Source organism: Pinus tabuliformis, chromosome X (genome assembly GCF_031772625.1).
Source record: "Pinus tabuliformis cultivar Carrire ecotype Pingquan chromosome X, CPIR1, whole genome shotgun sequence".
Lineage (NCBI taxonomy): Eukaryota > Viridiplantae > Streptophyta > Pinopsida > Pinales > Pinaceae > Pinus > Pinus tabuliformis.
Genome location: NC_142308.1, coordinates 84,395,133 through 84,467,221, shown reverse-complemented (window position 1 = coordinate 84,467,221; position 72,089 = coordinate 84,395,133).

Here is a 72,089-nt window from a genome sequence, read left to right as displayed (position 1 = left end):
TCTTTCAATGATGTTTAAGGTATGGGATTTCACTTAACCCAAAGAAATCTTTTTTCGCATTAAGTGAAGGAAAACTTCTAGGATTCATAGTGTCAAAATCTGGTATTCACATTGAACCTGACAGAATCAAAGAAATTTCTGAAATATCCATGCCTCATAACAAAAAAGCCATGCAATATTTCCTTGGTCAAATCAATTTTGTGAAGAGATTTGTCCCAGATTTCTCACGTATTGTTTCTCCTTTGCAAAATATGATTAAAAAGAATTCAAATTTTAAATGGGGTCAAGATGAGCATGAAGCATTCAACTTGATCAAACAAGCCATCATTAACGCTCCATCTTTAGTGACCCCGAATTTTTCAGAATCTTTTATCTTATACATGTTTGCCTCAGAGAAATCTTATGCCACGATTCTAACTCAAGCAAATCAAGAGAAAGCGGAAGCTCCAATCGCATTTTTTAGCTCGAATTTACAAGGTGCTGAACTCAACTATTCAGACGTGGAGAAACAGGCATATACTGTTTTCAAAGCGATCAAATATTTTAGACCTTTCTTACTTAAAGCCCATACTAAGATCATAGTACCGTTTCCAGCGGTAAGAAACCTTCTGATACAGAAGGATGTGGGTGAGAAAAGAGCAAATTGGATCACCGCTTTACAAGAATACGATCTTGAGATCAAACTAGAAAACATTGTAAGAGGTCAAGGCTTCTGCAAAATGTTGGCGGGAGCATCGCAAATTCCTGAGAATTCATCTAAAGAGGTACATACGTATGAGGTAAGCCTAAACGATGCAGAATATGCTGACACCATTTCTTATCTTAAGAACGGGTATGCTCCATCACACCTGGATCATACCAAGAAAAGAGCTCTGAGGTTGAAAGCTAAACAATACCAGCTCATAAATGATGTTCTGTTTAAAAGGAATTACGATTATGTGCTTCTTAGGTGTCTTGAGAAAATTGAAGCCGAAAAGGTTTTGCAGGAACTCCACGATGGACCAGTAGGCGGACACTATGCTGGAGATGCTACTGCACATAAAATCTTACGTGCAGGATATTATTGGCCCACGCTGTTCAAAGACTCACACAGTTACGTGAGGAAATGCCAAGTCTGCCAGACTGCTGCAGGGAAACAAAAGAAACCGTCCATGCCACTACAGCTGGTAAACATCGAGCAACCATTCAGTCAGTGGGGCTTGGACATAATAGGTGAGATCGTTCCTCACTCTTCTAAGCAACATAGGTACATCCTCACGGCAACAGATTATTTTACTAAATGGGTAGAAGCAATTCCTCTCAAGACAGCTAATTCTGAAAACATTATTGAATTCATAGATCAATTTATAATCACTAGGTTTGGATTGCTAACGGCCTTAATGTTTGATAATGCTTCATACTTTTCTGGAAATACAATGACTGAGTTTTCACTTAAAAGAGGGTTCAAACTGAAATATTCGGCCAACTACTATCCGCAAGGTAATGGATTGGCTGAATCAACAAACAAAAACCTGATAAGGATTATTAAAAGAACAGTCGACCAAAACCAAAAGAATTGGCACAAAGCGTTGGTAAATGCTTTATGGGCAGATAGAATAACGAAGAAAGCTTCAATCAACACTTCTCCCTTTAATTTAGTTTATGGGAAAGGAGTGGTTCTTCCAACTCACTTAGTCATCCCCTCTTTGTTTTTGGTACAACACATCGATGAGGTATCTACCTCCTCCATACAACTAAGACAAATGGAAATAATTAAATTAGAAGAACGACGAGAACAAGCTAAGAAAACCCATGCTCATCACCAAGCGTTGATAAAATCCTCTTTTGACTCAAGCATAATGACCAATTTTTTTTTCAGATGGGAGATTTAGTTTTGAAATGGGATAAGGCTCATGAAGAAAAGGGCAAACATACGAAATTTCGGAAACTGTGGCTTGGTCCTTTTCATATTGTAGAAGTCATAGACCCATCGACGTTTGTGTTGCAGGATTTAGCAGGTAGAAGAGATTCTTTGCCTGTTAATGGACAGATTCTTAAAATGTATTTTCCATAGAAGATCACTCTTCTATTTTTGTAGGATAGTTTTAGTTTTTATTTGTTTTTCTCTTTCTTATAAATAAAACCAGTTGTAGATGGTCACTAAAAGGGTTCATGAAAAAGACACCAATTCTCTATCAGATTTTGAGCTTTTCGCTTGTACAAGTAGCAAAAATTTTCGAAAAATCTGATTTTTATTATTGACAGGTAGAGTTAACTTTAGCCTATACATGATGCTAGTTTCAACTTCAAAAATTTGATGAAAGAAGCCTTTGGTAAAAAATTGTTTTATATTAGCACAATGAAAGGTATCAATAATAAAATAAATATTCTCTGTAAAGCTGCTGTTTTCAAACTCTATTATTGCCGTCCAGAGCTTTCTTAAGGAAAAACAATGACTTCCTCCCTGCTAAAGGAAATCGCAGCATTCAGAGGAACAATCTGAGAAAACACTATATCTCAAAGAATAAGAGGTCTCATCACGAGCCAGCTTATCATGATCATAGATATTATAACTTGCTGACTTTGCTAATACTGTCTACCAAAACAGGGCAACGACTCAAGATTGTTGCAATCAAAAGACAAGGGGTCTAATCACGAGCCAGCTTGTTCAGCAAAAGTGTAAATCAAGTGAATGACTGTGTCATAATTTGGCCACCAAACCAAGACATTGTTCTTTAGATAATAAAAAAGTAAAAAAGTGTCAAAAAAGGGTTTTCCTCTGAAAAGGTTGTAAATAACCTCAAGCAGGATAAAGGATCATTGCTGGGTAACGGGTAACCCTGTCGAGGCTATGGACGCTTGCGGGCAGCAGAGGCTCTACCTACGACAAATGAGCATATTTTAAAAGCCAGCACGCAGAGAAGACCTTATTTTATCTTTAAAACACCAAGTAATGTCTGGTGTGAATACAACAACTAAACTTGAGGAAGCAAACAATTGGAATACGAAAAGGTTGAGACGAAGTATCAATGATAGGATAAGGCGTAATATACTCTATCTGTCCATAACAAAATTTAGACATATGAAAATTTTTTTGCTTCGGAAGTTAAAATTCAATATAGAAAAACAGAGATAAATGGTTCTTCACAGTGAATCGCCATTGTTGTGGTCACCAAAAACCCCCCCTCTTTGATTGGTATTAGCAATAACACCAAGCAAATGGGGACCCTTAACAAAAATCCAAAAAACATTTTATCAAATTTTTTGTATTTTGACGCCCTAAAGCTGTATCGCATCACGAGAAGAGAGTGAGACGTTTTCCTATGCACATAATAAGCTGCGAAGAAGCGACGCGAAATTCATCGCATCGCTTATATTGTGAAGCGCTCTTAAATGAAAAACTTAAGGAATCGCCAACGACTGATATGCGACATCGCATATCGCAACATCGCATAAGCAGCACACAATGATTGGATGATTAAGTGCGATCTGCGATATTGCGATCTGCGATATTGTGATCTGCGATATTGCGATCTGCGATATTGCGATCTGCGATGAATGCGATCATCAATTCCTGCGATGACACATCTTAAATGACGCAATCCTCAACAATGCGATGCGAGTCGCAGAAATCACTCATCACAAAATTTCCTCGACACAGCGTTCAAGGAAAGCTGTATGCAGACCAAAATTGGGCGCGCGCCTTAAAAGAAATTAATGATTGTACGCCAAAGTATCTAAGAAGGATTGTGTTGTGCTTTTCGAAGAGTCAGTGCATTATGAGTGTCATGATTGTGCATTCATTAGAGCTTAAAGCTTTCATGTCAATATTTTCGTCATTACTCTTTTCCTTTGCGTAAACTGTAAGACAGCAACTAATATAAAGCAATATGCAGGAAACATCTAAGGAGAAGGGCAAAGCGTCAATACTCGGAGAACAGAGAAGAGATGCCTTCGCAAACGGATGCCGCATGCAACAGGACCGTGGATTCCAGAGTATCACTCAACAGATACTGATGTCAATAGGCCATCCAAAATTCAGAGTCAAAGGCGCACAAAAGCAGCATGTTTACAAAAGATCCTGAAGCTTAAACTGGGTAAAGCAAAAAGAAAAACGCTAAAGAGGGAAAATGCACCAGAAAAGCCTGGAACAAAGAAAGGAAGCAGTTTTCAATACAGAGAATTGTTCAGAGAGCAAAGTCCCTAACTTATTCAGTCATTCGCAAGGCCGGAAACAGAAATAGCAACAACACAATCAGTTTGAGAGAAATTTGGGTTATTACCAAGTATACACACAGTGAATACACCAAGCCAGAGGAAAATATCTTCCAGTTTGTCAGAAAATGGTGCTAGCTCTTGTTATTTCTATTTTCATAACTCAAACGAAAGGAAAAGACAACCAACCGACTCTTCCCAGGCGAATGTTGCATTGCTTACGGCACTAAGGAGAAAATACAGAAACGGTTAGAAATTAGATTCAATTTTTAGAAATAAATTTGCTTTAGTAGAAGGGCGGTCATTTGAAACCGTGTCCTAAATTTATGTAATTAAGATTAATTAGTTAGCAGTATTTAAACCCTTCTCAGGCATTTAGAGAAGGGTCCGGAAATTCGTCAAAAAACTTGTCCTCAGAACATGCACTTTTGTACTCTTAGTAGATGTTAGAACAAGTAGAGATAAATCATTATTGCTTGAAGCTTATGAGTGGAACCAGTCATAAATGGTACTTTTATCTCTTGACCAGTTTCTGCTTATATTCTTAAAGTGATATGCAGTTTTCAATTGTTTATATGTTAATGCATGAATGTGTGGGTTACCATTTGGCACTTTTGTACGGTGGAGTCATTTATTTGTGCTTGATATATGAATAACTTATTATGTGATATGCTGTTCACAACTGTTTTGTTTAACTTCTTATGCAGAATGGTTTATCTTAATTGATTTCTATTCTTATGATAGCTGAATGATCTTTATTACCAGTTATTGTTCGAAATCTCTTTAGATCGCATAATAGAAGAAATACACCCCGGGTTAGCGTAGATTAGATGTGTTGTTTCTCATTAGATTACAATAGCATAGAGTTAGTTTAGAAGTTTGAATTAAATTAGCTTAAAATACCGTAGATCAGCATCATCCAACTCTACACACACACACACCCCTTAGATTGGGAAACTAGTCCCATTATCCCCAGTCGGACCCGCTATACCAAATGGATAAGGAGCTTCCAACCAAGGTCCGAACCGGGTGGGTATCCCCCTTGTTGTCGACCTGATTTTCGGGGCTTCAATAGGATGCATACCTGAATCTCACTTGCAACCTTCTCTACTTGCATCTTGCGTCTCTGAGCTGCCTTTGCTTTCTTCAATTGTTGTTCCACCTCTAATAACTTTTCTTTCCATTCTGTCAAGTAAGCAAGTACATTTTAGGAGAAAAGCAAGAGATGCCTTTACAAATGATTTTGAACCCACGTGGTTGCACATCCTCATTATTAATAAAGTGATAAAAATCAAACAAAATTGCACGAGAATTTCATCTCGCTCACTTTCAATGAGAAAATTTACATTATAATTCCCCTTACGAGAGAAAAAAATCACACTTTAGCATTAGTCAGAATAATGAACAAAATGGGGCACATATGTGTAAAGATGCATATACCAATTTCATCTAGAAACTTTTAACATATATCAGAATAGATCACAAAATAGTGGATATAAAAGTGACAACATACATATACAAACTACATGCAACATCAAAAATAAATCAAATAGCATATATTACACATTTACTAATTTGCTGGCTCAACCCATTCAGTGCTACAAATTACAAATGTGAGGTTGTGGAGTCAAGACTTGCCAAGCTATATTTGTCAATATTGTGGATCTCCCTTGATTTTCCTACCCGGTTAGGTTACCAAAACTGCAACCAACTAGTGTACACTGGGTACCATTCTTGAAGAGGGAAAGTGTCGAGTGGGTTCACCATGATGTGAATTTCTTTGGCGAAAGAACTGATTATTAATGTACTAATGTAGTGCGAGTGGTAAGAGGGGAATGGAGAGGGAACCTTGTGCAGCTATCCTCTACCAACGGTTTTGAACATACTTTCCAAGGTCCAAGCAAATGTCCTTCTCTCATAGGTAAGAATGCACTGTAAAGACGCCTCTCCAGAAATAATGCAAAAGTGCCAACAAATAATGACAATGGAATAATAATAAGTAACTAGAACTGAAAAATTAGAAGAATTCAAGATTAAGTATAGTACTCTAGAGAAAATACTCCAGCTTTGGAACTTGGGGTTGAATTCAATATTAAGTATAATACTCTAGAAAAAACAGTCCAGCTCTAAAAATTTGTTGCTTTTCTTGCCCAATGTACACAATTATTCGTTGAATGTTGCTAGCCTAAGCTGTAACTATGTACAAGATAAAACTAGTTTTGCAGGGTATATATATATATATTATATTTAATTAACGCTGCAAACTAGGTTTATATATATATATATATATATATATATATATATATATATAGATATATATATATATATATATATATATATATATATATATATATACATATAATTACCCAGATAATTACCAAGGGTAGTCTTAAGTAAAAACCAACATGCAAACCTATATATATATCAACCCCAGATTCAAATTTAGATCATCTTGAGGGCTTCCATCCTTTTAATCTTACCAAAACTGTGCAATTGTCTACAGATACACTAATTCCAACATGATCAATTAATATAAATATAAATTCACTCTAAAACTTATTTGTATTTTTACTTTAAGTAAATTTCTATTTTTATTTTTAATAAAAGTATCATTTTGTTAAAGTTTAATATAATGTTATCTAACATAGCTTGAGATCTCTCCCATTTCAAGTTATAGAGCACCTCCCAGTGCAATAAAGTGACATAGCCCAATTAATTCACATGTTATAAATAATGTTAAGTTATAGTTAGAATAAATTTATCCCTTAATATAATAAGGTGGTTGTACTAGGGATACGAGACGACGTCTCCCTTTATGTATTGACATTCATAACAATGAATAACAATAAAGTATGATCTTTGTCATTTTCTCTCTACTAGTCTTCTGCTTGCTATTTTGTGTGTGGCATATGCATCCTCTAACATGGCATCAAAGGCCACAGTAAGGATTGGCATCCACGCTATACAGTCAAGGTTAAAAACTAGATTGATGCAATATATTAGTGCATAATATAGTATGAAGCCAAAGGCTATTGACATGGAATAAGTTAATAAGCGGTCAAACCCACTTCCTTTCCAATTGTAACTCTCCACACAATGTCTTCCTCTATGTATCAACATCCATCATGGTTAATAACAATCAAGTATAATCCTTTTCATTCTTTCTCTCTGTTAGTGTTCTGCTATTGTGTATGTGGCATGTGCATCCTCTGACATGGCATCAGGGCCACAAGAAGGATTGACATTTATGCTAGAAAGTGAAGGTTAAAGAATATATTGATGCACTAAGTGAGCACATATCTCATTACAAGGCCAAAGGAGATTGGAATCGTAGTAATTTTAGTGGACAAACCTACTTCCTTTCCGATCATAATTCTCCTCTAAATCCATGAGAAATTTTGTTGAAAGTCATAGTTTCACCAAATTGATGGGAATTTTGACCGTGGAACTTTTCTCCCAAGGGCTTTGGTCCATGTCAAGATGACTGATGACCAAGATCACTGACATTTTGAAAAAATAAACATAACATGACCCAACTTTACCGCACCAAAAAAATGAACTCACTGGAAAGGTTAAATGTGTCCACTTATTAACTCACTCTAATTGGCCACTTTGAGGCAGAGTGAAAAGCACATAATAACAAAGAAACAAAGTTCCACCATGCTTAGAAACAACATGAGAATGTGGTAAGGCATTACAAATTCAGAACTCAAAGGAGATGAGTATTTTCTATTTTAAATCATATATTTAAAATGGTTTCAGACACTAAAGATGAAATATAAGAAATTAAAGGAAAAAAATTCAATAGAAAGCTTGGAAGGTCAATGTCGAGTGGAGCCATGACTTCCAACAGGATATCATGATAGCAAAACAACACAGGAGCTACACAATAAAAACCTGACAGTGAAGATGCTACACAGGTAACAGGTAGAGGTTAAAGAAGCCCAATCTATTTCAGGCAAAAAGTGCAAAACAACACATGCACAGGATTAATCATGGATTTAGACAAATACACCTAGACAAGGTCTTCGTGAAGGAGATACATACACAGAGACATGTAGAAATTTTTTGAGGTATACACGCAGGAATTGTTGCATAGTAAGTCACATGAAAATCCTGACAAACAGGAATGTGATTAAGCAACGACAAAACAACATTGTACAAGTAAAGCACATACATATCTGCAAGAGTGCACATTTATGTGGGAAAAATTCTTGAGTTTCTGAGTTTGTAGACTGGAAGAAGAAGGACGTATGAAAATAGTAGCACAACTTGTGCTCCCAAAGAAATTAGGTTGAATGTGCAGCTAGACTAGGTTCATTTCCTGGGAGGCTAATTTTTCATGGAGAATTTGTTTACCGAGTAGATTATGTTTATGGCATGTGATCAGAAGGTATAGTGGTTCTGCAGAAAGCCAATACTTGGTTAGGGGATTCTCGGTGTTGAATTGATGACACCTTATGTAGGATAATGTTGTGTTCGACCATAATAGAAAATGGTGCTTGGTTGTGATAGCAAACAGAGGATGCACATAAATTCTGTAAATAATTACCAAAAAGATTAATCATAAAACCTCGCAATCTCAGAGATAACTTTTTACTTAGATATTTGATATTTTCATAAGTTAATTAAAAATTAAATTGTCACTGCTTGAAGATTTCAGACGAAGGGATCATGTGTAAAATTTCATAGTATCGAATTATGTTGGAAACATGGTTGTGGACCACATGAGGTAAATTTGAAAATCACGTGTTGGTTCTTGGAGGTAACCATTGGACTAGGGAACCAAAGGATGAGGATAAAGTATAACAAAGAGAATCTTGTTGTACCCTTGAAAGGAAAGTCGTTAGCATAGCCATACGGCTAGAAAAAAAGGTTTGGTTAGCAAGAAGTTGCCCCAAGTGAGAAAAATCATAAAAAGAGCTGAGAGAAAGCTCCATGAGGCAGCAACAATGCAAGTTGTTGTTTGCCAGAAAAGAAGTGAAGTGAAGGAGATAAAGTTCTTGTTTTCAAATTTCAATTTTGTAGATGTTTCGAAGTGTGAAATAATAAAGTGGTACTTTTTCATGAGAATGTCACAGCGTATGATGAAGAGGAGGGATTGGTATGTGTCCTTTGCAGAAGTTAAATCCACGACACAAAAATACACTAAAGGAAAAGGTAGGCCCCATGTTGTTGAAGAGCATGAGAATGTACAGTTACAAGTAACAAGAAATGAGAAGTTTATGTTAAAAAACAGTTCTTTATATTCCTAGTCTAAGTAGAAAATTGCTTTTTGTTAGCCAAATTGTAGAGAAAAATCCGCATGTAGAGGTTGTGCTCACAACAAGAAGATTCTTGGTGAAGAAAAGGGGAAAAAATATCATAGCTTTGGGGGTGGAACAACATCCATTGTATAGGTTCGAAGATGTGGCAATGAAGAATCCAAAGGATGTGGTAGATTCACTTGAAATAGTGAATAGTAGAGATATTTACGTCGGCTCACTTTAGCAATGGTTAGGATTTGTGTTTTGCCACATTTATCTCTTCTAAGTAGGTTAGAGATGGTTGTTAGTCTACTTAATATTTAGGGGAAGGTTGGAGATGTTCAGCATGTTTGGACATGGAGCATAATAAGGAGATTATTGACACAAGCCAAGAAAGCACGTAGAGTGTTGGAGTTTGCGAATGGGGAGATTCAGGGGATTCTTGTCACTTGAATTGATCCCAAATCAGTCTGAAGGGGGTCAAATGATCATTTAGAGAAGGTACCTTTGCTAATAGCACAATCCCTCTCTCCAAAACTAGTACACGCTAGCTCTAAAGGAGTTTCCTAAAAAAAATCATATGCTTGAACTCACATTTAAGAGTGACCAGTGCCAAACCTAATGGGCAATGGAAGAAGATAAAAATATAAGAAATTTATCAAAGAAATCAAAGATTTAAATTTGATAAATAAAACTTGAAACACTAAGATAATAAGACACAGAGCCACGATTAAAATCTCAACGATAAATAAGGAAATAAATCCAACAAATGTAATTTTAATATAATCAAATATGTAGTCATATATAGTTCTAAAATAATTGAGCTAAGAACTGTTCCAAGGAAAGGAAAGGGGCTTGAAGGTTTGAAGCATTGTCATAACTTAAAACTCCATTGACTTACACAACAATAGACAAGAAAAATTGAATATGGACAAAGATCAGAGAACTGTGAAGGGCACTGATAACTTGAACTACCATTCTTCTCTCCTCACACGAAGCAAGAAAAATATAGGTCCCAGGTAAGCTTAGCCTTGATGATCATATCCTCAATCATGTAGAAATCCACTAACTTGAATAGGAGGTTTAACACTTGTCTACTCATGCATAACCCCCCTTGATAAAAGTGTGCCTTGGTTAGGCTCAAATGAAGCAACCTAATCATGGCCATAATACCTTTGTCACAGATCCAAAACAGCACAAGCTTTGATTTTTTTCATGGATATTTTGTGCAATATCTCCATGAAAAAATTAATCACAATACTCTCAAGCAAAGTGCTTTAGTATGCTTAGAATAGGTTCCAAAACATAAAAATAGGATAATGTAATTTTATTTATATCTAGCAAATGACAACAAAAGAATGTCAATAGCACTACTGAGTGCTAGTGTTGATTTTTTGTGGGAGCACGGAATATGGCTCCTAAGAAAAAAAGAAAAATGCCAAAAGTAAACTAAACTAAATTACCACTCTAATACGACAAACCAAACACAAGCTTTAATCTAAGATGATCTGAGCACAGATAAAGGAAAACCAATTAAAAGAAGTGGACCTAGAATCTAGAATACAAATAAAGCAAGAATATTAAGATCCATTAGCACTTGCTCCCTAACATCTTAGGTTGAATATAGGAAACTCTCAACATCATACTTTTCAGAAAAGTAGCTAGAAGACAATCTGTATTGTGCACTATGTTGCTACCTGGCAAGGACTACCACTAATAAGGCCTAGATGGCATCATCTAATTGTTGCAATGGGATCCGGAAAGTCAATAACACTAGGGTTTCTAGAAAGTAGGTATAGCTCATAAGCCCATACTAATTTAGAATCAAGAGCCATGTTTCTAACATTCTGTCTCTAAAGGTCCCCTAGTAGATAGGAGCACCAGAGGGAAGTGATCAACTGAGTGGACAATAGTTTTGGGGGTGGCTAGAAAATTTGGGACCATACTCTAAGAGCCTCTTGCACATATAAAGATATGTAGCATTGGTTTGAATACCAATAGAAACTGGAGAGGGTTCATGACTCCATAAACAGAGGGTGGAACCATCCTTAGATATCATAATAAAAAGGGCAGGAAAAAATGAAATCTTCCTCAATCTCAATCTTAGTCATAGCATGCCAAGACTATGACCTAACAGTGCACAGGCAAAAAATAATTTATCTTCCCTAGAAAAAGGTTAAGCAAGTCGATGAAAGTCATTCATAATATGGTCCCTCATGAACCTATATAACACAATATGGGCTAATGCTTAGTGTTGGTATTAAATTACAACATAAACGAAGAGGGATTGCTATAATTCTTGATGGTTACATCAAGACATATCCGCGAAGCACACACATTGTGGATTCCTACAACAACAACAAGTTGTCATCAAAAGGGGAAAACACAACGAAAGAAGAATTAGAGACATACATCGGTCTTGAGTTGGTTGATGATTTTGGATCTTAGAGCATCGAAGGTGCCATCGTTCATCAGAGATGAAAGCACATCCTATGGTGGAACCAGAGACCCCTTCCCGATAACCTGGTTGGTTTTTGACTTCCGACCTCTTGCTTTTAGGGATGATGAAACTTTCATTTGTCAATAATATTTGAGACACGACACTTCTAAGAGATTTAAAGTGCCTTCACCGATCACATCCATTGAAAATTTAATCAGTGAATTGACAAATGGTGCGATATGTATTGGGGATTTGTGTCTATCAAGGTATGGGTTGAGCACCATCTCATTATAGGAGAAAAATGTGTGTTTAATGGTTAATAAAATGTTATAATAATGTGTTTAATGGTTTAATAAGGGGTTATAGTTTAATTTAGAGGGGAAAAGTATTTAAATTTTCTTAAATTTTAATAGTTAAATTGTCGTTTGTCTTAGAAGCAAGTTTCTTATATACTAATTTGGTAACTCACTTGATTGTGATTTCAAAAATAAATTATTATTATTATTAATTATGGTGAATTATTAACATGTTGGAGCAATTTAATTAAGGCTGTGATCAAATCTTTCGATTAATATTATAACACCATGAGTATATCCAACAACCTGCAATCCAAATGTACCAACAACTTATGATCTAGCATGAGCCCGGAAGTTGAGGGTTCAAAGTATATGGAGGTTTACATACTCTACCAAAGAATATTTATATAATAGTAATTTATTTTTAAGGTTATGGCCAAGACAAACCAAGATGTTATGTGGGTTTGAGCCTCTTAGTAATGATTTTTTGCTACTAAAGTATACCTAAATATACATACCCTACCAAAGAATCTTTATATAATAATAATAATCTATTTTTAAGGTTATGGCCTAGACGAAAACAAAATTGATATATCAAAGTCTCTCTTTGTGGGATAAGGTCTGTCTTCATGAAAGAACATTAATGTTCTCATAAACAAAACTTCACAATTAGTCTTAAATGTGTGGAGAAGAAAATAATTGTCTCAACTAAGTATAATTCACTATTGACTACGAAGTCAACAAGCATATCATCATTATAACTATTCAAATATTATGATAGTGGCATGCCTATTATGTTTGTGGATGTTCTTTTTATCCCATGAGGTGTAGACCAGTTGGTTTGCATCGGGTTTAGTACCTGTTAGGTTACAAGTTCAAACCTCATGGGAATGGCTTGAAGATAGAAGCCACTTTGGGGAACCCATCTCATAATCCCAGTGATAAGCATCCCACCTTTTCTTTTTGTCTACTATAAACAAATGACCTGTTGGAAATAATACTGAGAGGGGGGGTGAATCAGTATTATCAAGTTCTTTTAACACATCTTCCTTATTTACACTTTGAATTATTTTTGCATATCAGTACCATAAAATAATAGCATGAACAAGAAAAACAGATAGTCACACCAAAGAACACCAGATATAAGGTGGAAACCCAATGTGGGTGAAAACCACCTGCTGCAATATGTCTCTATCTTCTTTCAAATTAGAAACTCCTTTTACAATGATTTTGTACTGCTGCAGTCCTTTACCAGTACACAGGCTGCAACCTGCAGAGAGCTACAATTCTCTCTCGTTTTCCAGTCTCTCCTGGAAGGGAGCTACAACCCCCTACTTCTTTTCTTACAAGGACCACTTTTCATAAATTTTCAAACTGGATCCATACACATCAAATGATCATCAAGTACATGTAAATTACATAGTCAACTGCAGTAACCAGATCAACAATAACAGAACTAAACCCAGAACACCTTATCAACAGAAAAATTCAGCCAACAGAAGATCTTAAGACAAATACGCAATTTTTCTTTCTCTGGCCTACGTCGCTAGGCACTTCACCTTCTGCTTCCCTGCGTATACCCGCAGAGAGCCTTCTGCTGCACCACGTGCCCACGCACTGCTTCTTCAATCGCGCTGCGTACTGTTACAGTAGGTACGCAGCCAGAGACACTATTGCGCCGCGTACTGTTACTGTAGCCACGCACTCGTAGACACTATCGCGCCGCGTACCTTTACTGTGCGTACGCACCTGAACCTCTGTCGCGCTGCGTACCCACGTAGTTCTCCTTCTTCTGCTCTGCGTACCCACGTAGTGCCCCTTCTTCTGCTCTGCATACCCACGTAGCTCTCCTGTTTCTCCTCTGCGTACCCACGCACTTGCACCGTTAATCACCTACGTACTTCTGATTAGGGCCGAATTGGCAGTTCACCAATGTGCCACAGTCAGTCAGATGCCCAGATCTGATCATGCGCTCGAGAGATCACCCTTCACAGATTCGCTTTCAAGCTTTTAAAACAATAACCCAATATTTCAGATCTTAAGATATTCAATTTTCAAAAGATGCTTAGCCAAGTGATCTCCTTTGCTTTATATAGGCAAGCTCCTCCTAAAATCATGGATCAATACCATAGATAACCAATACAAGGGGCCCAAAAACATGGGGCTCAATAATAATAATAATATAAAACAATACCATGGGCCAAAACCATAGAATCAAGAGCGGCGGGCTAAATACCACAGGCCAAACATAGGAAACCCCACGTGAACACGCTTCTCTGCCTTGAAGTAAGTGAAACTGGGGGTACGCACCCTCTGAACGGGTGACCTGCGTGAGTGGCCGCAGTTCCTTCACGGGTGACCTGCGTGTATGCATCTTCTGAACTATTCTCCTGTGTACTTCTTAATTTTCACCATTTTGAGAGCCTTGATCAGAGCATTGCCACTTGAGGGTGTTGCCATCAAGTACAACACCTGTAACATAGAGCCATACCAAAATCATAATGCCAACAATCTCCCCCTTTGGACTTGATGGCAACCTCAAAATCTTCAGCTTCACTCTCCCCCTTTGACATCAAGGGCAAAGGGTTATGCTCCCCCTGAATATGAACCAGATCTGCAAAGAAGAACCATAATCCACCAAACACCATAAATGACCATGAAAGAGATAGAGACATATTGCAACTATAATAAGACCAGCATCCATGATCTCCTTCTGTACATCCTCCATAATGCCAACAATGCATTATATGCTCCCCCTGAACCTGTGCCATTCAATCTTCAACCAATCCGCAACCCAGCACATGTACGCATATACCCCAGATGAACCATGCGTACAACCATCAATCAGAAGAGTTTCAACAATAAGATGATGCATCAACAACCCCCAGCTTTTGCCTGAGGTATTCAAAAGTCTCCCTGGGCAATGGTTTGGTGAGTATATCAGCAACTTGTTCCTTAGAAGGAACATACTCCAACTTGACCTTCTGTTCAAGCACTTGTTCCCGGAGAAAATGATATTTGATTGGTATGTGCTTGGTTTTTGAATGCATGACAGGATTCTTTGAGATGCTGATTGCACTTGTGTTATCACATAAGATGGGGATAGGTGGTGTACAAGTGATTTGAAAATCCTGCAAAGTCTGCATCATCCAAAGGAGTTGAGTGCAGCAAGATGCAGCAGCAACATATTCCGCTTCGGTTGTAGACAAGGCAATCGAACTCTGTTTCTTGCTAAACCAAGATACTAGTTTGGAACCCATAAAGAACGCACCACCACTTGTTCTTTTCCTGTCATCCACGCTACCGGCTGAATCTACATCTGTATAAGCATGAAGTGTGAGATCTGTATCTCTAGGATACCATAAGCCATAATTTTGAGTCCCTTGAAGATATTTGAAAATTCTCTTCACTGCCTGAAGATGAGTCTCCTTTGGATTTGCCTGAAATCTTCCAACTATTCCAACTGCATGCGTGATGTCCGGTCAGGTACCTGTCAGATAAAGTAAGCTTCCAATCATAGATCTGTAGGTTGGTTGATGCACTGCTGCAGATTCATCGTTTGCACTGAGGCTACATCCTGTGACCATGGGCATACATACTGGTTTTGCATCTTCCATGCCATATTTCTTCAAAATCTGTTTGAGATACTTGGTTTGAGACAAAAAGATCCCTCCTTCCTTTTGTTGGATTTGCAAACCAAGAAAATATGTCAGTTCTCCCAGCAAGGACATTTCGAATTCTTTCTGCATCACCAAGGCAAAGCTTTGACTCATAGCTTCTTCATTGCTGCCAAAGATAATGTCATCTACATACACAACAAGTATTAGCAATTTGTCATTTTCAACTTTTATATAAAGATTGCTATTTGCTGATCCTTTTGAAAAACCTTGTTGATGAAGATATTTGTCCAAACGATAGTACCAAGCCCTTGGAGCTTGTTTGAGACCATAGAGAGCCTTTTTCAATCTGCATACAAGATTTGGATCATTTCCAAGAATGAACCCATCTGGCTGCTCAATGTATACTTCTTCTTCCAAGTCTCCATTCAGAAAGGCTGATTTCACGTCCATTTGAAATACTTTGAAGTTTTGAAAGCTTGAGAGAGCAAGGAACATTCGGATGGCCTCAAGTCTTGCAACAGGAGCAAAGGTTTCTTCAAAATCTATTCCTTCTTGCTGCGCATACCATTTACAAACAAGTCTGGCCTTGTTTCTAATTACTTCTCCATTTTCATTCAATTTATTTTTGAAGACCCATTTTGTCCCTATAACATTCTTATCTTTTGGTCTAGGAACCAACTCCCAAGTGTTATTCTTTTCGATCTGCTCAAGTTCTTCATCCATTGCTTTGACCCAAAATTCATCTTTGCATGCCTCTTTCACATTTTGTGGTTAAGTGGAAGAGAGTAATTCCAAATAGCTTGAAGCTTCTGCAATTGTTCTTCTTGTTTGTACACCTGCTTCTTTCGGCCCCACAATCTGAGATTCTAGATGATTCTTCTAAACATATCTTGATGGAGTCTTCTCTTCTATTCTTGTCTGCTCCTCTGGTTCTTCTTGAGGTTCTTCTTCTTCATCATTCTGTCTTTGAGGGTAGCGTTCATCTTCTTCGATGTCTTCATGATGTACTTGCTTAGGAATGTATCCCTTCTCATCAACCACTACATCAATGTTGTCAACAATTCTGCCAAGTCTTTTATTGTAGCACTTGTATGCTTTGCTATGTGGAGAATAACCAAGAAGAATGCCTTCATCTGCTCTAGGTTCAAGTTTTCCAAGTTTCTCATCAGTATTCTTAATATAACATTTGCTCCCAAAGATTTTGAAGTGCTTTACCGAAGGAGTCTCACCACACCAGAGCTCATGAGGGGTTTGAGTGTTGTTCACCCGGACATTTTTTTTGTTGAGAATAACAACCGCAGCATGTGCAGCTTCACCCCAGAAAGTTGCGGGAGTTCCCGACTCATTAAGCATAGCACGAGCCATTTGTTGGACTGTTCTGTTCATTCTTTCCACAACTCCATTTTGCTGAGGAGTTCTAGCTGTAGAGAATTCTCTTCTTATCCCATGTTCTTCACAGAAATGGAAAAATTCATTTGAGGTAAACTCCCCACCTCTGTCGGATCTGAGGCACTTAATTTTGTGTCCTGATTCATTTTCAACCAAGGCTTTGAAGGATTTGAATTTTTCGAATGCTTCATCTTTGTGCTTCATAAGTCCTAACCAGACAAACCTGGAGAAATCGTCAATGAATAATATCAAGTATTCTTCTCCTCGAGGTGTCCTTTTCTTGAATGGACCACATGTATCTGTATGTACTAGCTCAAGAGGCATGCAAGCTGATCCTTCCTTCTCTGGAAAGTTAGTTCTGGTTTTCTTTCCAAACTGACATGATTTCCATATGGTGTTTTCTGGAATTTTGATATCTGGAAGATCACGAACTGCCTGATATTTGCATGCTTTCCTTATTTGTGAAAAGCTTAGATGCCCCAACCTCTGATGCCATAACCAGTGTTCATCATCCTTGCTTAGATAGCATTGTTGTTGTCCTTCTTCAAATATGTATAGATTATTTCGAGTTCTTTTACCTTTGATCACCGTTTTACCTGTATCAAGATCACGAACAAGACATCCATTTGTTCTAAATATCACCTCGGTTCCTTGATCACACATCTGGCTGACACTTAGAAGATTATGTTTCAATCCATCAACATACAAAACATTTCCAGCCTTCACCTTTTCTTTTAACTGAGCAGTGCCTTTTCCTTTTATAGTTGCAAGAGTATCATTTCCAAAAGAAACTTTCTTTCCTTTTTCTAGAGCAGAATATGACTCAAGTTTTTCTTTATCACCTGTCATATGCTTCGAACATCCACTGTCAATGTACCATAGATTTTCCTGTCCCTCTGCATAAAATGCTATCCCACATCTTTCTGTTTGTGGTTCCTTTATTTTCCATGTTTTGGTGCTTGAGGCTTGTTCCTTTGTCTGTTGAAACCTGCTCCTGCATTCAGAATCTTCATGACCAAAGTTATTGCAAATAGAACATTCAACTTCATTTTCAAGAGCCGAAAATTTGTTATAGGTCATTTTTGTAATCCTGGTCATACTTCTTTATTTTTGAGCTTCTCTAGTCATGATTGTTTTATATGCAACACATTGAGCTACTTTGTGACCAAAGTTATGGCAAGAGAAACATTGTCCATTGAAGAAACTTCTGCGGTTATCAAATCTACCGGCCAAATGATTGTAATTTCTATTGTCATCCATTCTTGAACCAAATTGAGAAGATTTTACCTGAGGCTGGTTGTAGCTTTTGTTCACCCTTAAGACGGATTGCCCCTCATAATCTCTGTTTGCAATTCGTCCCTGCTTTACCTGATGGTCTCCATTGTGCTTTTGCTCATTCCTTCTAGCTGCATCAAGATAAATTTTTGAGGTGGATGCTTGAGAAGTTTCTCCATTATAGCCCAGACCTGTCTTGTTTAGTGGAGAACGTTGTACATTGATAATCTCATCCAAAGTTTCAGATCCTTTGACAAACTTAAGATTAATAGCTTTTGTTTTCTCAATCTCTTTTCTAAGACCAACAATTACACCTTCTAATTTTTCAAGATGTTTTTCCTTTTCATCAATTTGAAATTGTAGAGTATCAATGATCATATTCTTTTCTTCTATACATCTCTTGAGTCTAGTAATTTCTTCATAAAGGCTATCCACATCTATAGCATTCATATAATCATCATCTTTAAATTCCATTAACAGTTTATAGTCATTACCTCGTTCATCTTCATCACTATTTGATAGACCATCACTATCTTCATGAGTGTAGTAGCTTTTCTTATTTGCACTCTGTTTCTTGTTCCATCTAGCAGGTTCCTTTCCTTTTTCCTTATAAGGACATTTTGCAGCATAATGACCTACTCTTCCACAAGCAAAGCATTTAAAAGGTAACTTACCGCTGAACCTTCCAGAACCCCTTTGAAGATTTCTGACAAAATTTGATTCTTCTTCTTCTTCTTCTGGCACGTGACTTGCTTCATAATAATCTCCTTTGCCTGAAGCCTTGAAAGCAACTTCTCTTCTGTCTGATGGACCTCCCTTTCTCATTTCATAAGCAGTTAGAATTCTGTGTAGCTGAGACATAGTAAGAATTCATAGATTTTCCTTTTCTTCTATTGGAGACACTTTAGATTCAAACTTGAGGGACAATGATCTTAGAACTTTTTCAACCACAATAGCCTCTTTTATTTCTTCACCCAAGTTTTTCATGCAATTAACAATCTCATCTACTCGAAGAAAATAGTTAGCCACACTTTCATCATTATACATCCTGAGATTTTCATACTGAATCCTGAGGGTTTGAAGTTTAGCACGCTTTACCTGTTCATCTCCTTCGTAGCTCAAGACAATCTTGTCCCATATTTCTTTTGCGGATTTATATTGCATAACTTTTACGAATTCTGTTTGAGATAAGCATCCCAGCAAAGCATTGACTGCTTTAGCATTTGTTTCATATTTCTTCTTTTCGGCCGTATCTGTAGGAGTAGCTGAAGGAAAAGTGTAGCCTGTATCTATGATATCCCAAACTTTTGTACCAAGAGTTTGAAGATAGGCAGTAACTCTTACCTTCCAATAATTGAAGTTTGTCCCATCAAAAATTGGTGGCCTGATTGATGCTTCCCTCTCGTAGTTGCTCATGATGAATGATCTTCCTTCAAGCGATCAAGCTTCTCCGAAGGACCTACTCTGATACCAATTGTTGGAAATAATACTGAGAGGGGGGGTGAATCAGTATTATCAAGTTCTTTTAACACATCTTCCTTATTTACACTTTGAATTATTTTCGCATATCAGTACCATAAAATAATAGCATGAACAAGAAAAACAGATAGTCACACCAAAGAACACCAGATATAAGGTGGAAACCCAATGTGGGTGAAAACCATCTGCTGCAATATGTCTCTATCTTCTTTCAAATTAGAAACTCCTTTTACAATGATTTTGTACTGCTGCAGTCCTTTACCAGTACACACGCTACAACCTGCAGAGAGCTACAACTCTCTCTCGTTTTCCAGTCTCTCCTGGAAGGGAGATACAACCCCCTACTTCTTTTCTTACAAGGACCACTTTTCATAAATTTTCAAACTGGATCCATACACATCAAATGATCAGCAAGTACATGTAAATTACACAGTCAACTGCAGTAACTAGATCAACAATAACAGAACTAAACCCAGAACACCTTATCAACAGAAAAATTCAGTCAACAGAAGATCTTAAGACAGATATGAAGTTTTTCTTTCTCTGGCCTGCATCGCTACGTACTTCACCTTCTACTTCCCTGCGTATACCCGCAGAGAGCCTTCTGCTGCACCGCGTGCCCATGCACTGCTTCTTCAATCGCGCTGCGTACTGTTACAGTAGGTACGCACCCAGAGACACTATCGCGCCGCGTACTGTTACTGTAGCCACGCACTCATAGACACTATCGCGCCGCGTACCTTTACTGTGCGTACGCACCTGAACCTCTGTCGCGCTGCGTACCCACGCAGTTCTCCTTCTTCTGCTCTGCGTACCCACGCAGTGCCCCTTCTTCTGCTCTGCGTACCCACGCAGCTCTCCTGTTTCTCCTCTGCGTACCCACGCACTTGCACCGTTAATCACCTGCGTACTTCTGATTAGGGCCGAATTGGCAGTTCACCAGTGTGCCATAGTTAGTCAGATGCCCAGATCTGATCATGCGCTCGAGAGATCACCCTTCACAGATTCGCTTTCAACTTCACTTTCATATAGATCAAGCTTTTAAAACAATAACCCAATATTTTAGATCTTAAGATATTCAATTTGCAGAAGATGCTTAGCCAAGTGATCTCCTTTGCTTTATATAGGCAAGCTCCTCCTAAAATCATGGATCAATACCATAGATAACCAATACAAGGGGCCCAAAAACATGGGGCTCAATAATAATAATAATATAAAACAATACCACGGGCCAAAACCATAGAATCAAGAACGACGGGCTAAATACCACAGGCCAAACATAGGAAACCCCGCGTGAACGCGCTTCTCTGCCTTGAAGTAAGTGAAACTGGGGGTACGCACCCTCTGAACGGGTGACCTGCGTGAGTGGCCGCAGTTCCTTCACGGGTGACCTGCGTGTATGCATCTTCTGAACTATTCTCCTGTGTACTTCTTAATTTTCACCATTTTGAGAGCCTTGATTAGAGCATTGCCACTTGAGGGTGTTGCCATCAAGTACAACACCTGTAACATAGAGCCATACCAAAATCATAATGCCAACATGACCGAGTCTCAGTCATGGCGACAATTTGGAGCCTAATCAAACTCAGATTTGTTGCTCTACTCAAATTTCACAAAAGCAGATCCAGACTCAGGAATCAATTTGGACTCAAAAAAGTCTGTAATTGGGAAACCATCAAGTTTGGAAAAAAAAACAAATCTTCATAATTTTTGGGCACTAGCAATTCACATCCTTGACAGTAAGGAGACACATAATAACCCAATTTAAAATAATTAATTAAAATTCTGAAAGCACATTAGGATTGAGTGACCTTGTCACTGTATTAACTAAATTGATTACATATTTATAGGTTTTTGTATCGTCATAGTTTCTCTTTAGTTCTCCTGACAATGGACTCATATCTCTAGTCCAAAATGTATGTCGTGCACAGAAATTTCACACAGGTGTTCAGATAAATTGTGAAGGAAAAATACTTTTATCATTCATACACCCTCATTTTTGGGTGTGGAGCCTGATTATCTTCTGTATTCAAAGGTTTCAGCCAGATGTATACCCCAGGAAGATTGTACACCCTCCACGCGGGGGGTGAGGGGGGGACTTGCCCCCCCCCCCTACAGGGGTCTTGGGGGGCTAATACCCCCTCGCTGGGGGGTCTGGGGGCCAACGGTCCCCCAGCAGGGGCTCTGGGGCAGTGCCCCCAAAGCTAAAAACAGATGTAAAATATAGGTCGTTCATTAGCCGGATGATATGACGGTAGAAGTTATGTTTAATTTAGGGTTTTTTCCCTAGAAGGCAACCCCTCACTATATATGAGGGAATTGTATTGCATCTATGTATATCTGTATTCTAAGTGTGGAAGAGAGAGGAGATTGAGAGAGAAGAGGGAGTTACAGCGGATCTGCTGTAGGTTGTATCTCTTTAGTTTTGTTGGATAATATAATAAAATAAGGACTAGCTATTTCTCCTTGGACATAGCCCAAACTGGGTGAACCATGTATATCTGTGCCTCTCTTGTTTTATGCATTTTTTGTGCTTATATTTCTACAATATTTTATGTGTTCCATTGCTCTGTAATATATAATTTTCTAACACTCATTTGAGCAAAATTGTTGGAATTTGTTCTGAGACAATTATTTGAAGAGTGTTGAGGTCACCAAGACCATGAAGCGCAAAACTCTAACCCCATAGAATGTGATGGCCAACGATATTTATGAAGACAGTGCAAACCTCACTGTGAGAATGGGGATCTTTAATAAGCATGGAGTTACATCTGAGCCACGAACTTCACCGGTTTTCAAAAATAATAATAATAATAATTAAAAAAAACAATAGCAAGTTGCTACTGTATCTGTTATTCTCAATTCCTCAATCTGTAAGTGTGGAGCAAAATAATAAGAAAAAGTGCTAATGTCTCTTAGCTCACGACCAGAAAATAATTTGTTTTCCCTAGTAGAGGTTAAGCAAGTCCATGAGAGCCATTCGTTAGATGGTCCCTCACATATCTGTATAACACGGCACGATCTAATGCTTACTGTGAGTACTGGATTACAATGTAAATGAATAGGGTTTGCTATAATGCTTGATTGCTATATTAAGACCTCGGAATCCATGAAGCGAGGACACAGTGGATTCCCATGTTAGAATTAATGGAGAATAGGCTATTGTTGTTATGTAGTTGTGTATATTTATTTCTATAGTTATTCGGTTCCTATTTCTCCTAGGATATGATTTGTTGTCCCTAAAAAACTGTATCTATTTAATATTGAAGATTAATGTGAACCATGTGTGACGTTTTTCTTGAAGGAGCTCCTTGTGATCCACACTTGTGAGCTTCTCTTTTTTTGATTTGTCATTTCATGTCTTCCCTGTGCAACTCTTGACATGGTATCAGAGCTGTAGGGCTGTTAATCCTGTATGTTGAGTGAAGGGTGTGACTGAGGCGAAATCGTCGCGCAATTTGGGTGGAAGAACGTGACGATCACACTATATCACTTCACCCGGGATTCAATTTAAAAATTCGGTGCGACGTCGCGAATATGTCCTGAATAGCTACAAATACCTTCGCGACTCCTTGGTGGATAAGGGCGCCGATCGTGGAAACAGGAAAAAAGAGTTGCATATATTTTTTTTCTCTTGTGGTGAGCTGTGTGTTTGAGGATGTCCTGCTACCTATGATGAGAAGACTGTCATGTATGCATGCCTCCAAGGAGGAGTTGGTGGTACGGTGAGGTTGAGATCACTCGATGAGGTTGAGATCGCCCAGATTTCATGCACCCGAGCCTTGAGCAGCAGTCATCATCGTTGCAGTGGAAGGTGTCAGGCCCGAAGGTAAGGAAAAGAACAAAAATTGTGTGTTCCTTTTGGAGCTCTACCATCTGAGTGAAGGAGGCTGCGAGGAGGGCTACGTGAGATCCACGCAACAGAAACAAGATCTAAGCCTGCACGATCTGGGAAAAATCTGTGGAGGCTGCCAGGGTGGAAGACAGGAGTGCAGGTGTGCGACAAAAAACAATTCCACCTGTATCATAGCCTGAGATTGCATGAAATCTACGGATTTGGCATGGATTTTTGATTTGGCGTGGATAAACCATGCTCGATTGAGGGGCAGGCTAGAGCCAGCAGTAGCATGGATCTGTTTTTTTCTTTTTTTCTTTTTTTTTTTGCCGTGGCATGAATCTATTTTCAAAATGCGTGTTAAAATAAGACAAAGTCCGTAGCGTGGGAAAGGGTAAGTAATGCATTATCACAGTGTTGTGGTGGTAAACGCCAATCCTGGCCCTTGCAAGATAACTGTTCATCTTGTATTTTTTTCATAATTAATTAAAGTTTTCCTATTCTTTAATTAAAAAGTATGGTGGATCTTGCTATTTGATAAGAAGCTATTTGATAAGAAGAGGGCATTTTTTTGAAAAGGAAATTCGCAATGATAAGAAGATCTGAGGTTGGTTTTAATTTACTGAAGTTTTTTTTTATTCATCCAAAATGAATAATCAGATTGTTGAGGCTTATCTCAATGAGAGTAATAATCTTGGTTGTTCCAATTACACTAATTGAAATTTTAAACTCTAGACCCTACTTGAGGGACAGAATGCCTATGGCATTGCCACCGGTGATGAGGTCAAGCTAACTACTGCAACTAGTGGATCGAATACAAAAATTCAAGACTGGGAGAAAACGGAGATGAAGGCAAAGGTTTTCCTCAAGTTATCAGTCAAAGAGTGCATCATCCCTCACATTTAGGAGTGCAAGACAGCGAATGACATATGGACTATTCTCAAATAAATGTACGAGATTAAGAACACCAGTCTAACTTTGTACCTCGGGAAGAAGATTCTCTCCATCAAGATGGGGGAGAATGAGTCTATTTCTTCATTCATATTCCAGATAAAGGAGGTTAAAGATAAACTAATTGATATCGGTTAGACTATGGTGAATGATGATCTAGTGACGATTACCATGAATGGCATGACGAATGATTATCAAATGTTTATAACAGGATTGAATGCAAGAGAAAAGCCTCCAGACTTTGAATAGCTTACCAGGATCTTGCTACAAGAAGAGGAAAGGAGGTTGTCCCTCAAACCTCAAAATCTAGATCTTTCATTGATGACCAAGTTCCAACCGAAGGGGAAAGCAGTGGCTGATCATAGGAAAGGAAACGTATCACGAAAAAGGACACCACAAGGTATGACCTTGCATAAACATGACTCTGCTCCTAAATGTTTTTATTGTGGTAAGATAGGCCATATTGCTAAATTTTTCCATAAGAAAAAGGTAGATGGGGAGAGGTACAAGCAGAGAAGACATGCAGGTCATCTTGCTAATGTAGATCAGAACCAAGATGTCAGATTATTTATGGTTGAAACTGCACTAGCCACTGAGGAGGATGAATCAGATATTTGGTTCGTAGATTCTGGAGCCTCCTCACATATGACAGGTAAAAAGCAATGGTTCAAAAATTTTAGAGAATCCAACACTGGAGTAAAAGTATACCTTGGAGATGATAGAGGGTACGAGATCAAGGGACATGGAGATGTCCTTGTCACTCTGCTTGATGAAAACATCAAGAATATATCTGATGTGTGTTATGTTCCTGGTATTAAGAAGAACCTGATTTCTATATCAAAGAATATGAATCAGGATCTCAAGGAACAATTTTTTAAATCTTATTTTATCATTAAAGACTTGTTGGACTAGATGAAGCCTATTGCTACAAGTGTTCATATAGGAGGACTCTACAAACTGGATGTGAAGAGTACACCACAGCAAGCATTGATGTCATCGAATAAGTCTGCTGAAAACTTGTGGCATCAGCGACTTGGGCACATCAATTTCAGTGATCTTCTATTGTTGCAAAACAAAGGTATGGTGAATGGTCTTCCTATTTTGAAAAAGTTGCATATTGATTATGAAGCATGTGCATTCGGTAAACAGCATAGAGATGAATTTCCTGCTGTTAAAGATAGGAAACAGAGGGATACACTCGAACTTGTACACACTGATTTATGTGGGCCTATGCAGACAAGATCGTTAGGTGGGGCCTACTATTTTCTAATATTTGTTGATGATTGTACAAGATTCACATAGGTGTATTTTCTTGTATTGAAGAGTCATGCCTTTGAGTATTTCAAGCAGTTCAGGAACATGATTGAAAAGAAAACAGGAAAGTTCATTAGGATTCTTTGATCAGATCCAGGTGGAGAATTCAAGAAAGGGGATTTCACCAAATACTGCAAATAGCATGGGATACAGCAGTAGTTTACAACACCTTACACTCCTCAACGGAATGGAGTAGCTGAGAGGAAGAATAAAACACTGACGAAGTGTGCTTGCAGTATGTTGAAAGGTAAGAATCTAACTAATGGTTTTTGGGTAGAAGCTTTCAATATTGCAATGTATTTGAAGAATATGAGTCCCACTAAAAGTATTGACTATAAAACTCCTTTTGAAGTGTTGTTTGGCTTCAAGCCTATAGTAAGTCACCTTAGAGTATTTGGTTGTAAATATTTTGCGCATGTTCCCAAAGAAAACAGGAAGAAGTTAGATTCAAAGGCCATTAAATGTACCTTCATTGGATACTACAGTGAGTATAAGGCTTACAAATTATTTGATCCTTCTACTCACAAGGTGTTTGTTAGTAGAGACATAGTATTCCATGAACAGGTTGATGATGGAAATCCTGTTCAAGATAATGAAGAATGGCATGTACCCTTACTTTCAGATGAGGATGTTGAAACAGGGATCAGTCAACAACAACAACAACAATAAGATAAAGAGGAGGAAATTGAGTTCAGTCCACAAAGAGAAGAACAGAGCAGAATAGTTGACACCCCACCACTTAGGAGATCTAGTAGGCCGAAACAGTTACCAGCTCGGTATAGGGATTGTGTGCTCATGACTGGTATGTTAAACATTGTAGAACCTTCTAATTTTCATGAAGCTAGTAAGAGTTGTGAATGGAAGGAAGCAATGAAGGAGGAATATGAATCTATTATTAAGAATAATACTTGGGATCTAGTAAAGCTTCCTCATGGTAAACAACCCATAGGTTACAGATGGTTATTTAAGTTGAAACTTAAAGTAGATGGGTCTATTGATAAGTATAAATAAAGGTTGGTTGCAAAGGGGCATTTCCAGAAAGAATGTATTGACTTTGAGGAAACATTTGCCCCTGTTGCAAAATTAAGTACTTTTAGAATGATTATTGCTTTAGCCACTAAGTATGATTCGAAAATACATCAATTAGATGTTAAATCTGCTTTCTTAAATTGTGATTTAAAAGAAGAGGTATACTTAATGCAGCCTGAGGGGTTTGTTAAGGAGGGAGAAGAGAATTTAGTCTGTAGACTAAAGAAAGCTTTATATGGTTTAAAACAGGCTCCTAGATCCTAGTACGACAAAATTGATTCATTTTTCCTCATGCATGGATATAAACGGAGGAAAAAATATCCTAATTTGTATATTGTGTTTAATGATGAGGGGTAGATAGTGTTGATTTCTTTATATGTAGATGATCTGATCATGACAGGGAATGCAGACAACCTCATTGAAGAAATCAAGAAGAAGTTATCACAAAAATTTGAGATGAAGGACCTTGGAGAAATGCATTACTGTTTGGGTCTAGAAGTTTGGAGAGATTCAAGCCAAACTTTCTTGTCCCAGGGTAAATATGCTAAGAGTTTGTTGACTAAATTTAAAATGAATGAGTGTAAGGCTACATTTGTGCCTTTACAGCAGAACAACAAAATTCAGGTGAATGATGGTTCAAAATATGCAGATGCAACATTATACAGAAAGTTTGTTGGTAGTCTTATCTATTTGACTACAACGAGACCAGATCTAGCTTATGTAGTGAGTGTTTTGAGTCAGTTCATGACTCAACCTCATGAGAATCATTGGCTTGCAATCAAAGGAGTACTAAGGTATCTCCAAGGAACTTTAGACTTTGGTATTTTGTATTCTGACTCATTTGATGTTATCTTGACTGGTTATACACACTCTGATTGGGTGGGAAATTTAGATGATAGAAGATCAATTACAGGTTATGCCTTAGATCCGAGGTCATCTCTTGGTGCAACAAGAAGCAACATATTTTAGCCTTATCCTCAGCAGAAGTAGAATATCAAGCTATCTGTGCAGTAGCATGTGAGGTAGTTTTGTTGTGAAAACTTCTCCAAGATGCAGGGGAAGAATAGATAGAAGCTACGGTTATCAATTTTGATAATCAAAGTTCCATCCAACTGGCTTACAATCTTGTGTTTCATAAAAACACTAAGCACATAGATACTCAATTTCACTTTGTTAGGGAAAAGGTGCAGTCCAAAGAGATTTGTGTTGAATATTGTAATTCTTGTGATAATATGGTTGATATATTTACTAAGCCTCTGGGAAGACTGAAGTTTGAGTTGTTTAGGGACATATTAGGTGTGTTTAAGAACACTTTCCCCATTAAGGGGGAGTGTTAGAATTAATGGAGAATAGGCTATTGTTGTTACGTAGTTGTGAATATTTTTTTCTATAGTTATTAAGTTCCTATTCTCGTGGGATATGATTTGCTGTCCCTAACAAATTGTATCTACTTAATATTGAAGATTAATGTGAACCGTGTGTGGAATTTTTCTTGAAGGAGCTCCTGGTGATCCGCACCTGTGAGCTCCTCTTGTTTTGATTTGTCATTTCATGTTTTCCCTGTGCAACTCTTGACATCCCAAAACAATAAGAGGTTGTGATCGAAAGGCGAAAATACTGTAAATGTGTTAGAAAACCTACACAGATGAATCTAGCTAGTAAGGGTTGAACACACAGCTTTGTAGAGAAAAAAAAACTAAAAGAGAATCGAAAGAACAAAAGAATGATTCATTAGAAAATAGGTTACAATGCTCATGATATAGAATTACTGGGTGAAGATCCCAAGGTAATGCACCATAGTGGTGATCAATGAGAGAACTCAACACCTACAACAAGTTCCAGAGAGAACTAACCAGTTGCGGAGTGAAAGGAGGAGCAAATCAGGGAGTAAATCATGCAGAAGAACTAGCCAGTTGCAGAGTTAAAGAAGGAGCAAATCAGGGAGTAAATCATGCAGAAGAACTAGCTAGTTGCGGAGTTAAAGAAGGAGAAAATCAGGGAGTAAATCATGCAAAATGAATCTTTCATGTAGTCCCATGCTCTAACTAAGTGTTCGCATGTAGGTGTGTAGTACATCCATCACCATCCCTAAACACCACTATGGGGAAAAATAGAAAATGGGCCCTGGCAACTAAGGCCAAAGGTCACCCAAAATACAGTGCAACTTATACTAAAATTGAGGAAAGAGGGAAAACCTCATGGGAAAAACCCCCCTCAAAATACAATGTAATCAAAAGAAAAGAGGAAGAAAAGACATTTGCTAAGCAATTGTGTCCTTCACTCCAAGATGATCGCGCAGAGAGCGTAACTTCTGCTCAGTGAATGTCTTGGTGAAGATATATGCAGTTTGTTCTGCGAAAGGACAGAATTGAAAATCAATGAAACGATCATGTACTAAGTCTCTGATGTAGTGCATATGGATCTCTATGTGCTTCGTCCACTACCGCTGTACTGGATCCCTGCAAAATTTGAGAGTGCTCTCGTTGTCACACCAGATGACAATGGGTTGGTGGAACTGGACACCCAACTCAGTGAGGAAGTGTTGTAGCCACAGAGCCTGAATGGTGATGTTGACTACTCCTCTGTACTCGGCCTCGGCTGAAGAGAGAGCAATAGTAGCCTGCGTCTTGCTCAACCAACAGATAGGGCTAGACCCTAGACTGAGTGAATATCCGAAGGTGGACTTGCGATCAATATTGTCGCCCGCCCAATCAGAATCAATGAAGCTAAAGGAGATTCAATGCATTTCCTGCTGCATAGTGAATATTGAATGTGATGGTGCCCTGCACATATCGGAGGATGCACTTAGCAGGATTCCAATATAGCTCATGCGGCTCTTGCATGTATTTGGAAACTACCCCTACTGCATATGAGAGATCTGGTCTGGAGTGGGTGAGGTACAATAAGCTCCCCACTAGCTATCGGTAGAGAGTATTGTCAACTAATGGAGTGTCACCTCCATCCTCAAGACGGACCCCAAACAGAAAAGGAGTTAGTGCTGGCTTGCGGTTAGTCATGTGAAATCTCTCGAGGAGATGCCGTGCATACTTAGCCTGAGAGAGTTTGATGCCTGTGGCATCCTGGCTGATCTCAAGACCAAGAAAGAAGTGTAATGGACCCATGTCCATCATCGAGAACCTATCATGCAAGGCCCTCTTGACTACAGCAATGGCTAAAGCCGAGCTACCGGTGATCAAGAGATCATCCACATAAAAAACTAAGAGAAGAAGATAATCATGTGTCCCGAGCATGTAAACATTTGGATCAGACTTACATATTTTAAAGTTTTGTGATAAGAGAAAAGAATCCATCTTCACATACCAAGATCTTAGGGCCTGCTTAAGGCCGTAGAGAGATTTCTTTAGTCTGCATACCAAATATGAATCCTGAATGAAACCATGTGGCTGCTCCATGTAGATCTCCTCAAATAGGTCTCTGTGAAGAAAGGCATTCTTCACATCCATCTGATGTACTTCCCACCCCTGGGCAATCGTAATGGAAGGTGCAAGGCATATGGAATCCATATTTGCTACTGGAGCAAAGGCCTCATCATAATCAGTGCCATGCACTTGCTGGAAGCCTTTGGCTACAAGCCTAGCTTTTTTTCTGGTGATTTGCCCATCTGCAACACTCTTGATCCTGTAGACCCATTTTCATGAGACAAGTTTCCTTCCTAAAGGAAGAGGGACCAGATCCCAGGTCGAGTTCTCGAGGAGGGAGTTATACTCCTCCTCCATGGAGGACTCCCAAGATGCATGCCCAACAGCCTTAGCATAAGGCTGCGGATCAGAAGAATGAACCAAATGAAAATGCTAGAATGGTGTTGGTTCAGTGGTAGTGAGGGGAAGAGGAGACTCAATATACTCTGAGCTTTTCCTTCGTGTATCAGAATAATCCCCCATAAGACCATTTCTAGTAGTTGGGTGGTCTTGTGCATATGTTCTCTGATTTATGACAGGGGAATTTGATTCACTGCTAGTAGCCCGATCTGGGCTTGGATGTGGATCATCATATGCATGCAATGGATTTGTATCTAAAGACTCTGTCTCTGCATCTGCATGCTCTACTGCGGCATCTGCATGCTTTGTATCTGCATCTGAGTGTGCTGAGTCATCATCTTGGACATGAGGTAGATAAAAGGTGTTTGCATATGGCAATTGAGGTGCATGCGAGAGACTTTCCTCAAATTTGACACTTCGCTCAATGATGAGCTTGTCTGTAGAGGAAATCAAGAGTCGGTATCCCTTCACACCATTAGGGTATCAAACAAAGATGCACTCAATGCTCTGTGGATCAAGAGCTTTCCTCTTTTTAGAGGGGATCCTGGCCCATGCTCAGGAGCCGAAAACACAAAAGTGGGTGACCTCTGGTTTAGTGCCGCTCTGAGCCTCAAAGGGGTTCTGATCCTTGACAGACCTATAAGGAGATCTGTTCTGGATGTAGTTAGCACAATTAAGTGCTTCAGCCCATAGTTTATGAGGCAGTGACTTAGCATGCAACATGTAGGAAGCCATCTCTTTGAGAGATAGGTTCTTGAAGCCATCTCTTTGAGAGATAGGTTCTTTCTCTCAGCAACTTCGTTCTGCTGTGGAGTGTATGGAACTGTGTATTGCAACTGTAGGGAGACTCAAGGCAAAGGTTTTGAAGTGCTGTGTTAACATATTCCCCCCCATTTTCTGTACGAAGGGCTTTGAACTTTCTCTCTGACTGTGTCTCAACTAGTGCTTTGAAATCTTCAAAGTGTGCAAAAACTTCAGATTTGGCCCTGAGAAGATACAACCAAGTATACCGTGGGAAATCATCAATAAATGTAAGCACATACCTTGCTTTGTTGATGGAAGGATGAGGAAAAGGCCCCATGAGATCACTATGGATCAGATCTAGAGGAGAGGATGCTTTGTGAGTCTTGCCGGTGTCAAACTTTTCTCTAGGATGTTTGCCAAGGACACACCCTTCACAAACTCCTTTGGAGAAATTGATATTTGGAAAGCCTTCCACCATCTCATTCTTGCTTAGTTGCTGCATATCCCTGTAATTTAAGTGACCAAACCTCTCATGCCAAAGCCTACTACTATCATCAACATGTGTAAGCAATAAGGAGGATTCAGATTCAATAAATTTAGAAAATATATACAGTCTGGCTCCATTGTTTACCTCACCGGTTGCAATTTTGGAGCTGCTATGTAGGTCATATATGTTCACTACATCTGGAGTGAATTCCACTCTCTTTCTGGTGCCGAAATGAGTGATCTGATAAACTGAAAGCAGGTTTACCGGAAGTTTTGGAACATGAAGCACATCTTCAAAGCTTCCGTGTAAAAGTTCCACTCCACCTTTTCCGGTGACCTTAATAGGTGAGTCATCTCCCACGAGGATGGGAGGTCCTTTGCATGCATCCAAAGAGGATTAGACTTCCTTTGCAGCAACCATATGATGTGATGCACTAGAATCTATAATCCATGCATCACGGGAAGAATTAATTGAAACTAAAGCATGAAAATTGTTACATTTCCCGTGTGGCGGATCCTCAGTTTTCTTCTTGGCGCCCTGAGGGATGTGGTCCCGAAGGTTGTGCTTCTGAAGGATTTCTGCCATTTGGTCAATTTTTTTCTTCATGCAAGAGGATTCTAGAAGGAATCCTCTTTGACAGCAGGTGCATTTGTTTCCTTTCTTCCCTTTTTCATTTCTCGAGCTGGAGGAGTCACTGAAGGGCTTGGTGTACCCTTCCTTCTTTAGATGGTAATGCACTTTTCCCTTGTCTTTTTGTTGTTGATTTTTCTGATTTGAATCAGATCTGTGATTTTTATTGTGGTTGCCATCATGCACAACAAGTTCATGCGCTTTTGGAGGTTTAATTTTCCCCATGCCAATGAGTTTATCTTGCTCAAAAGTAAGGGACTCCATGAACTCTTTGAGAGAAGGCATAGTGTAGGATTTACCTATTGCAAGACTTACTGAATGAAATGTAAACACAAAGACAAAGTATTCCGATCCGAGCTTTGACATAATAGAGAGAACTTGGTGACTCTCCTCCTTGGATTTGTCAATTCTACAACCCTTGAGTTGTAGCAATAGATCATTATATTTGGTGAAGAAGTCTTGAATTCTGTCATAGTTACGTGGATCCAATGATAGCAGTTCCACTTCGAGCAAATGTCCTTTCATCTCATCCTGTTTCCCGTAGAGTTCTTCAACCTTTTTCCAAATCTCATTGGGAGTATTGCAGGCAGATAGATGAAACTGCAACTCTGGGGAGATGCACATGCATATGGATCCGTGGGCCTCATCCATGCGGTTGAGGTACTTGGATTTCTCTATGGCTAAAGTGGGTTCCACTTCTATAGCCATGGTAATCCTGTACAACCCTTTTTGATGAAGCTATCAAGCCATTTGGCCCTTCCATTCATGATAGTTGTACAATGTTAGGATCGTTGCTTTGGGAAACTCCATTTTTCTGTCGATCTTCGATCTCCAAGCTGTAATACCTGCAAAATAAAGTACTGGTGCACCTTTTATTTAGAAACCTGTGGGCTCGATACCATGTAAATGTGTTAGAAAACCTGGACAGATGAATCTAGCCAGTAAAGGTTGAACACACAGTTTTGCAGAGCAAAAACACTAAAAGAAAATCGAAAGAACAAAAAAATAATTAACTACAAAATAGGTTACAATGCTCATGATATAGCATTACTGGGTGAAGATCCCAAGGTAATGCACCATAGTGGTAATCAATGAGAGAACTCAACACCTACAACAAGTTTTGGAGAGAACTAGCTAGTTGCGGAGTGAAAGGAGGAGCAAATTAGGGAGTAAATATGCGGAAGAACTAGCCAGTTGCGGAGTTAAAGAAGCAGCAAATCAGGGAGTAAATCATGCAGAAGAACTAGCCACTTATGGAGTTAAAGAAGGAGCAAATCAAGGAGTAAATCATGCAGAAGTAATCTTGCATGTAGTCCCATGCTCTAACTAAGTGTTCGCATGTAGGTGTGTAGTACCTCCAACAAATACAACAGAAGAAGAATTAGGTGCATACACTAGTCTTCAATTGGTTTATGATTTTGGATATAAAAGCATCGAATGTGTCAACGTTTATCAAAGATGAAAGCACATTCTCTGGTGTAACCAGAGACCCCATCCCCATCATGCCCTTGGTTTCTGACTTTCGACCTCTTATTTTCAGTAATGACTAAATTTTCATTCACAAATAATATTTCAGACAAAATTATATAATTTTACTTAAAATAAATAAAAAAATTTATCTAATTTTATTTAAAATAAATAAAAATTATTAATAAAAATTTATTAATAATAAATTAAAATAATTATAATTCAAACAACAAATAATGTTGAAATTGACCCAAGATCCCACGGGAATTGATCCCTTGACTTGACGGGACTGTCTTTAAGTTACGAAAACAAACTCATGCTTCGTCATACCCCCTCTTTCACAATGTCTGGCCCAGGCCATTCAATTTGAAAACTGCGTATAGTACAACTCATTCTCCTTTATTCCTTTTTTGAGGAAGTTAGGTAAACAGACTCATTCTTCGTTATCCTTTCCTTTCATAATCTCTGGCCCAGTCAGTTCCAATCTCAATCAATTAATAATCTTAATTACTTTTTATTTTTTTAATGAGTGTCTTCATTTTTATTAAAAATGAAAAAAAAATAATGAATAAGACATAATAGTAAACCTCTTAACACAACAACTCTTAACACAACAATATTGATTAGTGCAATTTTATAAATTAAATGACTAATAAATATTTTTTCAGAAAGAAAATCAAAATAGATTATATTAAGGGCATATAAAGATCTGAATACAAACAGAAGCTGTAAATAGCTTGTTCGAGCGGTCCAACAGAGAGACTGCCGAGACATGGATCCATATGAAGAGGAAAGGATAATAAGCATAATAAGCATAAGAAGCCGCATAAGAAGCCGCATAAACATGAAAAGTCCAGATGTAAGCCAGATAAAGAAAACCTGAGAGCCCAAAACCAAAAGGCACTTATGACAGTTAATGCAGCAAAAGAACTCTCCAGATGAAGCGAGAGTGCATGTTCAGAATTCAAGGGGGCAGGAGGCCCAATATGGAATTCAAAATGGAGGCCAGAGACCTGCTTGAGTTGTTGAATATACAGTCGTTCCTCCATGACCATAGGAACCAGCAGGAGATGACAAAAAGGGAGCACCAAGCAGGGCATTGAGAGCTCCACCAAAACATTTATTTCATGTCACTCTATCAAATTTTTTGAAAAAATATAAAAATTAAGTAAATGATAATTTTATTTTAAACTATTATTAATTCTAAAATTAATTAATACATATATTAAACATATATATATTTAAAAAACATGTTACACAATTTTTAAATCTTGATATTCACCCCACTTTATCATGGATATTCTTAACCTGTAAATAATCTTTGTTACAATACTACAGATTATCAATACCTCATGCCCAAAAAACCATAACTTATTTTATATTTCTCACATGATCTTTTCTAAAATTAATAGTTTAATTAAAAGAGAAAAACATCATAATTACGTTGAGATAAATCTCAACTTTTAATTTGTTACTATTACTAATAATAGTTTAAAATATTTAGTCAAAATTAAATCCCTCTATCCATCTAATAATTATAAATAATTAATTAGATATTTGAAAACTCTCCTATAAAATAAAGTGGTCGATATATGCTGTGCACAATCAATCATACTTTCCTTGCTCATTAGATGCATCAAACTACATGATACATAAAATACCTTCTAACCTTTTTAAGAACATATTATAACTTGAAAAATATATTATCAAATGCAAAAAGAGAGCACTAAATATTTTATTATAATCAACATTAATATATATATTTTTTATTTTTTTATATATATATATAAAATTGATATAAAAATAAATTAATAAATATGAGTATTCAAATAATTTATTTGAGTCATATATTAAAATATTTTTATAAAATATAAAAATTATAAATCTTCATATATATATATATATATGATGATTTTCTTTTACTTGTGTTATTTTAGGTTTATAAAATTGATATAAAATTTTATTATTTTACGTAGAAATCAAAATATTATGATGATTTTCTTTTACTTGTATTATTTTAGGTTTATAAAATTGATATAAAATTTTATTATTTTACGTAGAAATCAAAATATTTTATTTGTGATAAATGTAAACTATTTTTTTTTAATGCGCGTAAGCCTCACCTTTTGTGCGAGGGCGCTTGTCAATAGTACAAGCCGCGGTGAAGCATGCCGTTGCCAAAGAGAGACGCATGGGGGCATCGCTTCTCCGCCTTCAATTCCATGCGGTTGCCAAAGAGAGACTCATGGGGGATCGCTTCTCCGCCTTCAATTCCATGCGGTTGCCAAAGAGAGACGCATGGGGGCATCGCTTCTCCGCCGTCAATTCCACGACTGCTTCGTTAATGCAAGTGCAACAAACAATTCATATTATTATTATTGATTGAACCAGCTTGACAACGGTCATTCATGGAAATATTTTGATTTAGACGCAAATCATGAATACTTTCTCATTGTTTGTTCCAGGGCTGCGATGTGTCAGTGCTGTTAGGAGAATTCCATGACCTTCATTAGCGAGAAGTACGTGAATCCCAATAATTCTGTTAAAATAAGATAATTATTTTTGCATGAAGAGTTTGATAAAAATAGAGAGTCAGTTGAGTGATTGCATAAATGAGTGTTTGAGTGTTGAGTCAAGTGAGTTAAGTGATGGATTATTTTGGGTGTGAGATTGTATGTAATTGCATGTCAAGATATTTTAAGCAGTTAGCTAGTTAAAAAAAGTTTAAATACCCTTTACCAGATTCATTGTAATCATTATGTTTTGTGTGATCAATAAAAGAGCAACCGCTTATGTTTGAATTGTGTTTTGTTTTTTCTGCTGTTCTAAGAAATTGATATCAAAACAAGAAAAAACAAATTAGCAGCAATCTGTGTGAATGGAGAAATAAATTGTTTCTCGTAATGTTGAGCATTAACATATTACAATTATACGCAGAGCGTTTTAACAGCGTTAGGCTTCGCAAGCATTCGGAGCTGCCGTGAGGAGCTTTAGCATGCATACAGCGTGAACCATTCGTTGACGTTTCAAAAGAGTTCCGGAAGTTTTTTCTAAAGCGTATTTTTTCACGTGGAGTACCTTTGTCATATTCACGTGGTTTGTTTTTCTTTGGAAACGAAAAGTTAAAGGAGGTTTACGGTTATTCATAAACTTTTTATGAGATTAACATGAATATTTACTGAGATTGTTTTATGAGGGTCACGTAATTCGTTTAAAGTTATATAAAGTGTGGTAAAATAAAAAAGGATTTCTTAGAAAAAATTACGAAAGGGTTTATTATAAAGGTTTTTTATATATAACTTTTTTTTATTTTATATAAAAAGGAAAACACCTAGAGTTTTATGGAAAAAAGTATTATTTTTTTGAAAAAGAATTTTACAAAGGAGAAATTTAGGGTATTTTTTTAAAAAGAGAAATTTTTGGAGAAAGATGGCTTTCTCAAATTTGCAGCCCCAGTTCCCACCGTTTACAGGGGAAGATTATGAAGTGTGGGCTATTAAGACGACGACCACGTTGCAAGCACAAGATGTTTGAGATTATGTAAAGTTTGGGTTTTCAAAACCTATGAACGAAGAAGAAGAATAAGCTCTAACTAATGCAGAGAGGCAACAATGGAAGAAAAACAAGAAGAAAAATGCACATGCATTGTAGCTTATTCAACAGGGAGTGGACCTAGCAGTGTTCCAGAAGATTATGACCACGTCTTCAACAAAAGTAGCATGGGATACTTTGACGACAAACTATAAAGGTATGGCCAAAGTCAATATTGTTAAGTTGCATAATACTAGGAAGGATTTTGAAAGTCTGCAGATGAAGGAGAGACAGAGGACATCGAATCTTTCATGAATCGTGTCATAACTGTTGTAAATGAGTTAAAGATTTATGGTGAAGATATAAAAGATCAAAGAGTAGTTGAGAAGGTTCTCTGATCTTTGTCTACCAAATTTGATGTTGTGGTAGCAGCCATAGAAGAAGCCAAGGATTTGGCATCATTGAGAGTTGATGAGCTTATGGGATCACTTCTATCGCATGAGGCAAGGATAGACAGAAATAAGGATTCCACTTTAGAGACCGCTTTCAAAAGTCAGGTTTCTATTTCAAGAGACAGAGGTTGAGGCAGAAGTAGAACGAGAGGCAAAGGACGAAGCAGAAGATATGGTGGTCAGAGAGATGACCGAGAAGATCATGAACATGCAAATGGAAGCAACTACAAAAACTTTAACAATAATCAAAGAGTTGACAAATCAAAGGTGAGATGTTATTACTACAATAAATTTGGTCATTTTTCTCGTGATTGCAGGAAGAAAATAGCTGATCAAGGGAACCAGAGAGCTAATGTCAGTATAGAGAGTACTAAATCTATGTTCTTATCTCGCCATACCATGCATGAACCTTCTGTTAACGTGTGGTTGTTAGACAGTGGTTGCAGCAACCACATGACAGGAAACAAGGATTTGACTGCAAATTTCGATCAATCTATGAAAACAGAGGTAAAGTTGGGGACTAACAAGACTGTGGAAGTAGATGGCAAATGAGTGGTCAACATTATAACAAAGCAGGGGGAGGCGAAGACAATCTCAGAGGTATATTATGTTCCTAGTCTCAAACATAATTTGTTAAGTGTTGGTCAATTGAAACAGAAAGGATACAAAGTTATCTTTCAAGGTCAAAAAGTTGTTATATATGACAAGCCCCCAAGCAAGAAACTGATAACAAAGGTGCAGATAACGAGGAACAGACTCTTTCCTCTCATTTTAATTCTAGTGGTCAAGTGAGTTCTTTTACAGTTTCATGTTCTGATGATTATTGGTTATGGCACTTTTGATTTGGACACTTGCACTTTTCTAGTTTAAGATTGTTGTAGCAGAAACAGATGGTCGGAGGATTACCTCCCATCAAAGGGCCTGCTAGTACTTGTGAGTGTTGCATCTTGGGAAAACAAAACTATGAAAGTTTTCCAAAGGGAGTTGCATACAGAACAAAACAACCCCTTGAGCTAGTGCATACAGACTTGTGTGGACCTATAAGGACATAGTCGATTGGTGGAAGTTGGTACTTCCTCACTTTCATTGATGACTACAATAAAAAGACTTGGGTTTACTTTTTGTAGAAGAAGTTTGAAACTTTTGCAAAATTCAAGAATTCAAATCCTTAGTAGAGAACCAAAGTGATCAACAGATCAAGGTATTGAGGTGAGATCGTGGTGGAGAATATGACTCAAAGGCATTCCATGATTACTGAAAACAACATGGGATCATAAGACAATTTACAACCAGGTACACACTGCAGCATAATGGTGTAGCAGAGAGAAAGAACATGACAATTATGAACATGGTAAGAAGCATTTTGAAAGGTAGAAATTTTTCTAGTGAGTATTGGGTAGAAGCAGTTGCATGTGCTATTTATGTGATCAACATATCTCCTATAAAGAGTGTGATGAACATAGTACCAGAACAAGCATGGTCAAGTATGTATTACATCGTATCTCATCTCAGAGTATTTGGATGTGTAGCTTATGCACATGTGCCTAAGGAGCAAAGAGGCAAATTGGATGATAAAAGTGAAAAATGCATATTCATTGGTTATAGTGAGCAATCAAAAGCCTACAAATTGTATAACCCTGTCACGAAGAAGACCATAATTATCAGAGTTGTTGTGTTCAAGGAACAAGAGTCATGGAATGGAATTGTAGACAAAACAGTTGATGAACAAGTGCCACTGATGGAAGAAGATGATGTAGCAGAAAAGGAGCAACAAGAATCACAAGTGAAGACACGAAACAAAGACACACCAACAAGGACTCCAAGATTTTCAAAGTAGCATGGATCCTCAGGCAGATCAACAGATCAATATTCTCCCAACAATCAATCAGGTGATGAATCAAGAAATGGTAAGAGAAAGATGAGAAGCTTGAAAGATATTTATGATGATCTGGATGTTAGTTCAAATTTTGCATTGTTGTCATTCCAACCTTCTTTGTTTGAAGAAGAAATCAAAGATGAAAATTGGGTGCAAGCCATGGATGAAGAAATTGAAGCTATTGAAAAGAATGACACATGGGATTTGGTTGATTTACCAAAGGACAAAAATCTCATTGGTGTGAAGTGGGTGTACAAGACAAAGTTGAATGAGAAAGGTGAAATTGACAGATTTAAAGCAAGACTTGTAGCAAAAGGATTCTCGCAGCAACCGAGAATATACTTTGGAGAAACGTTTGCTCCGGTAGCCAGATTGGATACTGTAAGAGCAGTTCTAGCCACAATAGCTCAGAACAAGTGGAAAATATATCAGATGGATGTGAAATCAGCCTTCTTGAATGGAATTCTAGAAGAAGAAATTTATGTGCAGCAACCTCCAGGATATGAAGTTGAGAGTAATGAAGACAAAGTTTACAGGTTGAAGAAAGTGCTCTATGGACTGAAGCAAGCGCCTAGAGCTTGGTATAGCAGAATCGACACCTACATGATTAAGAATGGATTTTGCAGAAGCAACATTGAGCCTACCTTGTACACAAAGGTAAATGAGCATGGACAGATTTTGATTGTTTGCTTATATGTTGATGACATGATTTTTACAGGTGATTTTGACATAGATGAATTTAAAGAAGCCATGATGAAAGAATTTGAGATGACAGATCTTGGTCTCATGAAATATTTTCTTGGCATAGAAGTTGAGAAATCTGAAAAATGAATTTTTATTTGTCAAAATAAATATTCCAAAGATTTGTTGAAAAGATTTAGGATGGAAAATTGCAAACCTGTCCCTACACTAGTTGCAACAGGTACAAAGTTAAGCAAGGATGATGAAGGATCATATGTCTATCCAACTTTTATTCAAAAGACTTGTTGGTAGCCTCATGTATCTCACAGCTACAAGACCGGATATCATGCAAGGAGTGAGTTTGATTTCTAGATTTATGGAGACTCCAAAAGACACACATTGGAGTGTAGGAAAACGAATTCTGAGATACATAGCAGGAACTAGAGATTGTGGCATAATGTATGCAAGCACAAAAAAGAAAGAATTGATTGGATACACAAATAGTGATTTTGCAGGTAGTTTGGATGATAGGAAGAGCACTTTTGGTTTTGTGTTCCACCTTGGTTCAGGTGTGATTTCATGGGCATCTAAGAAGCAACCCATTGTGACAATTTCGTCAGCAGAATAAAACTATGTAGCAGAACCATCAACAACATGTCAAGCAGTGTGGTTAAGAAGAGTACTTGATGGACTCAAGAAAAAACAAGAAGGATCAACAACAATATATTGTGACAACACCTCAACGATTGCACTATCCAAGAATAATGTGTTTCATCAGAAGAGCAAGCATATTGATACTAGATATCACTTTATTAGAGAACTTGTGAGCAGTGAAGAAGTTCACTTGAAGCCTTGTAAATCTAGTGATCAATTGGCTAATATATTTACTAAGTCAATAGCACAAGATGTGTTTGAGTTTCATAGAAGAAACTTGGGTGTTGTAAGCCTAGCTGAGACATAGACTGGCAGACATGTTTGAGTTCTCATGAGTCATGTTTTAGTTTAGCAGTCATAATTAAGGGGGAGTCTTAAAATAAGATAATTACTCTTGCATGAGGAGTTAGCTAAAAATAGAGAGTCAGTTAACTAATTGATTGCATGGTTGAGTGTTTGAGTGTTGAGTCAAGTGAGTTAAGTGATAGACTAGTTTGAGTGTGAGATTGCATGTAGTTTCATGTCAAGATATTTTAAGTAGTTAGCTAGTTGGAAAAGGTTTAAATACCCTTCACTAGGTTCATTGTAATCATTATGTTTTGTGTGATCAATAGAAGAGTAGCAGCTCATGTTTTATGCGTGAATTGTGTCTTGTCTTCTCTGCCTTTATAACAAATTTGACAAGGGGCTTCAAGGCGATCGATACCATAAAGAACCAACTTGAAAATGCGTGCAGTGGTGTCGTATCATGTGCAAATATTATCGCCATTGCTGCTCATGATTATGTTGTTGAAGTAACCTCGATTAAACTTGCTCTGCCATGTTGTTATTTTTGTATGAATCATTTCTAAAATCTATAATAATCTTGTCATTTCATTTAATATTTAGTATTTCTGTTAAAAATTTACCTGACAGCTGGGTGGACCATGGTGGGATGCGAGGTTGGGTCGGCAAGACTTGACAACAACGAACTTTAGCGGTGAAAACACTAACATTCTGCCTCCCACTTCCAATCTTAGCAAACTAATTTCATTATTCCAAGCACAGGGCCTCTCCAAAAAGGAAATTGTTAGAGATAATGGAGAATATCTTAGAATAGTGAGTTGGTTCACAAGACCTCAGGATAGGAATTAGTTTCTATTTTTTAGGTTATGGTTCTAACTTCCCTAAATTTGTGATTACTATATATTGTGTAATGTACATGAGCAATGTAGAGCATTCTGCAGAGCCAGACTCTCCTGGTTCAGACTCTCTTTCGTAGAGCTGACTAGTGGGTTTTATTCCTTTTAATACAACATTGCCATTTTTATCATGGTATCAAAGCTCTGAGGGCCTGTCCCCTTGTGGGCTTGGCCCTCCTGGGCCAAGGAAATAAAGAGCCTAGTTTTCCAATCCATTTTTTGTGTTTGTCCATCATTTTTTTCGATTCGTTTAAATGAGGCTCATTGAAATTGTTGAGCGTGGAGAGCAGCTGCAGCGTGGTGAGCAGCTGGATGTGCAGGAGAGTGGTCAGTTCTGCTGGTGACCTATGCTGTGTGTTAGTGAGGTGCGAAGTGTGCACAACAAGTGGAGAAGAGCAATGGATTAGTGTTGTGTGTGGCCACTGGTTTAGGCAGCCAGCCATCCAATTTGTGCTCATCTACCGTACGCGTTGAATATCTCTGCTTTGTAATTTAGGGTTCGAATTCAATTGTTTAAAATTGGGCAGAACACAAGAGTGGTGAATCCGATGATCTCTATAAGCACGTGATTCATGGATTTCAACAAGCTAGAGGTGATGGACGAGCTTTAGTGGGTAGAAAACACATGGCCAAGCACCCGGATTGGAGCGGCATGAATGGTGATCCCGCTGGGTATCCTATGCATGCCCCTGATGGTGGTGCAGGTAGAGGAGACTCAACCACACCCGCTTCAGAGCCCTGATGGCAGTGCAGGTGGAGGAGACTCAACCACACACCATTCACAACTGGGTTGAGACTTCATCTATATACTCTTTTATCAATCTAGGCACCTGAAATCTGCCCTTATGAAGCTGTGGATTGCACATGTTTTCGAGGTTTTGAACCAGGTCTGGGCGAAGGCAGAATATGATGTCCCTCAGCCCCCCTCCTGATGCCTCTACATGAGCTCCCTTAGCTTATTCCTCACCAGATCCTCATTGTAAAAGTCCGATTCATTCATCCATGGGTTCTCCCTCTCCAACATCTTGGCCATGTGCACCCTCTCATCATAGGTGAGCGCACTCCGCATCAGATTCTGCCAGAAATTCCTGTGGTAAGCAGAACTGGCCCGCGCCTTGACGTTCATGTAATGCCTGCCTGGGCCTTGGAATGAAGCACATGCAACTTTCTACGGTGGAAGTGATGCTTCGGGCACCATGGGGAGTGCTTGTGGATATGGGAACCTGTACAACCAAGGATATGGAGTTCAATCCGTAGCATTCAGCACAACTCTGTTCAACAACAGGCTAAGTTGTGGAGCCTGCTTTGAGATCAAATGTGTGAATGACCCACAATTGTGTCACCCGAGTAACCCTTCAATTTTGGTCACTGCCACCAATTTCTGCCCTCCCAAATATGCTCTACCTAACAACAATGGCGGCTGGTGCAATCCTCCTCGCCCCCATTTGTGAATTAATGATCTAGGCATGTGCAAAGGTAGAGAGGATATCCAGCTTCAAAGGCATGATAATTTGTGGGAAGAATTAGGAAAAGCCATTTTTTTATTCACTTATATTATGTGTTGGTGATTTTGCATTAATGCACAATCAATTTTAGATCATGGCGTGTGTTTTTGTTTCATATTATTTTGAAGGAGAATATCTCTTGCAAGTTTGTACATATATTGAGATTAGCGACCTCAATATGCAGTCATGTTGTTAGAATTCCCTACTCTAACTAATGACAGGTAAAGCATAGAGATCCAAGACCAATATATCCAAGACTCAAAAGTACAAAGTCCATATGGAAATATTCAAACGAGAAAGCAGTGCAACATATGAATGGTGTGGTATATCTAGCATAAGTGATCAAAGGATGATGGACACTCAAATTTGCTTGAGTAGTTTGTCGGAGTTTGTAGAATAGACTCATGATTGTGATAAAGTGTGAGTCACACATTGTAATCATAGCAAATCTACATTTCATATTTTGTTTTTTGTACAGTTGTGGTCCCTAAAATGTTTTATGTACCTAGTATCTTCTTAAGCTTGGAGTTTACTAAAAGGGCATATGACCGTAAGACCTGGAGAGGCATGCATATCCCTTTGTTATGTGTTCCCTAGTGACATCAAGTTGTGGAATCAAGCATTGGGTAGGTACGAGGGTGGCAGGTGTACTCGTATCTAAGCTTGATATGTAATCGGAGAATTGAGTCTTCGATTAATGGGGGAATTGAGAGATGTAACATATCTCATAGTGTAATTAACCGAGTGAAAGAAAGTTTATCAAAAGGTTGGATGAATGATGTATGTGAAGGACTTCCTAGTAGACTGGCGGTTGCAGTGGTTGGGAACCCATGCATTCCGGTGGATGTTTGTTCCTTTATATGGACATCGACAATTGCATAAACAAAGTACAAGGTATAATTACGACATTAGATCAGATGTAGATTTTGCAGATTGATATGGAGACAAGTACTCAATAAGGGGGAGTGTTGGAATATCTAATTCCTAGTTGTCTCTATTTGTGATTCTTACTAAGTAAAGGATCATAATAGGTCACACTATCTAGTAATCATAATATTGTTTCTATTTTTCATTTATGATAAGGAGTAGGTATATTATTTTTCATTTATAATATTTAGATGAAGATATATCTCTTCAAAAAACAAAACAAAGAAACAATTAATCATAAAAAAGCATGAAGAAATAATGATTGTAGATCAGTGTATATATTGATGGCTGGTTTTGAGTTGATGTGAAAATATATTCATTCTACAGGTGGTCATACTATAGGGCAAGCACGGTGCGTAAGTTCTAGAGGCCATATTTACAATGACACAGATATAGAGAGTATGTACTCCACTTTGTTGCGTTCGAGGAGTCCAAGAACCATCGACTCTGGAGACAACAACTTGTTGCCCTATGATTATGTGACTCCCACTATCTTTGACAAAAACTACTACATCAATCTGAAATGCAAGAAAGGACTTCTCCACTCTGATCAACAACTCTTCAACGGAGGCTGCACTGATTCACAGGTGACCGCCTACAGCTCCAACCAGACCACCTTCTTCTCGCACTTTGCTGCCGCCATGGTTAAGATGGGAAACATCAAACTTCTTACAGACACAAGCGAAGAGATCCGCAAGAATTGCAGGAAGCCTAACTAACCAACAAACTGGTGAAGTGTCTGTTTAGTAGGATGAGTTTCATCGATATTACCTCGTAATTGTAGTAGAAGTATTCGATTAGGCATAGGTTTTTTTTCAGATGTTTTCGATTAGGCATAGGTTGCAATTATAACGGAGAGAGTGTTGGTTACAGTATTGTCTGCAAAAATAATTTTGTTTCAAAATTAAACTGTACACAGTTGGAAGTATCTAGAGAGCTATAACAGAGACTCTACTCACAGTTCAAAAATGCACAGTTGGATGTATCCAGAGAGCAATTAAAGAGAGTACGAAGAAGTGAAGGTTCCTGGGTTCGAGAACACGTCGTATGCAAATGCTGCGAAGTAAAATTTCCTGGTTAGGAGTGAATATCGCTCTTTGAGAGAAGGTTTGCCACTTGGTTCTGCTCTCTTTAGATGTGAGAGTAATATATATTTTGAAAGTTGATTGCTAATCTCCTAATAAGCCTCATCTAGTTGGAAAGGATAGGCGTTGAAAGAAATGTGGTGTTTTTGGCATTTTTGAATAGAAATTTGAGTTAATTTTAATCATTTTGCAACTACTAAAACTCTTCATAATGCTAATCATTTTGCAACTAGTAAAACTCCTCATCTAGTTTGAAAGGATAGGGGTTGAAAGAAATGAGGTGTTTTTGGCATTTTTGAATAGAAATTTGAGTTAATTTTAATCATTTTGCAACTACTAAAACTCTTCATAATGCTAATCATTTTGCAACTAGTAAAACTCCTCATCTAGTTTGAAAGGATAGGGGTTGAAAGTAATGTGGTGTTTTTGGCATTTTTGAATAGAAATTTGAGTTAATTTTAATCAATTTGCAACTACTAAAACTTAAAACTCTTCATAATGCTAATCTGCTAATCATTTTGCAACTAGTAAAACTCCTCATAATGCTATGATTTCCGCTCTGTTATTTGTACATTATCATCCCTTTCACCAAAAATAATAAATGCTCTAAATTCTACTTAATTCTACTTAGTATAATAAAAGAACTACACCCACAACTCCTCAAAAAAACCAATTACATTCTCTTTTTTAAGGTTTCTTTATGGGACCGATCTCTGATAAACATGTCCGGCGATTATCATCGGAAAATTCGTCAAGACCACTAAAATAAACATCCAGCTCGTTACCACAAGTTAGTCCAGACTGCTTTACTCCGACTTGTTAAAATTTATTCCAAGCGGTAATCTCAAGACGTCGAAAATCATTATTTACGGTTGAGGATAAAATTGGGCAAGAAGTAGACATTAATGGGTTTAGGCCTTGCGAAGTTACATAGTAATATTGAAGTTAAGACTAAAGATTTAACTTAGAAATGACGATGATCTATTTTTAATTTTAACGTGTAAGGCATATATTCATTTAAATTTGCAAAGTAATTTTATTTTAATTAGTATATATAAAATATTTATATATTATTAAGAATATATTTTAGATAAACTGTTAACTTTTAAATATTTTAAAATTGTGATAATGTTAATTTATAGGGTTTAGAAAAGATAGCGATGGGTGTATTTTTAAGTCATTTTGTTATGGGAAAGTTGTTGGTTCCAAATTTTAGGTGCAAAAATCCAGTATTGTTAAGGGTTAGTGTGACCTAAGTCTAGTGTAATTCTAATGTGATTTTCATGGCTTAAATGTCTCTGAGTTAGCTTTAAAGGACACATACAACTCGACAAAAAATGGAAAAAGTAAATTTTATATACGATTTAGTTTCCAATATTAAAAAAAAATAAAAATCATTTCTTACTTTTTATAAATCTAATTTAGTTTCTAAACTAAGCATTAAAAATATATATTCCTTTTTTATCTAGATTTCATTTATTCAAATTTTATAAGATAAAATTATTTTGCTTTGGAAATAGTAAAAAAAAGTATAAATCCCATAGAGCTTGAATATTTTTAATATTAAAAAAACCAGTAATATTTGCAAATTTTTCCTATTTCAAAATGTTAAAATTTAATCATTAATTAAATAGATAATCCCAATTGTTATGGTTATTTATTGTGCTTATCCTATTACTATAAATATGGAATTTTTTAAAGTGTTTGAAATTGGATTGGATCTAATTTGAATGTGATTTTAACCAAAAGACTTTATTGAATACAATATGGATCACAAAACTTTAAATTCAAATAAAACATTTCTTCAACAAAATTTGGATATTTTGTTTTGTTTTGTTTTGTTTTCAAATTTGGTGTCAAAGCTAGAGACATGATATGTAAAAGGCTTGAGATTTGAGAATGTGAAATTTAAAAGTGTGAAATTCAAAAGAGTTGTGACATATAGCTAAGAGAGAAGAGTTGTTACATATAGCTAAGAAAGAATCTGCCTAGGAGACAAACACAATCAATTCTTGGTATTTAGAAGTCTACTATGAAGATGATTTCATTGTTGGAGCTAGCCTAGTTAGATGTCGAATAGATAGTCACTTCCTTCTCTAGTTTTCTTTGCAAGAAGATCTCGTGAACCCAATGTGAGAACAAGAGAGAAAGTTGGAGTTATTTGGGTGAACTCGTTGTTCAGAAAATTTGAGGGTTTGGTGATAGTGTGAAGGTTACTAGCATGTTGACAGATAGAGAGAGAACAATAGAGCCATAGGGTTTATTGGGAGTAATTAACAAGGTAGTGGTTTTTCTTCAAATTTTCATTGTGATTCCTTGGGTGTTTTGCATCCTTTAGTTGATGTCTAAGATCTCAGTGCATGTGGCATCATATATTGAGAAGGAGAACAAAGGTCATATGCTAAAAGTAGAAATTGTGGGGTCTTAACCCCCACACACTTATATGTAGGGGATTAAGCCTTAACCAATTCACAAATCCAACTATGCAAAGCATATGAGGATCATATATTCTTTGTCCCTTATCATATTTTTGTAGAATCAAAAGGGATGGTCAACATCCCAAATCTTCTTGAAATGGGCTTTGAAGAATGGTTGTTGAATTCAACAGACAACTCGTTGTCTTCCCTAGTTTTTCCAATTGAATGAGAAAAGGGAAAATCCCATAGCCAATAATTGCTTCGTTGGAATGCATTCATTGAAAATAAATTTCTACACAAATCAAAGTAGAGAAACTTCGTTTGTGGAAAATGTCTCCGAAGTAGGATGATGTGTTATCATATTTTGGGCACACCACAATTTTCGATGGTGAAAATAATTACTAGACACAGGGATTTTATGTTTATCTCTTTGGAAATATTTGATCCCCAAAACAAGAAAAACAACATTAAGATAGTGGATAAGAGTATAGGCTACATATCAATGTTTAAGGAGCTTCTAGGATTGTTCCGCATCTAGCACGAGAAATCTTGAATTTGTTAAAACACTCAAAGTAGATCTGGTCATTGATTACACCAAGTAGGGCTATGACCCAAGTAGTCTATTTTCTAACATCAAGAAAGTGTTGGAGTTCGAGGATAGATTTCACCCACATAGAGATTTTACCTATCAGATTAGCCATTCCAAAAAAATTCTCAAGGTATTTTAATTATCGCTGAGAGAAAATTTGTTGAGTTGAAGTACTATTACACAACATAGTAAGGGGGGCTCAAAGGTTAATATGTCTGAATGAGCATGATGAAATAATTAAGAAAGCCCTATCTACCATAAAAATAGAGCAAGGAGAAATTCAACATTGTGTGGAGCATAGTGTGATCTAATCTAGAAGTTAAACATTTAAAGTTACATTAGAATATGTCCAAAAGAGGAAAAAGACTTGAAACTACAACAAAATATTAATGATGGATTTTCATGAAACAAACATGTTATAGAAGCAAAATGATTCCATAATGATAAACATTACACGATAGAGGTCATAAGATAGTAAAATATATCATGAATTTCTTGGTATCATTACATAGCACATCATCACATTGATGGAAAGGTCAATATCACTTGATCAATCAGTAGATGATTATATAAAAATTCAAGATCAAAAGGATATATTGATGAACCATTGAAACAATAGGTATTTGAAAAGGAAAATACTTTTTTTGCACTTGAGAATGAAGTAAAATAGTTAAAATAAAAGGAGGTCATTTGTGATGCAACTTGCTATAAAAGCGACCTAATTTAGAACATTGATAGTTCTTCTGATACTTGTGATTTGATTGATGATAATAATTTTTATGTGTCTCTCTCTTGTTATGAGGCTCATAATGATGATCCAAGTGATATTTCTAAAGATGAATCTCTTACTAAATATCATGAACTAGGTTGTTTTCAAAGGCACACAAAAGGAATTGGTTCCAAATTTTTGAAATAAACAAGTTTTGATGGGAAATGTTTGAGAAAACATAGTCAAGGTATCCAGAATCCATGTGTGTGTGTAAGGCAAAGAAATAAATAACTTGATTATGGAGTTAAAACACCTAGTGAAGCTATCAAGTTCATGAAAGCATAAACATTGATAATTGGTGAGTCATTTACAAGTAGTAGTGTAGGAAATCACGTGCAGAAAAAGGAACAATACTGCAATCATGATAGTAGAAAAGGGCATGTACAAGTTAAGTGATGGAACAAAGATATATCAAAGCCTCACATATAAGTACTTTATGGTCGGATAGAAGTAAATGAATGGAAGGAAGCTACCTTTATGTTGAAAATATTCCACAAGGCCATGTTTTTCAATGTACTACAACATCTGCCACACAACGTTCGTGAGTTATTTGGTCTTCCAATAGTTAGTTGTCATTTTATTGAGTCATTTCTTTGAGTCATTAGAATTTTTTCTTCTAATGGTTTGTGGTTAACAAAAAATGATCTTGTAAAGGAAAGAAAAGTTGTTTAAGTATGAGTAAAGAGATAAAGGAAAATTGAGAAGTGATGTGTGGAGATGAGATGAGATTATATGTTTGAACTTATGAATTGCTACAAAGGTGTGATGATAAGTTTTAGTACTGTAGATGAAATTATGTGCAAAGGGTGCATGATTGATTATACTTGACACCCTAGAGTTTTCACGAGGGCTTCACTAGGGTAGTAATACCATACCATGTGCGTTCATAATGGGGAATATATATTGATGAAAAAATGACATAATATATTGAGCATATAATAGGGGGTAAATGGTTTTTATATTGATAGGTACAAAAAATGGAGCTCAAAGTTAATGAAAAAATATAAATGGGGTATAAAAATATTAATGAAAAAATGGATACCTACATTATCTAGTGAAAGTAGGGGTTTTTTAAATTGGGAAGTTGTATTGGGTTCATATTGATATAGGGTTAAATAATGTTGTTTCTGGAGGTATTTTCCAATACGTAGTCAAATTAAGGGTATTATTTAGTATGCTACAAACACATGAGATATGTCAGAGGTTCATTGAGTGAAGATCCTGTGAGAATTTTGGTCTAAGTAATGCAAGTTGTTTTTCCAAGGGTTTGGAAAGATCATTTTAGTTAGAACTACATGTATTAGTGTGTAGTGTGTGTCCCTCTTGCGATTAGAGAGAATATGACATTAAGTTATGGAATTAACAACCTCAAGAAGTGAAATGGATATCGTATGCTAACTTGATGTGAAATTGGAGAAATTGAATATTTTATTAGAGGGGAACATGAGATGGGAGAATTTTATAAAGTGAGATGGATTTTTATGGACATAAATAATCAATTTATAAAAGTATAAAAGGAAGTAAAAGAGAGTTCAAAAATGAAGCTCAAGTGAAGATAATGAAAAGTTGGTGATAATACATGTGGCTCTCTTGTTGTGTAAATTAAAGTGGCAACAGATGTGAAAAAATAATGATGAAGAAACAAAATTTAATTTTTTTGAGTGTAGTGGATTTGAATCATATACTATGTTTGTAAGAAAGTCTATGTTGTCATGTTTTAATTGATGTATTGGTCCAAAGAGTATACTTGGTATCTCCATGGATGGTGTATGAAAATTGTATCTACCTTAATCAAATGTAAGCTTGATGAGGAAATGTGTACCCCCATGCAACTCATGGTAATATTAAAACCACTTTTTAATGCAAGGTTTGGAAATGTTTTAGATCTAATAAAATACCTCTTCAAAAGAGTTTGGATATTTTATTTCGTTTCTATTTTTTATAATTGATTTATCAAGTGCCAAGAGGAATTAAATATTTTGTGGTGCACAGATATTTTAGAGCCCAAAACATAAAAATATGTCACCACAAGAGATTTGACCTCTCTCAAATCTTGATAGATCTAAGGTTAAGATGGATATACATTGATTCTTTCTATATATACACACAAATATCATGAATCCACTCCATTCTAAGTGTGAAAAGAGTTACATATCCCCTTCATTTTTGTTAACACACCAATAAAATGTTTTAACCAGAAAATAAATACAATCGTTTTATATAATATACATAGTCGACAGTGAAATATTTCACTTAACCTCGACATTGAAATATTTTATTTATGATTCATATTGACAAAATTAAAATATTTTTTTAATTTCATTGTATCTCGCTATATACTTGACATTGATATCGTATTGAATAAACTACACATCTCTCTTATTAAGAGATAAAATCTTTCTATTTATTCAATTCACCCCCTTCATACACTTATTTGACTGCTAAATTCTACTAAGGTATATATCCTCTAGCCCCCTTAGGATTTGAACATGTGAATTTTTAATTTCTTAGGAGGAAACACACGCTCTCAACTATTAAGCCTACTCAAACTATAATCATAACGATAATATATAGAATGTATATTTGTTTTTGTTTCTTACATTTTTCAATTTAGCCAATACTTTAATTTAATTTTAAAAATGATATATGTTTAACTCAAAGTTGATAACCCCCTACTAAAAAAATATTTATTGTAAAAAAAACACACATTTTTTAAATTATAAATTTTCTCTTTTCATTGTAAAAATTATTAAAATTATTTTATTATTTTCATTATAAATGCTCATTTTGAACTTCAAAATTAGTAAAGTATAAATAGATCATCCATAAATTAATGAAAAAAATTGTCTCATTGTTATTCTATTTAAATTCATTAAAAAATTATGTATATATTGAACATGATGAAGATGTAGTCCCACCAAGCTTACTTAAAAACAATGTAATTAATTATGTGTTGTAATTTATTATTCACCCATATTGCCTCACATAATAGGGAATAGGGGATACGGGTTATATATATATATATATATTTGTAATTTTGTAGTTAAGTGGAATGTGGTTCTTTGTTTTATTAGAAAAATGTTTAATATATCATTTTGATTATGTATATTTTTTATAAATTTAAAAGTCAAATAGATACGTAGAGTGAAATTTTTTATGTATTAATTTGATATATTTTTGGAAATTCTATAATATAAATTTTAGGGAGATTGTGTTTTCTTATTGTTTAAAAAATATTTTTGATTACATAAGTGCATTCATCACCTCAAAAACATATTAAATATTCTAGTTTTCCAAATTAAATAACTTAAATTTATAATTTTTATTGAATTTTAACCCAAGTTAACTACAAATTCTTGTATTAATTTACTCTTATGTTTTAGAAAAAAATAAAATTTTAAAAAGAGTAATTACATAACATTGCCAATTTTTATTGACATAACAATTAAGCTTAAAAATAAATGAGATTAAGTCTTAGTTTTATGTTTGTAATTGTTTTTGCCTCCTATAAATATTAATACAACTATATTTCTGGTTTTACCGTCTATCCCCTATTTTACATTGTTTTATAGTGTGTCGTTACTATGTTTTAATCAGTTGTTATTGTGCGTTGTTATAACACATAAATTTATATGCTTTCTTCTCTGCCTCAAAACAAAGAGTGGTATCAAAGTGGGTTCAAGGAGTAAATGAGTCGGCTCAAGAAGTTCTTTTTTCTTTAGTAGTTAAAGATGAGAAAAACATAAAGCACAAGCTTAACTATCCCACAGGTTCAATGAGTTAAAGATGAGAAAAACATAAAGCACAAGCTGAACTAACCCACTAGTAATCCTCTTGTTCATCCTCAACTGCCTGTCCAATCCAATCAAAATCCAAATAATAGAGGGGCTCAACAAGTTGAGACACTCAACCTCCTTGTTGGGAATGGAATCCCCCCAAGGCATGTTTTGAGGCTCAAAGCCCAAGTTTTGACCAAATCTTGTTGTAAAGCTCTACGAATTGTGGGCGCAGGGCATGAAAGTATGATAGAGTTACAGGGTTGTCCGCCCTAGTTTTGTAATGTAATGTCGGCTGCATATACCTACCCATGGTCCACGGACCATGGGATTGTATAAATAGAGCGAGGCTCTAAGTGTATAAGATAACTAACTAAGAATAGAAGATGAGCATGAGAAGTCTAAGTGATTGAGTCATAGTGTGAAGTGTGTCTTTGGGTTGTAGAGTAGGAGAAGGCTCTGCAGCTGAGTGCGCAGAGGCCTAGTAGTCCACAGCTGAGTGTGCGGACCCCTGCAACTGAGTGCGCAGGGCGAAGTCAAGTCTGTAACCGAGGAAGGAATTAATAAAGAGAAGTTTTGTTATAATTTTGTGTATCTGTTCTTGGGTTAATGAAGGATTGATATAATTTGCAAATATACTGTTTATTTACTGTGCACACCTATATGAATGGTTTATATTGTTAAGTATACTTAAAGCACTCAAGTAGGCAAAGCTAATTAACTAACGTTGGAATACCATTGAGGTCTTGAGTAATAATCTAGAGCGCAACATTCAGCCCCTGGGTAGAGCTGCGTGAAGGCAGTATATCAATTTGTGAAGTATGAGAAAGTGCACGAAGCAACCTGCATGCAGGGTCAAACCGCAGACCACTTGAACTGATCAGACATGTCCAGGGTGTAGAAACCTAGTTCTAGCACCCTCCCATACTACGTCGGGTGAGACGTCAGTCCGCGCTCTGTGGACTGTTGCCGAAAGGGCCAGTAGTACCGAGATTTTTTTGGCTAAAATAACTCTGAACTTGGGTCAGGCCCTAACAAGCCAAAAAATAGTTCCGTTGTCGGGACTGGGATCGGCATAAAGATGTCTGATGTCATATCACTGGAATCCGATCAAGAAACTAATTGAAGAGTGGTTGGATAGAAAGATTCATGAGTTCGTAGTGCAGGAAAACAAGAATCCGCGATTATCGAAGGAAGAGTGGTTAGATTGCTACTTATATATGAAATCCATGAAATTTTCTTTGCATCCTTCCCTACTAAGTTGTACGAGTGGATCGTGAAGCTAGCAGATAGTCAAGGAAGGTGTAGGGTCGACAAACCTATTGTGTGGACTCCAGAGTTGGTGCACAGACTGGAAGCATCGGAAGACAAGATCACACATGCTATAGATCACTGGCTGGATCGGATCATAGGAGGGTTCATCATCGAATTTGCGATAGATACTTCAGTCAGCTATAGCAAGGCAGAATGACGCTTCCTCAAGGGACTGCGAGGTAAGTACGTTAAATCTTTGAACACTTGGATTAAAATGCTACTGTATGAAAAGCGGGTGATGTGAGTAAATTGATGTTTGGGGCTACGCGGAGTGGGAGGAACTACAGAAATGAAGGAAGCACAAAACTAGAAACTAGCTCCTTGATATCACCTTTGCGAGGGGGCAAAAAAGAGCTCGTGAAGGTTTAACCCACTCCACCACCAGTTTCACCATATTCAGTCCCGACTTCGCCCATACCACCTTTGCCACCACTGTGAAGCAGTATGGATAGCGCGATAAAGCTACCAGTGGTGAAGGGAGTAGGGAATGAAGATCCGGACCAATTTTGGTTCGTGGTAAAAGTGGTATGGGAAGCACAGGGTGTCACAGATGACAATATAAAGAAGGCAAGCTTGGTCAGTGCTCTGTAGGATCGCGTACTGACTTGGTACATTAAGAATTCCAATGACAATCCAAATGCGTGGATAGCGGATATCCAGATTGCACTAAACAAAGAATTTAGCACGCCGAAATGGGAGGCACAGTTGATCATTGGATTCAAGGAAATCACAATGCTACCAGGTGAAACCTTGTGGGAGTTGGATCAATGTATGAAGTGCACAATTCGTGAAGTGAACATGACCTTAATAGATAGGCAACACTACAAATGGTTTGTAGCCTCGTTAACACCGCATCTACGGAATGCGCTGTCGCAACAAAGGCTAACCACTCAGGCTGAAGCTTTTGAGGTCACGATGAGATTGCACGAGACTCCGATAAAAGACCCAAACCTGGGAGTCCAACAAATTTACACACAGTTGAAGAACTTGTGCCTTGAGATGCAGAGCTTGAAACAAGAAAGAATTGCTTGCCCAAAAGTGCACGAGGAGGTATGGTGCATAAAGTGTAAAGGCCAGGGACATGACAAGGACCATTGTCCAGTCTTCTCAAATTACGTGGCAGGAGGAGGACCAATGCCTTTGAGACCGGAGGCACAAGTAGGACTAAGCGCAATGCCTACATTTTGGTGCATGATTTGTCAGATAGGAGGGAAGCACGCTAAAGATAATTGCCATTTATTACAGAAGTATACGCAGAATTCCTAGTAGTTGTTCTGTAATTTCTGTAGGTCAGTAGGCCATGATGAGTGCACCTGTAGAAGTTACAAACTAATGATGGATCAGACTCCTACCTACAGAGTTCATGCCAAAACTCGACCCCTTGATCAAAACGCAAGAATAGCACACGCTGGATTTCAGGGGCGTGGATGAGGCCAAGGAGGAATGGGACCAGGAAGAGGTCATGACCAACTGATATGTTATGCTCGCGATTGCACAAATCCAACAAGACCATCACGCTTATATTGTACCCACTTTGATCACGAGATGGAGGATTTTCCCACGCTAATAGCGAGGTTGCGTGATAGAGGAGCACTCCAACCTCCCCTGACTCAGAACCTGCAAATGATGAGGTCTAAGCTGCTTGAGGAAGACCCAAATGTAAATATCATGATCCAAAGAGGTATTACGACGGGGGATAACAAGGGCAAGCAGCCTGAAGAAAGTACCTGGGTTCACATGGCTCTGATGGAGCATGCTAAAGAGACATTCATGGAAGTTAAGAGGAGCCCCATGGATGCCTCTACCTCAGGAAGTAAAGACAGACTGGAACCGGAAATGGACCCATCATTGCTCACTACAATTTTGGAGACATGCATGAAGTTGCTGCGCGACAGCAAAGCTATGAAGGGGCTACAAGAACTCATAACTAGATGTGCTGGGACTGTGCCAAGAGAACCGCGCGTAGTCCGGAAGCTCAGGAAGAACACAACGCTGACAGGAAGGGAGACGAGATTGACCATGTAGATCGGGGAATATGAAATGGATCAAGTGATTTTGGATCTAGGATCAGACGCGAACATCCTTCCAAAGCAGGCATGGGAGCACATGGGCAGGCTTGCGTTGCAAAGGTCTCATATCCAACTGCGAATGGAAAACCAGTAGAAGATCCTACCTATGGGGAGATTATAGGGAATCATAGTAGATATCAAAAGAGCGAGCAAGCTGACAGATTTTTAAGTGATAGATGTTGTTGATGATAGCAATCCCTATCCCGTGCTACTCGGAATAGATTGGACCATTGACATGAATGGAGTGATAAATCTAAATAAGCGCAAGATGATTTTTGAGAAAAAGTCACTATGCGTAGTGGTACCTTTAGACCCTGTGGAAGGATCGCGCTACACAGAACCATTGCACGACTATGATAGTGACGACAATCTAGACTATGTCTATAAGATAACCGTGCAGGAGAAGGACTGGGTGAATCCAACAGCAGATGGCAGAATCTCGTGGGAGTGCAAAAGCTCCAGCACCTCAGATTCAGATGAGGAAATATAACGATGGCAGAATTGGTTACACAAGGTAACCACACTCAATTGTAACATAATTACAAGGTCGCTGTGATGCGTGGCAACAAAGATAAGAGATCTGCCTATGTATGATGGGTTGAGCGAGGTAGAGATTTCTTGAACAAATTTGAAAGAGAAGTACCGAAACAATAGCATTTAGACGCTCTGAAATGGGTACTACATGCTACACCCGGAAGATGGTGTGGTACGCATCAAATAAGTTTTGAGGACTGGTGTAGGATGGTGTGCCTACGATTTGGGAATCCTCAAGTGTGGATAAAATCCAATTATGATGGACAAAACGGCCTATGGTGCGCAACCTGCACGAAGGCACACCGTCCTCGTGATGGGAAACCCGATCGGTAAGCAGGGGCAGGCAAGACAATGGTGCGAGCAACTCCTCTATTTGAGACCAGGAAGTATGTATGGTAATACAATGTGCGCAAAAGCATATTCACACAAAAGCTTTTGACAAAGTATGCAAAGCACTGAACATGGTTCACCATGGGAAGCGAGCTGACTGGGACCTGCGCATACCAGCGGTTGTCTGGGCATATAGGACCATGTACAAAACCTTGACCGTGAAGGCACCACCAAGGCTGGAGTATGAAGCAACTGAAGGCCCTATAATAATTGGAGAACTTAGGCCGCACATTATCACATCAATGCAGGGAAAATTTTAAGAACCCCCCCTAAATTTATAAATATAATAAATGGGCGAATCTCCATGGTATATAGGAAAAATGGAAGGCGGTTTTATCAATAATATAATATGTATATATAATTTTTTGGCGAATCTCTCACCAGGCATGGCGAATATTTTACTCAATTATAAAATCTTGTAAGATCTTGGTGAGTCTTTCACTAAATAATAAAACTTTGTAAAGTCCTAGTGAATCTTAGCATAGGCTACATGCTGGTTTAATTCCCCCATTTAAATAGGCTACATTCCAGGTGAATACCATGGGTCAATACCATGTGCCATTTTGGTGAATACCATGGGTCAATACCATGTGCCATTTTGGTGAATACCATGGGTCAATACCATGTGCCATTTTGGTGAATACCATGGGTCAATACCATGTGCCATTTTTTTTTTTATTAATTCTAATATTAGGGTTAATAATGGTTTTTTGTATGGTATTAATAACAATCTAGTCCATGGTATTTGTCCAATAGTATTTTGGCCATAGGTTTCACCTAAATATAACCCATTTTTTGAGTGTTCGTAGATATAAGGTGACTTATGGAGTAAATATAAAAAAATGTTTTATTTGTTTACCATACCTCTCGTTTATTTATATTTTTATTAATTTACCATACCTCTTTTACAAATATGGTATTTGGCCCATAGGATTCACTTAAATAAAACCTCTTTCTTGAGCCTTCATAAATAGAATGAGGGTTATGGACTAAATATAAAAAGAGGTTTTATTTATTTATGATACGTCTAGTTTATTTATATTTATATTTATTTACCATACCTTTTGAGTAAGTATAAAAAGATGTTTTATTTATTTACCATACCTCCACTTTACTTATATTTTTATTTGTTTACACCCTTACATGTATATAAGGTGACTTATGGAGTAAATATAAAAAACGTTTTATTTATTTACCATACCTCCACTTTACTTATATTTTTATTTGTTTACACACTTACATGTATATAAGGTGACTTATGGAGTAAATATAAAAAATGTTTTATTTATTTACCATACCTCTCATTTATTTCTATTTTTATTAATTTACCATACCTCTTTTATAAATATGGTATTTGGCCCATAGGATTCACTTAAATAAAACCTGTTCTTGAAAATGGGCGAATGGATTCACTTAAATAAAACCTATTCTTGAAAATGGGCGAATGGAAGGTTGTAAGTCCTAATTTCAAGGGCTAAATTTACCTTTTTTACCCTCTCCTTTAAAATAAGGTGGGCTATTTGAGGTGATTTGTAAAAATGTACTATGATACAAAATATTCGCCCACTAAAAATTTAAAACCCCTTAATTTCGCCAAAGGGCGAACATTCGCCCCTAAAATTATCCTTGCATCAATGGATGTGACGGTTCATGAAAAATTGGAAGAAGAAATCCAACAGGGAAATTTTAGGCTCCAAGAACTTGAAAAATAAAGGGTGCGATTAAGGAGGAAAAGCGCTTTGTTAGAAGCGGAAGTCAAGAAGCTGGAAGACGAGATAAGGGACGAGTTTCTCGATAAGAAGACCGTGGTGATAAAAAAGTGTGTGCACGATCATGTTAACAAGCTTGAGGACTATCGTCGCAAATTGATTAGTTTGATGCCTTGGCTTGGACCGCATATTACTAAGAGAATTACCAGGCTGATGCGCTATAGAGGATAAGGTGTGCGATGTGGCCAGTAATGGTAAAAGGTAGGTATTTCCCAAAAGGAATGCTAGTCTTAACAAGGATAATTTTAGGGGCGAATGTTCACCCTTTGGTGAAATTAAGGGGTTTTAAATTTTTAGTGGGCGAATATTTTATATCATAGTACATTTTTACAAATCACCTCAAATAGCCCACCTTATTTTAAGGGAGAGGGTAAAAAAGGTAAATTTAGCCCTTGAAATTAGGACTTACAACCTTCCATTCGCCCATTTTCAAGAATAGGTTTTATTTAAGTGAATCCTTTCGCCCATTTTCAAGAATAGGTTTTATTTAAGTGAATCCATTCGCCCATTTTCAAGAATAGGTTTTATTTAAGTGAATCCTATGGGCCAAATACCATATTTATAAAAGAGGTATGGTAAATTAATAAAAATATAAATAAATGAGAGGTATGGTAAATAAATAAAACATTTTTTATATTTACTCCATAAGTCACCTTATATACATGTAAGGGTGTAAACAAATAAAAATATAAGTAAAGTGGAGGTATGGTAAATAAATAAAACGTCTTTTTATACTTACTCAAAAGGTATGGTAAATAAATATAAATATAAATAAACTAGACATATCGTAAATAAATAAAACCTCTTTTTATATTTAGTCCATAACCCTCGTTCTATTTATGAAGGCTCAAGAAAGAGGTTTTATTTAAGTGAATCCTATGGGCCAAATACCATATTTGTAAAAGAGGCATGGTAAATTAATAAAAATATAAATAAACGAGAGGTATGGTAAACAAATATAACATTTTTTTATATTTACGAACACTCAAAAAATGGGTTATATTTAGGTGAAACCTATGGCCAAAATGCTATGGGACAAATACCATGGACTAGATTGTTATTAGTACCATGCAAAAAACCATTATTAACCCTAATATTAGAATTAATAAAAATAAAAATGGCACATGGTATTGACCCATGGTATTTACCAAAATGGCACATGGTATTGACCCATGGTATTCACCTGGAATGTAGCCTATTTAAATGGGGGAATTAAACCAACATGTAGCCTATGCTAAGATTCACTAGGACTTTACAAAGTTTTATTATTTAGTGAAAGACTCGCAAAGATCTTACAAGACTTTATAATTGAGTAAAATATTCGCCATGCCTGGTGAGAGATTCGCCAAAAAATTATATATACATATTATATTATTGATAAAATCACCTTCCATTTTTCCTATATACCATGGAGATTCGCCCATTTATTATATTTATAAATTTAGGGGGGGTTCTTAAAATTTTCCCTGATGCTAGATGATCGGAGGAAACTGCACATAGGTGGAATGGCCGCTAGACTAGTTGAGAAAGGAATAGTCTTAGCCCTCCAAGCAGTTGAAAGGAAGCATGGGACTATAAACTACTCTGCCCGAAAGTTGTGTGAGGTTGGAGATGTGCACAGAAACAAAAAGTCACAAGGTCCGCGACCATGCGCGGGGGGCTACACCACCGCGTGGGTTTGTCAAAAAGTCAGCATTGAGATCACTATTCACGATGGGATGCTTGACTTGAGGGAAAATGGAGCAGGCGGTAGGAATTTAAGATGTGAGTTATGGGCAAGATTTGGAAAAATTTACCACCAAGGAAGCATTAATGAACCGGATTTGGGGGGAATGGTCAAATTCAAATTCAAAAAGTGCTATAAAATCCAAAGGGCTGCCCAAAAAACAACACTTGGTCATTTGCGAATTGAGCGATTGAGCAAAGCGTTGAGTGTTGTGAGTCGAGCGTTGATTGAGCCCCTGAGTTTGCGAGTGCTAGATTTCTTGACGAGTATGATAGAAGCTTCTTAGGATGTTATGGACATAACAGAAATGACCTTGACGAGGTCACGCAGACCCTAACTATGGGGGATGCTCTAGAAGGCGCCAGGATTGTGGTAGAAATCCCGAAATCACCATGCATGCCAAGACCCAATAAGGACAAACAAGCAATGGTCCTCGTACATGTGTCCCCGTGGAACTCGCTGTGCACCAAAATGTCAATGTAGGAGAAAGGGGAAGCCATCTTGATAGAGACAGGTGTAAAGGAAGAAGATCTAGAGGATCTTATCATCTCGGAGGAGGAGGATGAAGGCATGGAGGAGGAAACTCTGCCTGCGCACTCTGTAACAAAATTGCTTGCCTATGTCCCCCCGTGAAAAGGGAAGGCAAAAGTGCCCAAGGACCTGGATGAGACCAAGAGCTCACTCCAGACCCCGCTCCTCCCAGATAACATTATGTTTGAAGGCACACACCTGGGATGCATGCCAAGCCTGAAATTTGAAGATTGGGACCTCGCTGACCACAAGAAGTTCCCTCACCTTCAGATCGGGAACCTTATGAAGCCCAAACATAACACCACGATGGGGGTTACAGAGCTAGAGTCGTGGAAGTGGTTGCACGGAGTGGAGAAGGCTGGACTACTAAATTTTCTTTGGGTACTGTACTTCCACTGCACCCCAATAACAACTTTCATCATCAGACAACTGCTTTGCCTGGTGCATGATGGGTGCTTGTGGCTGGAGGAGCCCATCCCCATCACGGCAGACCTGATTCACTGCATCTCCTGGCTTCCATGTAAAGGAGAGGACCTCGCGGATAGATTGGAAGGGAAGAGCAGTGATTTGGCCATTGCAAAGGCCATGAAGAAAAAGTATAAGTTGGAAAAGAAGAAGAGGGGCTACGCCATCTCCAACATCAAGGACAAATCAGTATGCATGGAAACCCAAATCCTCATAGGAAAAGTTATGCGCAAGTGTCACGTAGACGAGGTACCTGCACTGGTGGTCGCATTGGCTGAGCAGTGCACGGAGGGGGTCTAGTTTAACTAGTCTAAATTTCTCTGCAAAACGTTCCACTACGTATGGTTGTTTCTGTCCATAGTGCTTGTGGTTGGGGAGTTTCTGGAGGATAGTCAATTCCCCATAATTGACAGGGACTTGTGAGAGGCCGCGAAGTATGCTTTGCTCTAGGCCACGAAGGATGCTAAGCAGATATGTGACAGAAAAATCTTCTGGGGGTTCATGGAAATGAACCTCAGAATGGGGATCAACCATAAACCGTGGTTATCACTCACTATTTACAACAGTCTTAAATTTAAAGCAGACACGCATAACATCTATATCAGGGTGTACAAGGACTCGACTAAGTAGTGGGAAAAGGTATCCTTCATAATCACCAACGATGTCATTTTCAATGTCCTGGAGGCATGGACACCAGAGTGGTGTGCCCCAGACATCACAGAGATCGAGAAGTTAGCAGTGCAAAGAAAGACAGACGAGGCCAAGTTGCGCATCGCACAGTTGGCCGAAAAACAAAGGGAGGAAGCAGCAGCAGCAGAACTATAGGCAATGCAGGATGCGGCATAGAAATCAGCTGAGCAGGAAAAGGTCGCAGCAGTGGCAGCACCACAGGAAGCAACCGTGAAGGCGGGTGAGGGCCAAACAACGCCTTCGCAGGCGAAGGAAGCAGAGGAAGTAGGAACAGAGGAAGGAGGCACGGACCCAAAAACCGTGTCAATGTTGCTGAAACGCCAACACCCAGCCGAGCGGGTAGGATCGCAGAAGAAGACCAAGGCCTCAAAATTGTCCATTGAACCGATCACCCTAATCAAGGGTGATTCGCACGACTTCAGCGAAGCAGTGCGCGATGTCACCACTGAGGCTCTCCAAGATTTCATGCAGAAGAACCAGATTGTGTTGGGGACCCTTAGAGCATAGTTGTAGGAATTACAGGTACGCCCCCTGAGGTTGGTATAGTCGGATCCTCGAAAATAGAGTAGATGTTGTGCATGCAGATAACGAACACCATAGTGCTACCAAAAGGAGCACTAGTGCCATCAAATGAGGCCGATAGGCCTTCGGTTAGCATGTTGAAAGGTATTGGTATCAATCTCAATGCACTCCCACATGAGACCTTATATGTATTGCAGGATGGGATAACTGCAGAACTACGAGCTAGGGGGAGTCGCACGCTCCAAGTCCTTTGTGAGCAAAAAATTAATATGGAACAACTAAGCTTGCATCGCGACGAATTGGTGTCGTAGAATCAACAACTAGTACAGGTGATAGATGACACTTGTCAAAGCGTCCCGGAGTTGACCATCCCAACAGACATATCAGTAGAGGCGCGGATCCACAGGTTAGTAGCAGGGGTCCACGAGGCCAGGGAGGAAATGACAAAGGTTCAGCTAGAGCTGAATCTTCAGATTGTCGAGTTGCGGTTAAAGGCATAGCCATCCACTCCCCCGAAAGTTAGAGAACAACATGCTAGCGCTATCACAGTGGGTTAGGAAATCAGAGGTGTAGTGCGAGACTGCACCAGCATGTTGGAAGAATCACTTGAGGTCCTCTCAAATTTGCAGGAGGACCCTAACATCCATCGCTTAGAGACGGAGGTGAGATAACTCTAATAGTAGTATGACAGTGTTCGACGAACTGCGTAGAAGGTGTTCCTCACTCAGAGGCTGGCATAGATGCAATAGGCTAAAGCACTAAAGGAGAAGGTGGATGCGGCATGACATAAGGAAGAAGTCTTAAAGGCACACGTTCAGCCTTGGATGGACGAGGCCTTCACCATCACGGCAGAAATCGAAGGTAAGCTCGCACACATGCAAGGGATGCACACATTGATGCAGAGAAGCACTCGCAACACAGAGGTCTCAGAATAGCATATGCAATAGATCTAGCAAGCAGCAACTTAGTGCATTGCTGACCTCAACGTAGTTCGAGAACAGTTGGAGGGACTTCGCGCAAAGATCTCCGCACTGACAAAGTGACTCAAGGGCGAGTCACGATGTTTGTGTTGGGGGTCTGTTGGGCACGAAATCCCCTCAAGCATGTTTTGGGGCTCAAAGCCCAAGTTTTGACCAAATGTTTTTGTAAAGCTCTGTGAATTACGAGCACGGGGCGCGAAAGTATGATAGAGTCATAGGGTTGTCCGCCCTAGTTTTGTAATGTAATATCGGCTAGATAGACCTACCCATGGTCTGTAAACCATGGGATTGAATAAATAGAGTGAGGCTCTAAGTGTATAACACATATTTCATTAAATTTGGAATTAAACAGTGAATCTAGAATTTCAAAATAACCAAAAATCTCAACTCTAGTGATGTCTTTGTAATAAAAAATTCCAATTTTAATGAAATATGTGTTGTATAAGATAACTAACTAAGAATAGAAGATGAGAATGAGAAGTCTAAGTGATTGAGTCGTAGTGTGAAGTGTGTCTTTGGGTCATAGAGTAGGAGAAGGCTCTGCAGCTGACTGCGCAGAGGCCTAGTAGTCCACAGCTGAGTGTGCGGACCCCTGCAACTGAGTGCTCAGGGCGAAGTCGAGTCTGTAACCAAGGAAGGAATTAATAAAGAGAATTTTTGTTATAATTATGTTTACTTGTTCTTGGGTTACTGAAGGATTGACATAATTTGCAAATATACTATTTATCTACTACGTGCACCTGTATGAATGGTTTATATTTCTAAGTATACTTAAAGAACTCAAGTTGGCAAAGCTAATTCACTAACGTTGGAATCCCATTGAGGTCCTGAGTAACAATGCAGAGTGCGACGTTCAACCCCTGGGTAGGGTTGCGCGAAGGCAGTATATAAATTTGTGAAGTACAAGAAATTTCGCGAAACAACCTACGTGCAGGGTCAAACCGCAGACCACTTGAACTCATCAGACATCTCTAGGGTGTAGAAACCTAGTTCTAGCACCCTCCCATACTACTTCGGGAGAGACCTCAGTCCGCGTTCTGCGGACTGTTGTCGAAAGGGCCAATAGTACTGAGATTTGTTTGGCTAAAATAACTCTGAACCTGGGTCAGGCCCCAACAAGCCAACGCTCCCTGCATATAATATCACCACTGTGGAATGTAAAAAATTAAATCTTCAATTTGGTCGGGTGGTCAATACTCAGACTTCACCAATAATTGTCGAACATATCGATTATGAATTGTCAGAACCAGAACATAAAACAGTAGGGGACGATCTAGCAAAGATTCCAATAAAGCAACAAACCCCTTCACAAACTATTTTTACTAGAGGATGTGATACTCGTCGACCTTATCTAGAAAGATTATCTTTGAGGAAACAAAGTCCTGGTCCTGAATTTGAAGTTTTAAGGGAATTGCAGAATTTATTTGTTAAAATTTGTTATGTCAGGCTATGAAGGATGTACCGATTTATGCTAAGACAATCAAAGAATATTGTTCTAAGAAACTTGGCAGAAAACCAAGGGACCCACTTAATATTCATATAATGGGTAAATTATCAGATATAATGCTGGGGAAATTTATACCTGTCAAATACGGGGATCCTAGGAACCTGATTCTGATAGTACATATTAATGCGTTAGAGATCCCCAATCTACTAGTATATTTGGGGGTTGTGGTTAACGTTATAACCTCTACAACCGTCATTACCTTGGTTCTGCGAAACCTTAAACAAACTCCCACCATCCTAGAATTGGTAGGTCGGTCTACTATAAAACTGGTAGGGAAGCTGGAATATATCACTATTTCGGTAGACTCATGGTAGTACGCTATTGACCTTTTGGTTTTACATACCCAATCCCCATGTGGTGGGCATCCTTTTCTTTTAGGAAGACCTTGGCTTGCAAACATAGATGCTTACATTAGGTGTCGGTCTTAGAACATGGTAATATCCAATGGGGAAGTTACAAAAAATCTTATCCTTTACCTCCCCGCAGAACCAAGTTCATAAAATAAACCTAGATTTACCTCGAAATAGAAGCCTGTACCTACCATAAAGCCCGAATATGAGAATGGAGAAGTTAGACCCATCCTTAACATTAGCGAGGCTCTTTGTTTTAAGGATGAAACGAATGAAGATGCCATTAGCACCTTTCTCAGTAGTCCTGACTCCGTTTCTGATTCAACCTATCAGCTATTAGAAACTGTGATGAGTTGCAATGTTCAGGAAGATATTGAGCTAGAAACATAAGTAGAAAACATTCCTGAAATTGTACCTCATAATAGTGTTCCTGTAGAAATTGAACCAAGGAAAACATTGAATATTAATCCTGACCTTTCACACTCCCAATCCGAACAACTGTTGAAATTCCTTTGGGAGCATAAAGAAGCCTTTTCTTGGGAGTATACACTTATAAAAGGAATCCATAATGATTTATGTATTCATCATATATACATTAAACAGGAATGTCGACCTATTAGGTAGCCACAAAGAAGAATGAATCTTGCCTTAAAAAACATTGTCAAAGATGAATTACAGAAGCTATTAGATGTGGGTTTTATTTATCTGATATTGGACAGTCAATGGGTTTCCCCGCTGGTCATTGTTCCTAAGAAGAATGGAAAGTGGCAGATTTGCGTTGATTACAGGGAACTAAACAAAGAAACTCAGAAAGACCATTTTCCCTTACCCTTTATTGACCAAGTTCTTGATACATTAGCCGAGAAGGAGTTTTTCTCCTTTCTGGACGGGTTTAGTGGATACAATTAGATACAAATAGCTCCTGAGGATCAGGACAAAACTACCTTCACATGCCCTTGGGGAACATTTTCCTACTGAGTCCTTCCATTTGGATTTTGTAACTCACCTAGTACCTTCCAAAGGGAAATATTAGGAATTTTCTCTGGTCTAGTTAATGATAGTGTTGAGATTTGCATGGACGACTTCACCCCATATGGGGATTTCTTTATAGAAGGTTTGAAAAAAATAGAGAAAGTACTTGAAAGATGCAAGAAAACACATGTTTTTCTTAGTACAGTCAAATGTCATATGATGATGAAAGAAGGAATAGTGTTGGGACACTTGCTTTCAGCTGCAATAATTTGGGTAATATTAAAATTTCCTACACCTAAGAAACTGACACAAGTACGCAACTTTATTGGTTATGCTGGCTATTATAGGTGCTTCATAGAATTTTTTTCTAAAATAGAATTCCCACTTTTTCAATTACTACCTAAGGATGCAAAATTTGTGTGGACAGGAGAATGTGAAGCAACTTTTGTAGAAATCAAAGAACTAGTCTACAAAGCTCTGATATTATGTGGTCCAGGCTGACAACTCTCATTTCATATATCTACTGATGCTTCTCAAACAATAGTAGGGGCGATTTTTGGGCAACAGGCCGACAAGAAACCATACGCAATTTACTATGTCAGAAATAATTTGACCCTTGCTAAATTAAACTATATGGTAATTAAAAAGGAGTTCTTGGCTATCATTTATGCTATTAATAAATTTCGGCATTATATCATAGGGTATCCTACTTTCGTGCACAATGATCATACAACTATTAGGTATCTGATGAACAAACCAATAACCCCTGGTCGTGTTACACAATGGTTACTGTTAATTCAATAATTTCATATTACCATTGTATATAAACCAGGGAAAGATAATGTAGTTGTAGATTTCCTGTCTAGGATGGATTCTAGTGATGAAGGTACACCTGTAGAGGATACTTTTCTAGATGATCTTTTTGCAATTTCTACTCACACTCCATTGTATATATTGTTAACGATCTTGCTACAGAAAAGGTTCCTAAAAACTTGCTTTACAGAGAACAGTGAAGGATTATCCATCATAGTGCTTGTTATTCATGGATAGGGGGATATCTCTTTTACACAGGATCTGACTAGCAAATTTGGCACTGCATAAGTGCTGATCAAATCTATGATGTCCTGAGAGTTTCTCACGATGGCCCCCATGAGGGGCATTTTACAGATAAACGGACAAGTCATAAGGTGTTATAAATGGGATACTATTGGCCTTCTATTTTCATGATATAAGGAAATATGTCAAAGGGTGCGATAGTTTCCAGCAGATGGGTCAGCTTGGTCAGGCAGATGAAATGTCATTACAGACCCAACTAGCTCTTGAGCCCTTTGAAAAATGGGCTATTGATTTCATTGGGCCATTTAATCCACATTCACAGCAGAAATTTCACATTTTGATTTACATGGATTACGTGAAAAAGTGGGTAGATGCCAAGGCTGTTGTGAAACAAACATAATAGGTTGTCTCAGAATTTTTATTTGACGAAATTATTGCATGGTACGGAGCTCCTAGAGAGATAGTTTCAGATGGAGGGGCACAATTTACCTCACATCTGATTGTAGGACTTATGAAAAAGTATGGAATCAAGCATAGAGTAACATGTCCATATCACCCTTAGGAAAATGGTCAAGTCGAAAGAAAAAATAAGGTACTAGAGAATATTCATACAAATACTATAGTGAACCATCACTGGAATTGGGTTGAAAACCTTCTCGAAGCACTGTGGGCGTATAGAACAACATGGTGGAACACAACAACGTTTTCACCTTACGAGCTTGTCTATGGGAAATCCCCTTTGTTTCTAGTGGAATTCAAAATTAGGATGCTCAGGAGAGCCCTTGAATTAGGTCTAGATCTTTCAGAAGCCCAAAAACACCGACTGGAATAGTTGAGTGAGTTGGATGAAATGTGTTTGGTAGCTATCCAGAATACTTCTGCAATCTAGCAGTAGCGAACTAAATGGCACGATAAATTCATTAAGAAAAAGGTGTTTCAAAGAGGAGATTGGGCATTTATCTATGATTCTCTGTTCAAGGATTTTAAGGGAAAACTTTGCTCCAGGTGGATGGGACCATATGAAGTTGGCACAATGTTCGATAATGAGACTGTTAGACTTATAACAATTGATGAGGCACATACTCTTTTGATTGTGAATGAACATCGCCTCAGATTATATCACCGTCCAACTTCAAGGCATTCCTTTATTAAATATCTCTCTAATAACTCTAGTTTTGAAGTTATTAGTGCAGGGAATTCCTCCTCTGCACCCCGGATCTTAAAAAAATAAATTATATATATATATATATAATAAAATGTTGTTATTAATCTATCATTCTTTTTCTTGCAGGTATCTCACTGGTGTTGTTACTCCTCCGGTCTTGTTACTCTGATCATGGCAATTTTTTCTATGTACTTCATTGGTGTTGTTCCTCCTCCCGTGTTGTTACTATGATCATGGAAATTATGTATAAGTACTTCACTTGTGTTGATACTCCTCCGATGTTGTTACTTTGATCGTGGTGATTTTGTCTAAGTACTTCATTGGTGTTGTTACTCTGATCCAAGTGGATATTGGTGGCCACCAGTGTATTCCACTTGGACCCTCACCATTATTTCTCTCATTTTTTTAGTTTCCTTAATTGTAGCACAGTTTACTAGTTTTGGTAGTTTTTCAGGTCCTGGACTTCTGGAGCCATTTTGAGGCCATAAACGACGTTTTTTGGAAAAAATTATCTGGTAGTTGTTGCAAACGTGTTGGTAGTTGTATTCCTCGAAGAGATCTTTCAACCAAGGTATCATACACATCAAATGAAGATAATATGACCAAGTTATGACCCTGGGAAGTTTGCTACCCAACTAACCCAAATAGGGCCGATAAACTCTTGGTGTTACATCTCCTAGGGTTAGGGTTTTGGTTATTTAGGGTTTTCTCTTATTGTTCAATAATAAAAAGGCCCTTGAGCCTCATTGTAACTTAGTTCAGAGGCATGTAGCTGCCACATCTCTTCTTAGAGATAAACTACCATCGCCCGAGCTATCTTATTTCCATTATGTTTTTAAGCATCGTTCAATATTTTAATATTAATAAAATGAAGTGTTTTCTTGCTGCATATATGTGTTTATGATTATATCTGTAAGTTGTATTGTTCTCGTTTAAGTTCGGATCAGTGGTATCAGAGCGGTCTGCTCTTTCTTTGATTTTATTTGCATGTCGACAACGAGGTCAAGGTATAAGGAGTTAGGGCTCAATCTGGTTGAACCATTATAGGATCAGCCTCGCAAAATCGAACAACCTCCAATGGAGGAAGAAAAGAAAGATGAGGGGGCAGGCAATCCTTTCAAAATGTTGTTCGAGGAAGCCCTCGAGTGAGAGAGGGACTTGATGATTGGTAACTTTGCCCAGATCCTTCGACAACTACCCATAGGCGATGCATCTTCATCCAACAGCCACTTTGGAGGCGCTACTCCTTTTAAGGTACAATTTAACTTCAGTATTCCCATATTTGAAGGCCTGCTAAATGAAAACGCCATAAATAAATGGTTAAATTTGTTGGAAGGATATTTTTTCGTTCATGACTTTTCCAATCGGGAAAAGATTACTTTTGCACTTCTCAAAGTCGCCCCACACGTCAAGGGCTGGTGGGAAACCTACTGTGAACAAAAGGATGAGAGTGAACCCTCGCCATTTTCAGTTGCACCCACTTGGAATTATTTCCGAGAAGCCATCAAGGAACAGTATTGCCCAGTCGGGAGCTATGAAGATAAATACGTAAAGTGGACCATGCTATGACAGGGAAGTGACCAATATGTGCTAGAGCTCACAAATACTTTCCATACCCTTCGCACGAAGCTTGGTATCAAGGGTATTGAGAAGAATTTGGTGCTCAAGTACTGCGACTATCTACACAACTACATCTAGGATGAGATGGAGTTCCTGGACATATCCTTGCTTTGCATGGCGCATCGGTACACTGTAAAGATTGAGCAGAAGTTTAAACAGAAGAAGTCGGACTTTGGATCTACGAATCCAAAGTAAGGAAAAGGTGCCCCCAAACCACAAAACAAAGGACCAAGCCAAGGTGGGGCTACCCAGAACAACCCACTGAATCTGCAAGCAAAGAACAACACCACGAAGATGAAGAGGGACATAAGAAAATGGTGTGAGTTCATAAGAGCTCCACTCACAATACAAGTGAGTGTTAGTCCAAGTAGTCACTGGTGGCCGAGCTGAAGCATTCTGAATCAGACATAGGTTCTGACTCTGAATCAGAACATGGTAAGGGAACTGACAAAGGGAAACAGATCATTGATGCAGAGTCTAATGCCACTGTGGCCACCACAAAGATATAGAAAATTGAGCCTGAAGATCTAGAGGAGGTGCTTCTTCCACAAATGGATGTGGGTGAAGGGTTCTCCGTTGCAGTTCATTGTTGACCACAGGAGCCAAAAGAACCTCATTTCAACAGAGGTCGTGAAGCGGCAGAGCCTAAAGACTACATCACATCCACATCTGTACACCATTGGGTGGCTTCACCAAGGATGATCTTCGTGTCGGCCAGGAGTGTCGTCTTCCCTACAACATCAAGTCGTTCACGAATGAAGTATTGTCTGATGATGCTCCTCTTGAATTTTCTGATGTATTTTTGGGAGAA